At 39.4% G+C, this 72,089-nt stretch overlaps 3 protein-coding genes across 11 annotated transcripts in view; all 3 read right to left on the bottom strand.

The window, feature by feature from the left end:
• The window catches only part of IL26 (interleukin 26), a 6,050-nt gene extending 713 nt beyond the window's left edge, over positions 1 to 5,337 (bottom strand). The window contains exons 1-3 of the mRNA XM_064656925.1: positions 5,167 to 5,337; positions 4,735 to 4,791; positions 3,156 to 3,287 (exon numbers count right to left, since the gene is read on the bottom strand). Of these exons, the coding sequence (XP_064512995.1) occupies positions 3,156 to 3,287; positions 4,735 to 4,791; positions 5,167 to 5,337 (360 nt within the window). The remainder of the gene's footprint in view (positions 1 to 3,155; positions 3,288 to 4,734; positions 4,792 to 5,166) is intronic.
• A 14,661-nt stretch (positions 5,338 to 19,998) lies between these two features.
• Positions 19,999 to 23,945, bottom strand: IL22 (interleukin 22). The gene is made up of 5 exons (XM_064656924.1): positions 22,601 to 23,945; positions 21,733 to 21,798; positions 21,493 to 21,636; positions 21,204 to 21,269; positions 19,999 to 20,795 (listed from the first exon to the last, which is right to left on the bottom strand). The coding sequence occupies exons 1-5, from the start codon at positions 22,793 to 22,795 to the stop codon at positions 20,682 to 20,684; spliced, it is 585 nt and encodes a 194-aa protein (XP_064512994.1). The 5' UTR covers positions 22,796 to 23,945; the 3' UTR covers positions 19,999 to 20,681.
• Positions 23,946 to 34,383: 10,438 nt separating this feature from the next.
• On the bottom strand, positions 34,384 to 61,609 carry MDM1 (Mdm1 nuclear protein). Of its 9 annotated transcripts, none has more exons than XM_064655717.1 (15): positions 61,247 to 61,609; positions 60,214 to 60,361; positions 57,690 to 58,042; positions 57,140 to 57,274; positions 55,173 to 55,328; positions 53,030 to 53,163; positions 51,171 to 51,270; positions 44,557 to 44,595; positions 44,015 to 44,190; positions 42,342 to 42,620; positions 40,341 to 40,483; positions 40,124 to 40,224; positions 39,030 to 39,288; positions 37,910 to 37,978; positions 34,384 to 35,713 (listed from the first exon to the last, which is right to left on the bottom strand). In XM_064655717.1, exons 1-15 carry the CDS (start codon positions 61,400 to 61,402, stop codon positions 35,607 to 35,609), a joined length of 2,355 nt encoding a protein of 784 aa, XP_064511787.1. In that variant the 5' UTR covers positions 61,403 to 61,609; the 3' UTR covers positions 34,384 to 35,606. The 9 variants fall into 9 exon arrangements, with proteins under 9 accessions (XP_064511787.1, XP_064511791.1, XP_064511786.1 ...); XM_064655721.1 differs by having other exon boundaries at positions 60,265 to 60,361; positions 61,247 to 61,603; XM_064655716.1 differs by lacking the exon at positions 61,247 to 61,609 and adding an exon at positions 60,805 to 61,108.
• Between the last annotated feature and the right edge of the window lie 10,480 nt (positions 61,610 to 72,089).

Here is a 72,089-nt window from a genome sequence, read left to right as displayed (position 1 = left end):
TCAAATGTATTCTTTTAACTGCATGTTTCCTACCAAGTAAAGTTCACAACACAAAAAATTGGTAATATGAGCTCTGTGGGTCTTGAAAGAGGAAGATACATTCTTCCAGGGGGAAAAAAATGGAAAACCCAGGTGTTTTCCGATCTACAAACAAGGACATGTTTGAAAAAGAAAAAGGCAAAGGTCTTCAACTCATATGGAAGGAGATGACTCCACTGAAATGGATGATCAAACCTTTCTATCTCACACATAGTACTTTAAAAAGGAGCACAGACATTTTCAAGGTACCTTTTGTGCTTCCTAAAGGCACGTCACATGATGAAAGTGAAAATAAAAGCAAACGTTTTAAAAAATGTAAATAGAAGTAAATTTTTTAAAATCTTCTAACCAGGACAGTTCTTTCTGACTTGTTTTTTTTTTTTTTCCTTGATTATTTTTTTTTAAAGTCTGCTTGTAGGATGCAGATTTCCACCAAAAAAAATATTGATAGCAAAACTGACCTTAAATGACTATGCTGGCTTCAGTGGCGATACATATTACCAACTCTATTCTTCCTGCATAAACAGGTAAATAAGTGAACTAGCAAGTTGGCTTAACTACTGCAAACAATACTCAATATCTGCTCAAGGTCTACAACAATGAAAGAGAAATGATTTAAGATACTGCAGGGAACATATTGTCTTTCTACGCTCCACCCAAACATGAGAAAACACTTCCATAATCCACTACTGATGTAGTCACAGAAGTCTGACCTCCAAAGCAACTTCATACTGTTCTCAGCAATGCTGAGTAGGGCACTTGAGCCAAGAGGTTAGTGATGCTACAGGTGGATACTCCCAGTATCCAAGGAAAAATGCCTGTGTCCTTTGCCATGTAGTCTTACACTAAATGAAAGAGTCTGATTTCACTGCAGAAAATGGGTTCAGAGATTTTATAGTCTATGTATTGAACTAGGGCCCCTGTATCACTGGAAAATACTAAAGCTTCTTTGTCCGGACAAAATGTCTAGCAGGGCGAGAATTATAACATTGTAGTACAAAGTATTTGAAAGTGGTTTGGAGACAAATATTGTTAAGATATTTAAATAGCATGTATATGTCTAGCTGGCTGAATTACAGCCTGAGTTTGTGAGAGTATAGGGTGGATATATATATACACAAAGGTATCACCGTTATGCTTAATTATGTAGAGAACTTTATTCTTGAAAGGTAACAAATTCATTACATAAGTATGTTGTCATGGTGGAAATCCCTTCAGGTAAAAATCTTATAACTCAACTACATGATAACCATTAAAAAGCTTATGTAGGTGGGTGAATGAGTGCTAATTTATTGAGGAATAATATGATGGAGAAATCTCAAGCTTGGTATTAGCAAAGGATCTAGTACTTTAATTCCATTCACAGTTTCTATTATTCTTCCACATGTTTTTTTTTTTATTGTTGGGTTTAAATTAATATAAATTAATACAAAGAATTCAAGTGTTAGTTTCCAGAAATGAGATGTCTCCTAGAAAATCAAGGCAAGTCGTCATTTCTCAAAGACCTACTGCTTTTCTACTACCAGGGGAAGACTTATCTCTCCTACCAGCACTTTCTAAGATTCAGAAACATAAGTTGTTATGTTTAGACTTGTGTTGGGTAAAACACTGACACTAATTATGAAAAAGAACACAAGAACTCTGAGAAATCTGCATCATTTTGTCTCCATACAGCACAGAAACAAACGTATTACTAAGCTGTCCAGCAAGCTACAGTCATTGGTGGTATTTTAGAATAACTGATATTCTGAATTCAGTCACAGTTGACAGTCTAAATTCCTCAGTGGGTACTGGCACTTGCATGGAGTGTAATTGCTTTTCCAGACAAGAATGAAATCTCTTTAAGTATATTATGGCATCTGGAATTATATTATATTATAGTATTCTGGAGTTACAGTACAACATTATCTGGAATTTTGACAGACACAGATAACCACAGCAGTATGATAAATGCTGTGAATAATGGCTGTAAATCGTAACTGTTTAGCATGGTTTTAAATGTAGAACCTGAAAACTGGTAAAGCCTTCTCCCATTGGGATTTGAATCTTTTTACATTACACAAATATCCCAGTTGGCTTCTGAGCTACAACTCTGCAAAGAGATCTCTGAAGCTGTTTATTCTTGCATAGCAAATATTTGTGTGAGCATAGAATCAATGTCCTTTTCTTTCATGCTATCATACAATTCAGATTAGACAAAGTTTAAATTCTTTTAATTCATAAACTTCACTAATTCATTGACTTCTCATCCTGGTCTCACTTCTTAAAATCACTATAGACATTTGCCTGGATATCCATGGCTATATTTCACCCTAAGTCATGCTGCACTTTTTGGGACACTGTGACTTGTGAGGATTACAGATTTAGGGAATTAAAAAAACATCCATAGGATATGTAAGTTGAAGACACACTCTGTTGTTATTGGTCTACCATTAAAAATAAGATGAGAAATGATCGACAGGTATTGGCGTCATCTTAGCATCCTACCTAGTATGTGTATTTGTGTAGGCAAAAGTGTCTTTTAACTGCACCTGGTCCGCTCTGGGGACATTTTGCCAGTGGGCAGCATCACTTCCTGAAAACCTGCTCCAGCTCTGGGCACAGGGGAACTGCTCCAATGTGCTTCCTAATTGTGGTTCCTGCTTACTCATGAGAGTGAGTTCTTTCACCAGTTCTTTCAAAATTCAGTGTGGAGGAGAAGAGAGGACATATGAGTAAAGGCTGCACACTTCCAGTGAGTACGCTGTTGAAGAAGGAAAACATCACCAGTGTTACATCATGGAAACTTGAGGAGCCACATCTCTCTCTGTGATCACCCTTCCTCTTTGCAGCTTTGGTGATGAGAGGGGAGCACAAGGTGATATAATCAGTAGGGAAATGGCTTTCCTCCGTGGGATCTCCACCACCTTGACCACTCCCCACAGGCTCACTCTGGGAAGAAATGAGCAGTGTTAAACTTCCCTGGCCCCAGTGGGGAAGCCCTCGTGAATTTGGGCCCTCTGTGGTGTGGGAGACACCATGACTCTGAATCACCTATCTGCTGAAAAACTGAGAGGGAGCCCTTCTCTAGCTTTTCAGATGGACAAAGTTAGTTTAGCTCTCTGGAATATACTCACACAGGCATCCATGTTCACTTGCAGGACCTGGAAGGCACTAATAATGTTCAACTTGTCTCTTCCTACCTCAAGACGACTGAAAACGTTTTTCACATAGAAGGAGAGGAGCTGATCTCGAACACTGCAGTTTGTCTGAAAACAAATCAAGTGATGAGTTTCCAAACGAAAACCTCACAAGTCAACTTCAGCTGAAAATTTCAGCCTCACAGAAATATGCATGTGTGGAAAGCGTGCAATGAATAAAACCAATTTTATGTACTGCAGTATCCCCTTGTCCTGCTTCCTTTTTGAGCTACAACTAGCTCAATTTAGTTGTAGTTTCTGAAAGAAAGACAGGAGGGTGTTGTGCTGGCAGGCACAGAAGTATTGGTATAACCAACCATGAACAGAAATGACAGCAACAAATGTACTTAACACACAAAGAATAAATGGGAGATGAATTGAGAAGTTAAGTCAGATCATCTTGTTCAAATTGTAGGAGTCATTGTGGGTATCATTGTTCCATTCCTCCGCATCATGTCCAATGCCATTTGATATGCTGTAGGGTATCCTGCCCACCCCCAACTGCTACTCCAGAAGAGACCAGCCATCCTGTCAACCCTGTGTCACACCTGCCTGGCCCAGTGGTTCTCTTGGGCACCCAAAGTTAATTCAAATTGATACATGCCCTATTTTTTCAGCAATAGAACCAAGTATCAGGTGTGCAATTCCCATTAGAAGGGTAATGCAACTGCATATTACACCACCCAAATGCAGACGTCCCACATGTAGGTCCCACAGCCAGGTGAGGAGCCTTCATTCCCAAGGTAATCAGTGAAATCCAAGGGACACTGAAGACCAGTCGGTCTGTACTTAAGGATAAACTGACTCAGTTGGCCCTGCTGACTAGATCTCTGTATGAAGAAAACTAAAATATCTCATACACTTGTAGTCACCTACAATTAGACACCCCAAAGTTTGTTTCTCACTCCCTTGCTGAGCCTTCCTCGGAACTCTGATCTCTCTCTTCCAGTGCATCTGCAGAGATCTAAGCTCAAAGCAGCTCCTTGGGTGTCCTGACTCTCTGCAGCATCCCTGGGCTATCCATGGTACTGCATGCCCTCAAAAGAAAGTGCTTCAGCTGCCAGGACAGTGGCTGCAGCCCTGGCCCTCATGTGAATGGGCTGGTGCTTGAGAGCATTGCTGGGGAGGCTGGTGTGCAGCCAGGGGCTCACAGGAGGAGCAAATGCTACCATGAGCACACACTCCTACCTGACACGACAAATACTCTCACCCCAACTTCCTTGACAGAGCACCACTGCAACTACCTAGAAAGAAGTGCCTCCAGAAAGGCTTTCCAAATTCACCTTTCTCCCTGTACTGTGATCAACTGTCTCCTCATGTGAGAATATGTGGCATAGAAATAACATTCTTCCTCTAAGCAGAGGACTTCATTGAGCATATGGCTTTCATAAATGTCCGTCTAATTACACACAAGCAATTTTTGCATCACCTGTAATTCCTTTTGATGGTATATTCCTGTCTCTATTGATAAAAGGAAAATCAAAATAAGAAACTGGAAAACCAGTATAAATCTTACCATAAACAGCATTTTCGTAGACTTTTTAAGCAGTCTTGTGGTCTTGATGAGATCCTTCTGTAAAATATAATGTGCTAGTATTAATTAACCTGAGCAGAAGAAGGGAGACAGAATTTCAAGTCTGGTTTGTACAAAACTTAGTAGTAATAACAATAATCTTCATCATCCTTCATCAGGATGAGGACTCAGTAAATCTGTGTTCCAATCCTAGCCTAGCTACAAACTTCTTCCATGGCAAACTCATCCAGCCTCTCTATGCATCTTCTATGCATCATTTTTTCTTGGCTTTACAAAAGAAGTAGTTACATTACCCTGTCTCTTAGGACTGTAGAGATCATTCAACTTCTTAAAGTTTCTAGGAGTTCAGTAATGAAACTGGTAAAGAAGCATCTATAAATAAAATAAACCTTTTGACTGGTGGGATCAACTTACAGGAACAGATGATTTTAAACTAGTTGCCTTGATATACAGGTTCTCTGTCACCTGGGAGAGGAGTTCTTTTCGGCAGGTATGCTTTCCTGTAGGTGACTTTTTGCCTTCCACAGTGAAAAGACAAAGCAGAAATAAAAAATGCCCAGATCTGAAAATAGAACATATTTTCATCTTTGCTCCCAAATCTCCGTGCCTCTACAGTCACAGCAGCATATGTGACACAGCCAAACTCTTAGACGACAGAGGTTAACCTAATTTTGTTAACCCTCAAAGCAGCTTCTGCACCAAGATGCTCACGTAGATAACCTATTGCTCATGTGGTGGCTGATCAGTGCTCTTGCTGGGCTTTTTTATACATCTTGCTCCACTTTCAATAAATTTGACCACAATCATCTATGACGTTTTTCTAAACGGTATCTCCATATTTACCAGCAGCAGGGTCAAGGTTTCCAAGAAAGAAGAACTTCCCTATCATGTGATAAGCCTTCTTTCATTTAAGTGGTGGTCAAGTGAGGAAAAGGTAGTTGAGTGTTAGTTTGGTTTCATAACAAAATATACCAAATGCATGTTTTTGAGGTTTTTTTTATTTTCCCACAAAACATTATGGCAGCACTTTTCTGAACGGTAATGGTCCAAAGAGAAAAAAAAAATCTTTGTTAATTTACTCTGAAAAGCATTAGAAAATCTGTTATCTATAAGGAAGCTGGACTGCACTGCCTTTAAAACTTCATTGTTCAGTTTTTGAGAAGCATTTTTTTCAGGGGCACTGCAGGTAATAGCAAGGGTGTTTGTTACCTGTTTTAACATCTGTAGTTAACTTTTTGCCAGGGCAGGATTTGGCCCAGTAGGAGCAGTAGGCTGTTTAATGTGAAAGTGAGGGCTCCAGAGAGACATAGGCACTGGGAAATAATCCCAGTGCAAGATCCCAGCATACTCATCACAGAGGTGGTAAAAGTAAAACCATAGAATCAGATGATCATTCTTCTACAGAGGTGCTAAACAGCGATTGGACAGTCTATGTCTCTGGCCTGTTTCCAAGATAGCCAAATGCTGAGGGATTCTCAGATATCACTCCAGACATGCAAGAACATCACTTCAAGGATAGACTTGGAAATCACAAAGTAACATCAGCAATGTGAGGCTGTTAAAGCCAAGGAGGATTGTAAGCCAAATGTCAAGATCCCCAAAAATGGCTGAGGTTTATACAAGAAGAGGAAGAAAGCAGGTTTTGGTCCAGCACAACAATACTTCCCTGATACCATTTTTTTGGAAGCAAAAACAAGCCCTTGAAATGTTCACCAAGGACAGAGTTTTTTACTCCTTTAATGTTTTAAGAGCAACACAGAAGGCCTTAAAGAGATCAGAGAAAATAGTTTCAACTGCAACTGAAATGACTCAAAGGGACCATGATTTGCCAGATCCAGTGGCAGAGCTGTATGTCCCTCTATGGCACCACCAGTGTGCCAGGGACATTGTCAGCTCTGAAAGGAAGAAGGGTGAGACAAGCTGGGTAATGAACTCACCCCAGCCTTGATCCCACTGACCATTTACACAAAAAAGCATGCATGCATCCTCCAGGCCAAGCTTGACTCACATTCAGCTTCAAAGATCCCACCTGTAACAGCTCCGGGAAATGCATTTTTCCATAGAACCATAGTAGCTCCACCAGCACTGAAGTTCTGATGGGGTCAATGGACAAAAAGAACCAACAAGGGGAAGAGAGATTAGACTTTTGGAAAGTGAAGTTGATGGAGACCTGAGGCTCTATGTGCATTTTAGTGCTTGTGTGAACTGTGGTCTGTATTTAAATTCTCTGAATGTTGGTAAGGCTTGCCAGGTGAGGTGCAGTAAACCTCAGCACACATGGTATATGGACAGAAGATTAGCCACTTACTCCTAATTTTTTCATAGAAGAGGATCTTGGGTGAAAACAGTAGAGTTAGAATGCAAAACTGTCTTGGGTTTCCCAAGGTGTGGTACTCCTCAGTCAACAGTTTTCATCTAAATGGAATAAATGGGTCATGTAAACAGTCTGTAATAGCTTTTCATAAGAAAATCAATAATTTTCAACATCTCTGAAACTTCTGATGTTGCTGAAAACCCTTGAGCCCACAAGTTTCATTTTGTCTCTTCTTTGAACTTGTACCACCATGCTCACGTGGCTGGAGCAGTGACACTTGCATTGGGCTCTAGACACCTCTGCACGTGAAACAGTACATATATTACTGAATTAGTAAACTTTTCAACTGAGTGGTGTAAAAGGATGCAATTGCATGGAGACCTTACTTAAAAAAATTAATAAATAAAAAGGAAATAGGGCTTTCCCATCTTTCCTTTCATAAAAGAATGGTGGCTAGTATTTAATAACCACAATTTTTGATATGCTGATTTAATTTCTAGTCAAAAAATAGCCAATATTCTTCAAATTTTTCATATGTTATTTGTTCAGAACAAGGATGGTCTTGTCTTTCTGGGTCTCGTGTAGCATTTTGTACACTGTGTTTTACTGCCACGTAGGCACTCAGACATAGTTATGGTATAAATTATATAGAATACCAAAGAACCCATATTACTTAGTATTTTAAAGTTATAAGAAGCAGAAGAAGAAACAAATTCAGCAATGAAGACAGAAAATACCTCCAAAGCTTTGCATATGCAGTGGAACTGATGTATCCAGAGATAGCCTGAGACAACAGCAAAGCACATCACAAAGCAAGTTGGCTTCCAGACCTGGGCTGGAAACCACAGGAGTTCAAGGAACCTGCCCTGGAGAAAATGGGCTCTCTCTCATATGGAAAATTTTAGATGTACAGTATCAACAAGTAATTAAGGAACAATTCAATACTGATAACACAGGCAAAGTTCATGTGTTATGTTTACACAAAATCTGTAAAGCTTATAATCATGAAAATGAAAGAGAAAGAAAATAACTAAGAAAAAGAATAAGAAAAATTAACAGAGCAGCCATCTTATTAAATAAGAAAATCTTGCCTGATTTGCCCTGAGTAACGATTAAGTTTCAAAGAAGGCTATGATGACCTATGCTCCACATGAGTGCATGAGACCACCAGCTGAAGAAGATCCTTTCTTCACTGTCTTATTGTGAACCATGGAATTGTCTTGATCTACATGACTCCAGTAGATATTATTAATATTAAATTCTCTTGATTTATGTAGAACGAACAGATACATCTACCACTGCTGCAAAGTTCCATTAGTCCATTTAAGGTAACAATCATATCTGCTGGTTGTTTTGCAACTTAAACGGTTTTCTAATCTCCATACATAAAAAGCCCAGTCTAGTTTCTTACTTACGAATCTTCTCATTTTTCACATTTTATGTTTATTTCATTTCCTGTTAGTATAACTAGGACTAAATTAGTCGTGTACTTCCTATAAATATTACTCATATTTGCTTAGCTGCTGTTAATGTTGTGCTTTCTCTTAAGACTATTCTCTACTATTTGTATTGTTCCCTCATCCTGTTTGATTCACTTTAGTCTTCTGAAAAAAAGAGGTCTACATGAAGAGCTGCAGTATTTGTCTTCAGAAATGTGATTTGATAAGTAAAATATAAGTTTAGTGAGATTTTACAAAAACTGAGCATGACAACACCACTGTTAGGACATAAGAAAATTGAGATATCATAGTGCCTCCATTGGAGAGAGAAGTTTGGATCAGAGAAGCTCCCAGCATTCAAAACTGATTCTGCAATTTTCTGAAAATGGTTGTAATGAATATAGGCATGTAGGTAAGCCTTCCATACCCACCAGTGTTTAACCTCTGTTTCTGGTAACCTTCTATTAGTATAATAGGAACTTTTGGAGCTGCTATAGACTTTGTACAATTACCGAACTATTATAAGCCAATTTTTCAGACAAAGGTTCCTAAATTACCCATGCAAACTCAGCACATAGACACCTGACAATTCACTGCCAGCAGCTTCAATAGTCATAAAAGTCAGAGGAACAACAGAATAATGCAAACAGATGGTATTAGCAGCTCCAGCTTACATATTATACATACACTGCTCTGGTTAGGAAAAAAACCCCATATATATAGAATTGGGACACTGTAAAGAAAACTAAAAACTTTGAATGCCTAGGACTGGATGTCAGTCTGGTGCCTTTCCCATCCTTAAACACAAAATCCCTACGTTTGTTCTCATGACACGTCTACATTACATTGTGCCTTCTAGGTGCTCCTCAACTGCCTTTGCTGAGGAGCAACAAAGGTTTAGGTCGGAAGTGACCTCTGGAGGTCATCTTGTCCAACACTCCTATTCAAGAAGGGCCACCTACAGTTGTTTGCCTGGAAATATGTCCAGTCAGGGTTTGAATACCTCCAAAGATAAGATTCCACAACTTCTCTGGTCAACCTGTGCCAATTTTTGGTCACCTTCACAGCAAAAAACTGTCTTATCATGTTCAGATGGATTTTCATGGATTTTAATTTGTGCCTATTGCCTCTTGTCCTGTCACTGGGTACCACTGAGAGGAGATTGTCTCTCTTCTTTACTTTCCATTCTCAGGTATTTATGCATATTGGTAAGATCTCCCTGACTCTACCCCAAGTGGAATTTCTCACTGCCTCACCTCAGATAACAGATAGTCCAGTCCCTTATTTATCTCTGTGCTACTTCACCATCTAATATTTAATTACATATCTAAGGCACTTGGAATTTTTTCACTCTATGCCTTAGACAAGCATCATAAAAATTTTAAGGTATTAAGTAAAGCAGAAATCAGATTCAAACCCAGATGAAGAAGACAAACCAAACCAACCCATACCAAGGCAAATAAAAAAACCAAAGCCAATTGCATTTCTTCTGGGCATTTGCATTTTTTCGCACTTTATTAATAACAACTTTTGAGTAAGCTTCAAATGTGAGTTGGTGTAAAACATACTGTCTATCTGCTCTCATCCTCAAGAAAAAGCACAGACTGATTCGAGTGGTGGATCTCCCAGTGCTACTGGCCTGCTGTGTTGTTTCAGTTTGATGATAGATGGCCAAAAATTGTCTGTCAAGCTACTTTTACTTCAGGCATCTGATAGGAAGGTTCAGTACATTCAGTTTTTTCAGAGGCAGATTACAGAATATATTCAGAGTCCAGTTTGAAAACACCAAGATACTAAAATTTTGCCTCTGTGCACAGAAATAGACAACAGTTCAAGTTCTCCAAGCATTAGCACTTTTTATGGCCAGCAATTAACGGCTTTGAAAGAATGTGCAGCACTACCTGTATAATTCAAGATACTTTTCAAATGTCCAGTTATGTAGTTAAAAATTAGCCATCACTTCATGGCTAGACAAGGAGATGAATTTGACATAAAACCATTCTGTATATAGCTTTTACTATTCACATTCTTGTAGACTTATATTTGAGAAGAGAGATTATGAAAGAAACAGATATGAAAATGTTTGAGCATGTTCACATTGTTCCTGTTAACCAGTCAAGTGATCTCACTTAGCTACAGTGATTCAGTCCCCAAACTCTTCAGAAAACATTCATCTGCCACCACCAAACTCACTCCCTCTACAGCAGTATTACTACAGAGTGTACAGATGTGTTCAGCAACAACAGACAGCTCAGCTTACCCAGTGTAGGCAGGTGGTTATTCCAAACTCCAATCTCTTGTGATGTACAGGATGTTCAAGAGTCTGTGACCTGCTTTCTCTTGTGATGTCGTCACGGTTTTATAAAAGGGTTGTACTAAAATTAGGAAAGGAAAAAGCCAACCACACAAAAATCTGGGCTCAGGTCTGGGGGAGGAGGATGTCCACAGCTGCTAGGCTGGTAGAAGTATGTCAGTTTGCATGGCACCATTCCTATACTGGAAAGTTCTCTCTCCTTCTACCTTTGTGCACCATTTTTTGGTTTTCTCTCTCCTCATTATTTTTTTCAACCTTTCTTGCTTCTCTTTTCAATTTTGTTTAAAGGTTTTTTTCCCTCTCTGTTCTTTTAACCCAGGACATCTCTGAGCATCTTGGCAATGCCAACACAGGCTGCCCATGCAGCTCTATGAGCAACATCAACTGGGAGACTGTGAAGCTACAGAAACTACAGTCTACATCCTGGAAAGATTTCTTGGTGTTGGAAAAGAACATTACTTAAGACATGAACTGAGCAGACTGTTCAGAGGCAATTATCTCCTGTAAGAAACAAATTTTGAAATGTAATTTAAAAGAGTAATTTAATAGAATTTCTGGACAATGTTCAGAAACTACAGTGATACGTTAGGACATACAGAGGTATAAGTAACCTAACCAGACATTGGTGAACAATACTGGCACTGAATCTTTCAGCTGACATGACAGGCAACAAATTGAACCATATTAACAAAATCATTACAGTTGATCTTTATTGGAAAAAATAATCTTTCTTAAAAAAAACCCCAAACCAAACCAAAAACTATGCAGAAAAATGTTTGCTTGCAGAGTATTTCCATAGTTTCAGTAAAGAATTGAAGTCATCCATTTGGCTGGGAGCTAAAGCTTTTCTGTTAAGTGAAAGCTGAGTCTTAGCTTTAGCCTTCCAACTTTGAACACCAAAAAAACCTGCACAGGAAAATGTGAAATACTTGCCAAGTCATCTCTCGGGACAGCCTTCTTACAAGTGAGATTTGTACCAAAATCCTGGATGCTGTTGGTCTGACTGCTGCACAATGGCTGCAGCCTTGATTCTCCAATGGTAGCACCAAGAACAAAAGCAAGAGAAACAACAGTGTGGTAGGCAACAAAACAATTTTCCAGAGTATTTTTCCATTGGAAGTGCCATTCTGCTTCCAATGAACTTAAACCTTTTGGCAATAAATGTGTTTCCCTCTGTTATCTTTCCCTCATAAGCAGTCCTTGAGCTCTGAATAGTCTGTGGCCTTCAGTCGAAGATTGCTGCCATGGGGCCATCTCCCCAGCTTTCATTCAATAATGCCTTCATGTCTCCAGATTTCTCCACTTCCCACTATGTATCTTCCTTCTTTGTAAAGTGGGGCTTTCAATGAATCTCATCACTAGGGGCATTTTGGGGGAAAAATTTATTTAGTTAGTTATCAGATATGGTCACATCACACTTTTTTCCTAGAAATTATATAGGAGCCAAATAATGTTTTACTTATGAGAAATTCCAAAGCATGTTAAATGCTATGGCACAAGCCACTAGAGAAGTACCTGACGGTGCTGTAAAACCTGAGTTTCATGTTTGCAGTATTTATAAAATAGAGATTATATTGTAAAGACTCATAAAAGTAATAGAAAAATAAAATGTCACAAAATATAACTAGAAAGAAAGAGCAGATGCCAGAGATGTCAAAATATGCATTGAGATTCTCACTTCAGATCAGGAAAATTCTGAGGTTTTTTTATAATTAGAACAATGGGGAAACTTTAGGTTACCATCTAAAAGGCAGCATTGCTTATTATCTTTAGCCTACTTTTAGGGTTTACTTTTCACTTAATTTGTAGCACAATATGCAAAAACATGCACATGTGAAATTATGTAAATGTTTTAAAAAACATCTCCTTTTAGAGCTTCCTGAACAAAACAGAAATATTCCATCTCTTAATATTTGTAGATTTAGTAAGGTTTTCAGGGAATTCTTATGTGCAAAACTACAAATAGAGACCTGAGCATTGAGTTTAAAAATTCCCATATATGCAATAAATTTTGTAACTGTGATAGAAGTTTAAATCATCTTATATGCTTGTAGGAGTGAAGTAAAACTAATGAGTAAGTTCTTGATGTTCTCCATAAGAAAATAGATACTTTTAATTTTTTTAAAATATAGTTTCCTGTGAACAACCAATGGAAACCTTTTATTCTTTACAATTTAATATCAGTACTGGGCTTTTCATTTTTTTGACTTTCCAGGAGAAAATCATACTTACGTAGAAAAGCAGCAAAAACATTTAAAAAAAATCCAGTAAAAAATACCCTTCAGTCTTATTTAAAGCTTCAGAGCTACCATTTCCTACAAAAAAATTGTTTGCCATAATTTTTCTGATTATTTGTATTCTTGGATCACTAGAAAGAGGCTCATTCCATAGGGCACTGTGTGGGCTGGAAAAATCACATGGCAGCCTTGATTTTAATTACTTTTTTCCCATCTCTAAGAAAAACTGTCAATTACTTGTACCCATTTTGGAAGAAGCTTTTATCAGTCTCCAAGTACACTCTTCAGGGGTTGTAAAAAGTTTCCTCAGATTTCCAGGTTTAGATTAGATTATTTGAAAGCAAATTTTTACACATGAGAACTCTTTTTCTTGAGAAAAGGCACTTTTGTAGCAGATTGCCCTTCATTCAGCTTAGCAGCTCCACAAAAATCACATTTTTTGCCTTGATCTTCAGCCAACATGTTCCAAAACTCTCAGGTAAGCCCTGCAAAATCCCCAGGTCTGAAATGTTTGCCCAAATCTCTGAATATACTAAGGTTTATTTTTACTAATCTGTCACTTTGGAAAAGCAAACTTTTTACTTATCATATACTCTTGTAACCACAGAGCAAGGAACAGGAGATAATTTACCAATCTGCCACCTCTCTCTTGTCTCAGTTCTGATGAGGTTACAGCATAAACCTAACCCTGCCAGTCAAAACTTCATACTGCAGGTCTAAGAAATTCTCCAGTTTACTTTTCAGAAGTGCAGAAAAAATGAGTTGCTCCTGTCTTCCTATTTTCAGAGAAACCTCACATGTTCACCTCACCTAAAAAATATTCTCTATTTATTCATTTCCAGCATCAATGGGTCACCAACAGAAAGTGAAGCCCATAATTGCAAGTACCAGTGGAAAACAGCTAAGAAATTAAAATTGAAATCCAACGCAGTTACATTCTTACTGCCAAAAGGTTTCCGAAGTGAAATGACACAAATCTGCTTGGTTTTACTTCTTTCACTTGCTGGTAGGTTGACCCATGAGCAACATAACAAACACCCTGAAGTCTATGCCTGGAATTTGTAACACCCAACAATAGACCACTAGAAGTTGGATGTCTGAGTCTGTGCTGATTACCCAGGGCTGATGGAGGGAACCAGGCTCTCAGAGAACACCTCCCCTCACCTGTCCAACCTCCTTGTTGGTGGCAGGGCTAAGAGACAGGCTCTATGAGAGCCTGTGGGCAGCACCTCAGCATTTGCTATCTGGTTTTCTGGCATCAAAGCTGGGGCAGATGACTGATACAGGCTACCATCAAGATGAGGGAAATATGTGGTGTTTTGGCAATTTGCAGGATCAGAGTCCTGGTCACTGGTTTCTCTTCTGTTCCCAGTATCTGCTCAGAAATCCCTCTCATGTAACAACTGAAGCATTGGCAGATACTAAAATGAGAGCATGATGAATATTTTGAGCAGCTCCCTGTTTAGGAGCTTCAATCTAAAATGTCAAGTTAAACCAGCTATTCCATGTGCAAGTAACTGCCTTGCATTTTCTGAGCCACTCATGGGTCCCGTCAAACCAAGCAAGATAATTTCCTAAACTTAATGGAATCTCTGTTACATGCAGGAGAAATGATCACTGCGTTGATGTTAACATGTTCATAACTACAGAATAGTTATATATAGTCATAGTCATATTTTTTGCCAAATGTGCTTCACAAAGAGGCATTCTCCATTTTTGAGTAAAAAAATGCATCTAAGTTGATAATCCCTAAATCTGGGAATATCTACCTAAAACCTCAGCTATCCAATTTTCTTTGGTGATAGAATATGAAAAAGAGAGAATCTGAAATTTCTTCTCCTATTCAAGACTGCCAGGAGTCACAGTACAAAGCATAACTACTAAAGGAGAAGTTGGCCAAACCAGAAACTTTATAGATGTGTTTGATAAAAATTATTAACCTAAGACAAGGACAGGATAGTTTCACACCAACGATAAAAGATCACTGCAATGACAAGCAGCATCTAAACTTTATTTTGGGACCTCTACTTCCCAAATAAGTGTCAGTACAAGAGAATTTATGGAACAAGCCTTTCATGAGCAGTGCAATTCATCACTTCCATTTTAGCATCTGTGTTGAAATCTTCAATTTTTTCTTTGTAATATAATTAACTTGATAAGCACATAAACTACAAGGCTGACCTTATACACTTTGAAGTCAACAAGAGTTTTCCTTCTATCTTCTGTGGAGCAGGGCCACATACAGGATAAGCTAATCCACTGGAGTGTTCTTACATGCCAAGGTCTAATGCAAAATACAAATCAGAAAGTCAATCTTCATGATTGCACAGCTTTTAGACTTTACCACAGACACAATTACCCCATTCTTTTCACTTCTTAATGAACATCATCACCATTCTTTAGATGTGCTGTAAGAGTCAGAAGTGATTCTCTTTTGGAAAACTGTAAAATAAAATGAACTTTAAATCAGTGCAATTTTGCAGTTTTTGGAAAACAATATCACTTTGCATATCACTTTCAGTGACTTGAAACCAGGGTTACAATTTCCATGGAAAACCCTTACTGGTTCTTGCAGAAAATAACTGTACAACAGTTTCAAGACAGATAGTTAAAGACATACTTATTGGTCTGTTTTTTTCAAAATAGTTTGATCCATGCTGCCCTGCACTAAACAGAAAATGTTTTTAGTTTAGATTTGCCCTTTTCTTTAATTCAAATTTAAAGGAGAAAAATGGCCAGATCTTGGAAATATTTAATGCTCTGCCTTAATCTTTCATACTGAAAAAAGGTTTACATTTGGGTCTCATGGGTTAATTTGCTGAAGTTAAATGGATGGTACTTCTCAAAATAATTTTTATTTTAATCTTTCCTTAGAGAAAGAAATACGTAGAAATATTGCTAAGCCATTCGTCAGCAAGTTCCAGATTAAATTATAGAAACTGACATCTGTGAATTTGGCCAGGGATTTGGAATTTAAAGGTTAACAGAGTGATTTCCCAGGCTTCAAAAGAAATCTTTTCACTTATGTAGCTGTTTAACACTTTTATTAGTGGTGAAGTTCATACAATTAATCTGATAATATCTGCAGCTGTGTGTTAATCAAGAAAAAGGTGTTACAAATGGATATGTGCTGAGTCATGTTTAGCCCCAGAAATGCCATCAACCTTAGCATAGTTTGTGTTTTGTAATTTACCTCATCCAACTACAACTTCCTAACATATTCTTGAATGGCTCAGAATCCTGGTCTGGATCCCCTGAGAGGTTGCTTTATTTTCTGTCCTAAATATACAATTTTATGAAATATATCATTGGGTAGTGGCCTGCCAAAAGTACCCTGGGTTCCATACAACTGCACTGTAGGTTTTTCTTTATTTCCATGGTCATTACATTCTTTCTGGCAGCATCAGATACGAGCCTGAAACTGACTCTAATGTCTCTGCCAATCTTACTTCACTTTAGCAGGCCAGTTCTGCTCCCAATTACACTGACTTTACAAACATCCATAGTGATGATGGCTGCAACTGAGAAGGTTGTCAGGCATTTACTGCTGTTCAGTGCAGTCCATACCTTCTCCAGAGCAGCTAATTGTTTAGCTAATTGTGCTGTAAAGCAAAAGCTGACATAATCACACGCCATTGGTTTCTGATCAGGATAGCTTCGGCATTTTACATTGCCTAGAGCACACCTCCAGTGACAAATTGGAAATATCAACGTTTTATTATTCTAGGTCACTTGGGGAGTATATATTCATACACTGAACATGTAAACCTCATAACTGAATAACACTCCATGCAACGTATTTAAGAGATGTTTCTTAAACTGTCACCAGTACTTACTCAGCAGGATGTGGCAACTTCTGTTCATGCTTTGGGTTCCTCTCTCTTCACGATATGAAGTTTCGGAGGCAGTTTAAATGTTTTATGATTATCTGTGTAGCAAAAAAAGTGCCTGTTCTGGTCACCTAATGTAAGAAAGGGGAGGAAGAGCCAACAAAATGCAAATTTGACAGTAGGGTGGTCTGTCAATTTTTGCTAGGGAAGAGGTTCTCCAGCCTCTCCAGTGGAGGTGTCCTCGGTGAAGGATGTGGATCAGGTGCTTTCCCTACCAGCGCTAGGTCGAGGACCTCTTGGAATTACAAATAGTTCATGACTGGGAGGTAGAGAATGGAAAGGAAAATAGGGCAATGGAAATTAGAACTGCATGAATAATGGAGTTTCTTTTTGGTGACCCAACTGAAAAATTAAACCAAGAAAATTCATTTTGGGTCAGCCCAAAGCACTTGTTCAACTCAAAATGAAACAGCTCATTTTGCTTTCAAATCTCTTTTCAACCTTTGAAAGAAATGCACATAAAATTCTAAACCAAAACACTATTTATTTAGAAAAATGTCAAAACGAAACATTTCAGCATGATTTTCCTTTTTTGAGCTGTAACTATTAACTAAATTGAAACCCAGCTTTCCTGAAACTGTATTTTTATTTTCTTTTAGTCAGTAATTGTTTGTCCCAGATATTTCCCCCTGTTGTAAGGGAAACCTCCTCCAACTTCTACTTCCTTCATCTGTTCAAAACTGACCATCGCCACCACCCTTCACACACCCACAAGTCACACGTACCCTGCAAGAAAACCTGTGAAGGAAATTCTGCAAAATTTGCTCTGTGGCATTTCCAGGGCACCAACTCATGAGGTTTCCATGGTAGAGTCTTCCAGCTGATGGTTTTTAGGGTTAGAGAAATTAATAATTAGTTGACTTCATTTTTACACTTTTGTGGACAAATGGGTTTTCATTTGGGTTTAGCCCAAATGAAGCACTGGAAAACTTGAGACATTGATTTGGAATTTCTGGGTAGGGCAGATCAACAAGGAAAATGTAGAAGAGGCCTAGAGGAAGTAGAACAAGGAAATAAGTTATTTATCCATCTGTGAAGCAATTATATTACAGAGCCCGTGTGTGGCTCATGATCTAGTCTCTATTTATAATTAAGGAAGAAAACAGGTACTTTTAGGGCAAAGTCATGTTATGCTGTCAAAAACCAGAATCTTCATAAGCTTCTAATGTAGACCAGAGGAATGACACCTGAATAATTCCTCTTACCTTCCACTGACTATAAAGAGAGACAGGCATAGTTTGGGGAAAGACAGTGTATTTCAAAGGTCTGTGAAGTGAACTGCTCTTTTGATGTCTAAATTCCCTCGCTTTGCTGTCAGCTGACACAAGCTTGAGTGATAAGAGAAAGGATGTTGGCCAATAGCTCTCGACAACATCACTGCATATTCCACAAGAAAGGAAATATGTATTCTACTGAATATAGCAAAAGGTTAAACCCCTGACACTGTCATGTCGTACCAAATCATGGCTGGCTGTCTCTGTTGGGTCACTTCTGCCTTGACTGTGAACAGGCACGTAAATCATATATTGTGAGATGCAAATGAGAGTGTATGGAGAAAAGTAAACCACGTTGAATGCATCTAATTTGACAGGCATCCATCACTCAAATGGATCATATGCCAGTCTAATATGTGATTTCCTACAAGAAAGTGTTACGATTTCAGTTCACATAAACCTTGTTCAAAATAGGTATGGATGGATGCTTTTAAATGCATCTTTAAATTGCTCTGGCTCAGGAGCAGCAATTTTTAAATGTGGACAGAATATCTGTTGCCCTGATGAATAAATAGTAAGGCCTTGCTTAAGAACACTTCAGCAGTTCCTGAAAATCTGCTATTACATATCTCCTCTGGCTTTCTGACTATTTGGATGCTTTTCAAACCTTTAACCTTGGTCCAGTCACTAATTTCTCCAGCTGCACTAGAGCAACTCTTCTGTCTTTGCCCAGGAGACATGGCTGAAGCACATGATAATGACAGATTAAACTGCTCTTCAGTGACTTGGGCTGTTTTCTGTCTTGGAGCTTGTGTCAAGAGTAGGTACCAAACATTCTCTTCTGAAGGACTTTCAAATTCCTAATGCTGTAGAACTCCGCTTGTGCTCAGCGTGCCTATGGATAGATCAGTGAGAATGCAGGATCCTGCACTTTGGCCACAACAACCCACTGCATCGCTACAGGCTGGGGACAGAGTGGCTGGAGAGCAGCCAGACAGAGAGGGTCCTGGGAGTGCTGATTGACAGGAGGCTGAACATGAGCCAGCAGTGTGCCCAGGTGGCCAAGAAAGCCAATGGCATCCTGGCCTGCATCAGGAACAGTGTGGCCAGCAGGACCAGGGAAGTGATTCTGCCCCTGTACTCAGCGCTGGTGAGGCCACACCTGGAGTGCTGTGTCCAGTTCTGGGCCCCCCAGTTCAGGAAAGATGTTGAGGTGCTGGAGCAGGTGCAGAGAAGGGCAACGAGGCTGGTGAAGGGAATTGAACACAAGTCCTGTGAGGAGAGGCTGAGGGAGCTGGGGCTGTTTAGCCTTGAGAAGAGAAGGCTCAGGGGAGACCTCATCGCTCTCTACAACTCCCTGAAAGGAAGTTGTAGGCAGGTGGGGGTTGGTCTCTTCTCCCAGGCAATCAGCAGTAGGACAAGAGGGCACGGCCTTAAGCTGTGCCAGGGGAAGTTTAGGTTGGATATTAGAAAGAAATTCTTTACGGAGAGGGTAATCAGCCATTGGAATGGGCTGCCCAGGGAAGTGGTGGATTCTCTGTCCCTGGAGGTTTTTAAGATGAGGCTGGACGTGGCACTTAGTGCCATGGTCTAGCAACTGTGGTGGTAGTGGATCAAGGGTTGGACTTGATGATCTCAGAGGTCCTTTCCAACCCGTCTGATTCTATGATTCTATAAGTTGAAATTGCAGCCTTATGGTAAGGAAGCATGTCCCCAAACTGAGGTTGCATGCTTTGTAGATACAAAAGTACAGCCATTAGTCCAGCAACACCACAGGCGTAATGTGTATCATGTCCCTTGTGTCTGAAGAAAAGATAAAAGCTCTGCAAGTGGCAATGTTTGAGGATTAAAATATTTATTATAATAAATTAAAGTGCAAGCATTTATAAAATATTCAATTTGCATATAAATATCACACAGCAGTGTTACTTTCATAGTTCACCTAAAACTTTCTGGTACAGTTTCATAAATATATTTCCTTGAATATTTTTCAACTAATCTATATAAATAAAAGTATTGTATAATTATTACTTTAAAATAAGTTACCATTAAATACAAATGACAAAAAATATTTCTGAATTAGTCTGAAATACCAACTTTTCAGGCAAAGGTCAGAAGAGGACAACATATTCAAGACAGACTTCCAGGTGAGAGGCTCAAAATTTCCTGGCTACCTTTAACTTCCTACCTGGATCAAAGCTGATCCATAGGTGCCAAATTTCAGCATATAAACGACAGAAACAGTTGCCTCATTCCTATGGAGATGGGGAGGACAGGAGTGTGCCTTTGAAAATAACTAATGGCCTGTGTTTAAATGGAGCTGCAGTGTCCCGGAGTTTTCATTTTCAAAGAAGGCAGCAATATGCATCCTGTCTCTGCCCACTTAGTTTGCTAGTTTTGACACAAGTGAAAAACATATTGCATCTGAGGGGAATGGGTGTAGTTGCTGTAACAGCTAATCAGTTTGAGTTATCACAAGAGATTTTCAGAGACATCTCTTCAAGCCTGATCTGAAATTTTCTCAGTTTTTCTCCTTGTTCCCTCCCTTCTTTGTGATATCAGTGCAGGCATTTTCCATGTAGTCAAACAGTAAATCCAATTCTCCAATGGCTTTAGTCTTTCCATTTTCTCCCAACTAGAAAAGAGCAGAATGCAAGTCTTAGCAACTCATGATTTCTCAGAAAATTGAAATTAGGATTGTCACAGAAACTGAATCAAGAACTTAACTTTCCTAATTCTCTCACATAGTTCTGTTAGTCATTATGCCATAAGATATAAACTAGCTTTTTCAAATCTAGACTAGCATATACAGTTCCTGTAACATAACTTTTTAAGGTTTATATTACCATAACATGTGCAGAGTTACCAGGACAAGTGAAGGAGGGTTGGAAGGGGAAATGTTACTAATCCCCTCCTTAATGCCCCTGCAAGCTTCACCTCCTAAATAATCTCCAGAGTTTGTTTCATAGTCAGGTCAGACTTAATCCAACTAAATGATTAGGGTTTGAAACTGCTCTTTTTAAATGTTTGGAAAAAAATGTACCTGTTCCATTTTGTTCTTCATTTGTTCCAGGTTCTTTTCAATGTGCTGCCTGTTTCCTGAGAATTTCTAAAAAAAGGAAACATCCAGACATAAGATTGACAGCTGTACGCAACAATGTGCTTGATTTTTTTTTTCTTTTTCACACCTTTCTATCAACTCTGAGTTTCATATCTTTGATCTGAGGTTTCCTTTTGTATCACTGCCTTTTGCCACTGTTTGTAACATTCTGAGATTCAGGAGCAGCAACAAGAGTCAACACTCGCAGGGAAAGAAACCCAATGTTACTCACACATCTGCTCAGCTCCGAGGTCAGGGATGCCAAGAACTGTGCAACCTCCTCAACATATGGGTACTGATTCTTGACCTCAGTGAGGAGAACATCTTTTACCACAATCTCCACAACCCTCTTCATCAGGTAGCAGCGGTTGTTTTCCTATGTGTGAAAGCAAGAGATCATGTTAAATCAAAGCAAGAGATCAATGAGTGCTGCAGAGATATGTAAAGAGCAGACTCCTTGCGTAAGGCTTACCTTGATGTTAACATAGAGCTGCTGCCCAATCAATCTGTTATCTGTGTCCTTGTCCGAGGCACTGGCCTGAGAGTAAAAAAAGGAAATGTCAGGTGGGGATGGGAACCTTGCCTAAAATTGAATAATAAACCCTAAGGTCTTCATCGGTAATGAAAGTGCAGGTGAAATGAGGGAATGGACACCACAGGCAGTCTGTTACAGGTAGATAAACCTGGATATTGTGTCTGTTTCTCCCTTCAATTGGATGAGATTTAAGGTCAGTATCACTGGAAAATAAATAAGCAAAAGTCTGAATTCATGTCCCCCTCTTAAACATCCGATGTCGTAGTGGTTACGATGACTAAACCAGATGCTGCAGGTGGCCGACCTCGCGGTGGCCCCCAGTGCTGCTGGGAGGTGCTGCAGCCTTCGATGGTGTACACTGTGGGAGACCCACCCATGGCAAGAGCAGCCAAGAAACCCGCCCAAGCAGAGCACTGTAAGATGCCTGAGCATCTGCCTGGCTGGGACTGGAGTCATGGACAAGCCCAGCTCCAAATGGACTGGGCAAATTGAGAAATTTAATCTCATGTTTCACAATTGTCCCATTTTAGCACCAGCTGCTTGAAGAGAAGGAGCCGTGCTGTTCTAGGGGCTTTCTTTCCTTTGGGGAGCAGGAGCAGGAGGAGGAGAGGCAACAGCTTCCCCTGCCTACACAGCCAGCAGGCAACAGACCCACTCCACACACCCAAGCTCTGCCTTAACTGCAAATGCACATTTTTCCTCTGGAGAAAGGCATGGTAAAGAGAGAGCAATGCCAAAGGCTAGAAGCCGGGACAGAGGAGTAAGTCCTCAGATCCCACTATGAAGAATATGTGGGTTACTGTACCATTTTAGCCAAGGTGTAGGTGCGATTCCTAATGTAGGGCTGCTGGAAGTTGATCTTCCTGAGCCTGCAGGCATGATGGGCAGTAGAAGCCCCTTTCAGAGGCAGAGAGCTGGTGAGAAGAAGAGGGAGACAGCAACAGCAACAGAAGAAAACCCATCCTGGGAAGCTCTTGGACAAGGTCTGCAGGTAGGCCATGGCTCACGGTCCGAGATCGTCCGTTCCAGCAGGTTGCAGCTACAGCACTCAGCACTGATGAGAGAGAGCAGCGTTAGCATCAGGGAGAGTGGGCAAGGCAAAGTGAGAGCAGCATGAAGGCTGCAAGCCTTACCTTTGCTGTGATTCTTGATGCACTCCGCAGGAGGTGACTGCACCTTATATAGGGCCAGCAACATCTCTCAGCTTTTTTTCTTTTTTGGGTACTGGTGGTGAAATAAAAATGACATCAGCAAGTCTCTTACTTTCCAGTATCCTCTTCTGAGAACTACCTAACCACCTCAAAACCCACAAATACAACTTCAAAGGGCATCATAATCCTTAGTTTCCTATAAAACAAACCAAATATTAACGTGGGGCAAAGCAGGGGCTTTTACCAGGGTAGGAATCCTGAATTCTTTTTGCATAAAAATATTTGAGAGCTTTATGAGTTTGCGCCTCCTGTCCCAATTGTAACACACTTATTTGATTGACAATTTGATAGCAGATAATGTAACTTATCCAAACTTTTGTTCATCTTCTGTGGTAAAAGACTGGTGTTTCTCTGCTGCTGACTGGTGTACACAAGTGGTCAGAGACCACAAAAGACCCAAAGCACTGACCACCTATGGTTCCTACCCTGCAAATACCCTTTCCCACACAGTGGCCCACTGGGTCACTAGCCATCTGCCCATCACTGTGAAATCCTCTCTGAGAGATCAGAAACTGTGTAGGACCAACACTGCATTTTTCACATCCCTGATTTCCAAATTCCTGGTTTTTTCAAAAATTATCCATATTCCAGGCTGTAATCATGTGCAATGATCAGAACTGTGGTCATGTCCTTTCTTATCCAGGTGATTTCCATGTTCCTAAGCCTCTTCTGGTAATATTAAGGTAGTTCTGCACCTTCAGTCTTAAATACTATGCACAGTGTTAAAGAGAAACAGTGCTCTTTTTAGAGAGTAAGTTGCAACCCAGCTGTAGACAGCAGTGCATGAGAACACAGAACTGGTACAAATGCCAGCTCCTGGTTGTATAATACCCACAAGGCACACAGGTGACAAAGAGGAGAAATCAGACCTGGAAAACCAACGCTTCAGCTCTGCCTCTGAGAGTGAACATCTGAGAACTCTGAGAGTGGGCATCCCTGTGGCTGAGGTTCTCAGGACAAAGGTTCTCAAAGGTCCCTCGAACCTTTGTGGCTGAGGTTCTCAGGACAAAAGCCATAATCAACCTTACCCCATGGTCTGAAATGCCCAGCTCTTTTCCTTAGGAAGTACTTAAAGGCTAGGTGGCACTAGGTTTATTCTTTAGCCTCCCCTGATACATCTGCAGCAGAAATTCATCTTTCCAGGTCTCAGTCCTGTCTCAGTTTCCCTCGGACACCTGCCACATCAGCTCTGCACAGATCTGTGCCCTTGAAACTGCACCCTCTCACCCTGGAGCCACCATCACCCCCTCCCTTTCTGTGCCCCTCTCAGGTTCCCATTCCCATGACCAACCTCCAACAGCATCCTGACTGCAGAAGGCAGCAGAAAGCAAGTCTGGACCCAGGATGTCAACAGTCTCATTCACACCCAAATGTACCACAAAGCTATTCAAGAACATATTTCTAAACTATTTTCCACATATGTTTCATTTGGAGGCTAATAGTCCTAGTGGTGGTGCAAGTTAATGAGAAGATCAAATGCTGAGTTATACTTTACTTAGCCAAAAGACAGACATTAAAGACCAAATTGTGAGAAATCCTGACAGATAGGCTGTTTCAAAGGATTGGCCTCCTCTGAAGCGCATTTCCACAAACTCCTCTCCAGGTTTTAAATACAGCCTGATAACCAAAATCTGTTTCTAACTGAGGTTTCTCACACTTCTCCATCAGCTCACCCATCACAACTGAAGTGCCATACCCAGAATAAAATCCATGAACAGGCATTCAGACCCTCCCTGGTTCAGATTCCCTGTCCTTGTCTTTCTGGTACATGCCACCTCTCCATCCCTTTGGCCACTTACTCTTGTCAGACACAGATCTAGCTTGCCTTATGTCTTCTTGTGGCTCCAATCCCATGGAAAGGGTGCATGACCTAGGTAAGTAGGTGCTGTGCCACTCTCATCTCTTCAAACCACTGTGAGGAGCCCTGCTGGTCCCAAGCTTCCCATGCATCCTGATGGACATATAAACAACATCAGGCAGATGAATGAGGAATTAGACGTTGAATCTTTCTTCTGCCCTTTTTTATGCAGTCAATGCAGGATGTCTTTTGTCTGTCTTCTCTATTATTTGAAACCATACACTATGACACACCTATTTTCATAGAAAACCTTGTCAGCCTTGTTAAAGCTCTCTTTCTCCCATCTGTATTGTTAGCCATCTCTCTGTCATGCTACTTTTTCGTTGTGTCATGATGTCTTCCTTCTGACACTTTAGAAAAGCTTTGTTTCAGTTGTTTAGTTTACCTTGCTACTTCTGTTTTTCCACACACTGAGATGCTGAAGTACATATTGTGAGTTCATTAATTCGTGTTCTGCATGAAATTTTTTTTAATGACATTTCTAAAGCCTTTGCATTATTTAACTTTCTGTTAGTGCTTACTGTGCTTACTCTAGTTTACTGTATGGTCCAACGCAAAAACAAACAGTCAAAACCTTACTGGACACTAATTTTAGCATGCTCATCAGTCCATTCCTGGCCTCTTCTCAACCATCTTCTACCAAATGACTGTTGGTCCTGGATTTACCGCAGAATTATGGTACAGCTGCAGTCATGGCTGCTGTTATTTCCTGCTACATGTCAAAATAATTTCTTTGGAAGTGTGGATATGCCTCCAATTCCCAGGGTCTTCTGTTATGAGATTGCATAGAACGAAAATGTGACTTGTCATGGCTATCACCTCTTTTGACTAGCTCACCACACCCTGCATGGGAGATATGAATCCAGCATTACATCCTATGTAAAGATGGAGCTAAAAACCTGCACTACTACTGGATCATACTCCAGTCCTCAGAAGTCCTAAGAAAGAGGAAAGAATATAAAGATTTTCTGCTAACATATGAGGAATAAATTCTTTTTCTTCTTGTTTGAGAAGGAAGTACAATCAACTTCTGAAAAATAAGGTCTAAGTGCTAAGCCAGTACTGAATGTGAACTTCAGGGAAATTGCTTCCTGAACAGGCTACTCTGAACTGTAGAGCTGGCAGGAGAGAGACCAGGGGAAGGAAATCTGCCTTTAATTTAAAGTGTGGTACTCTGGTTGAAACCATCACTGGTGGGTCTTACTCTGGGGATAAAGAATATACCGGACAAAATATATCTTAAGAACAAGGGGGAAGTAATTTCCCATTCTAATTTTATGATTTTTTTTCTAGGTTTAATGATATTTTTAATGTTTAAGGCTAGTAGCACTATTCAAAGTACAAAATTCCTACAAGGAAACATACCTGTTATGCTTTCATTTTAATTAAAAACTACCAAAGACCTCCCATCTTCTATAAAATACCCTCTTGCGCTGTTTTTTTAAGTATAATTAATAAAAAAATAATTTTGAAAATGTTCACAGGTCATTTTTTTTCCCTGGTACTGTTCCAAGAGTTAAATGTCCTGTCAGTAAACTCACCTATAAACATTTAAAGTTTGTTTCCCAAATTCATTAAGAAACTATAGTGGTAGAATATTCTCAGCAATGACTTCTTGACCCACATTGAAAACAGGATTTTTTGAGGATGACTGGAACTCTACATCACATCTGCCTCAAAAGCCACAGACATTTCCTTCTGACTTTGAATGAGGCCACAGGTGAATAACCAACATTGTACTTTGATATTCAGCTGTTGAGTTTCAGCAGCAGCACACTGGCACGCAGGAATTTCCTTGAGCTTTAGTACACTTTGAATCAGCCAGGATTATACCGCATTATTCAAAAAGTCAGAATTGGCCACTGGGCTAGAAACACTGCCAAGAGTAGGCATGTGAAAGAGTGAGCCTCTGTATCATCCTGTTGGATCTTCTATTTGGTGATGCAATTCACCCCCCTTAAACATTTGTGTGAATGGACCACAGGTCACTTAACACCTAAAACTGAACATGCAATTTCAAGTTTCAGGTCACACTTATTTTGCTCCACCTCATTTGTGAGCTAGTTGGCTGCATTTTATTTTAGTTCTCCTCAGCTTTTGCCCAGACTTTCAAGCTTGCAAAGATTAAAGCCAACTATAAAAATGTTTCAGCTCAAGCTCCAGCTTGAGTCAGCTCTCTGTCCAGCAATGAAATCATCAGTAATGGAACTTGATTCTTCCTCATAAAACTTGAAAATAAGCTTTTCTGTAATCCAGCTATTCATTATGGAAATGTCCTAGTACACAGACAAGTGTCTTCTGTGTATGATCACTAGGAATGGTAGAAGGAATTCAATTTCTGTAGAGAAAATTATATCAACACAGAAACTGGAAGAGGACATGTAGCATTTCATCATTATATTTTTACTTGGTTTTTTTTCTTTTTTTTTCATACTAGGTTTAATATTAAGAAATTGTGAACCTCTTGGAAGAAGGAGGAATAGTACTAAAATTGCTTAGCCTGGGAATATTAGGTGACCAGAAAAGACTCTGGTGTCAGCTCTCAGTAGAAGCACTGCTGACTCAGGACTTTGGAGAGGATGTACAACTTCCTACCTGCCCTGATAGTAACATTTTTGTAACACAGAGTAATACATTTCCTCTGACAGTAACAGTTCAGCTTACATATTTGATATTTCATCAGAGATCTTTGTCTTTGACCTTCACTTCGTTTTATTATATAATTTTTAGGTCTTCTAAGTATAAAATACTATATAGAAAATATCATAAAACTGGTATTTCATACCATAAAACATCCAAGAGGAAAGGAACTAATAGTTCATTGTGGCTTCAATTTTAAGTTACATTCTGGGACAAAAAAACAAAACACACCATCACCCCCACCCCCCCCAAAAAAACACTACCAAACAAAACCTCCTTGGTTTAAATAACTTTATTCTCACCTCAGAAACATTCATGTAGTGGAGATCCAAGAGAAAGTCATCCAGAGACAACACTATTAATGTGTTGATACAACATTATTACCAGAACCACTGATGTCATAATTTCTATTACAGTGCCAGAAGGATTCAGTGATTAATATGAAAACAAAAACCCAAAGAACAGTGTCAATATAAGTGCAACAGATGTTAGTCCGGTGGTCTTGCCTCTTCAGACAACTCCTGCCAACATCAGTAAAGCATAAAGAGAAGAATTTATCAATAGGAGCCATCACTTAGTTGACACAGATGAGAGAAAAGGGAATGCAGACCATGTCAGTGCACACACCATGTCATGCCACCAAAGGCACCACTATTAACCCTTCCACCAGATGGCTAGTTCTTTGAATTCAGTGTGTAAAGTCACGTACATACTATAAAACTCTGTCACTTTATATAGTGACCTACATCTATCCAGCTATGTCTTGCGAATAGTCAGATCAGGTGAACTGAAACTTCTGTGCTTCCTGTTAAGGTGGTGTGGTTGCACAGCCGCGACTCAGTGGCAAAGTGGAATTACTGACATAGCGTTATCTCAAAGAAAACCACTCTAATTGGGAGCAAAATTTTGCAAGCTGGTTTATAATCCAAATTAAGTGACACACAGTTACTCAGATTAAGAAATAGCCCCAGCATTCTGCACCTTGGTTTACCAAGTACCATCAGCTATCATGTAATAAACCAACACCATCTTGTGTAATTAAATAAATCCATCTTGAAAGGAAGCAATGTAATTTAAGGTGAAATATTTGTGCCTGACATTGCCCATACACCAGCACTTTCACTGAGGCTCTGAGCTCAGCATCATCGCCTGAGGGTGAGCCCGTGGCTGCTCAGTTATTCTGTATTACAGAGCCATTAGAAAGGTGACGGTTCCTGGTTCCCATGTTGCTAACAGTAGTCTTCTAAATAGTGTCCATCTCTAGGAAGCCAACAGTCCATGCCCCAGCCCCTCCCCAGACAGGTTATGCTATTTCCCATCTCCCAAGAGAGTCCTCTGAGCCAGCAAGTTTCCTCTTGGAGCAGAACTATTGTCAAGATTGTGAGATTCATGGGGCCAAAATGAGACTAAACAAAATAGCTACAGCATAGGAATTATAATGCTGTTTTCTGGGGTTATCTGTTTTTAGCCACGTGTCATGTCAGCTAAAATACATAAACAGGCTGGAGCCAGTTTCTCACTGGAAACACAGATGTGTGCTCCTCACAAGAGCACTGTTCTGGAAACTCACAGTCCCACTCTAGCTGGGGGGTGCACTGAGTCTCAGCAGGTTTCCCCAGTCCACAGGAGCAAACTTGCAGTGAGATCTGGACATCCAGCTCTCCAGAACAGATGGCCATCTGCAGATGGCTGCATATATGTGCTACAAGAACCCAGTGACCAGAAAGAGACCTAGGAAGAGAGAAATCCAGAAGTACAGGCTTTCTGGATCCTGCCAGATATTCCTATTCTACTTCAGATTTTAAAGTAGGTGCTTTGGAGACATCCCAGCACACAATAGTATTAAACAAAGACACCATGAATTTAAAGAAATATATATACCTATATATACATATATATATATATATATATATATATGCACACCCACACTGTTGTGATTTAATGCCAGACAGCAACTAAGCCCCACGCAGCCACTCACTTACTGCTCTCTGGAGGGATGGGAGAGAATCAGAAGAGTAAAAGTGAGAAAATTTGTGGGTTGAGATAAAGGCAGTTTAACAGGTGAAGGAAAACCTGCACGCAAGCAAAGCAAAACAAGGAATTCATTCACCATTTCCCATGGGCAGGCAAGTGTTCAGTCATCTCCAGGAAAGCAGGCCTCCATCATGTGTAATGGCTACTTGGGAAGATAAATGCCATCACTCAGAATGTCCCCACACTTCCTTCCTGTTCCCCCAGCTTTATATGCTAAGCATGGCACCACATGATACGGGATATCCCTTGGGTCAGTTGGGGTCAGCTGTCTTTGCTGTGTCCCCTCCCAGCTTGCGCACCCCCAGCCCACATGCTGATGGAGTGGGGTGAGAAGCAGAAAAGTTCTTGACTCTCTATAAGCACTGCTCAGCAATAAGAAAACATCTCTGTATTATCAACATTATTTTCAGCACAAATCCAAAACAAAGCACCACACTAGCTACTATGAAAAGAAACCCTCTATCCCAGCCAAAACCAGCACACACATATATATATACATGCACATGCACAGAAACACATACAGTATGTGTGCTTATCAGATTTAAACATGGTTAAAAAGTTTTGAGGCCCACTTGAAACCTTTACACTGCCTTAGTTACCTTAGGAAAGGTAAACTGGCATAAATGTAAATAAGATGGATATAGGAAGCTGACACGTTTTACCAGAAGACTTGATCAAGACCTCTGATGAAAATGGAGAGCAAAAAGCTTGAGTTGTCCTTTTCCCCCTCCACCAAAGAACTGTCTGCGCTAAGGAGGATCTGCTGCCCTGACTGTACCAACTCCCTGCAACTAGTAATCTCTTTGTAAATTAGTGCTTTTGCTCTTACACTCTTAATCCAGCTCCATGAACGGAATAAGTGATCCAACAGAGGGGGTGAAAGCTGTAAGTGCTATCAGGCCTTGCTTGCCTTCTCAAAGGACTATCAGTCTCCAGGTGAATCTTATGTAGTTCTCGGTCCTCCACCCTAACATGACACTTCAAGACCACCAAGAACCATCCTTCAGTTTCCCAGGTGCAGCACATTCAGCATGCAAAGTTCAGGCTTGTTCAGTCACTCCACGAGCTTCTCTAGAACAGACCGAAACAGAAACCTCACAAGGTCAGCTCATATCTGACACAGATGAACTGTATATATACTAATATATTTAGGAAGCTCATTTACATTTTTAATATAGAACTCCAGATGTCCTTCTTCAACACAATAGAAAACTCGGATCAAAAAGCAATCCAAAACTTGGATTTCTATGAAATTGGAGTTTTCTTGTTAGCTACCATCCATTGGCCCCTCTACAAGTTTTGCTTTTGGTGTGATCACTGCTATGTGATTAACACTTTCCCACTGGGTTTCAGATATAACCCAAGAAATGACTGCATCCCAAAGAGTTAACCACAGCTCCACCATCCTACCCTCTCTTCCCGAGGCTCCTGTCTAAAAAGGTTTGAATAACTGCTAGAATTAGGACATTAATTTTTGGTCACTTTCCATTAAAATTACTGTTCAGCTTGTTTTCTTTATCACATATTTGTGTGCATCCAGATAACGAAACAATTTTACTTCAGGTTACAGTAAAAATGGGTCAACAAGGTCATAGCAAAACTTCCACTTGCATAAGATAGTGATGGGGCTCTTTGCTGACAAATTTTACCAGATGCTAAGAACTGCTCTGATACCAGAATGTTAGGTGCCAGCTCAGCCTTGCAGAACAGGAAGATGGAATGAAGCAATATGACATCATGCAAATAAGCACATACTAAATTGTTCAAGAAGCTGTGCTTCCTGCCCCATCTTCTAGTACTACAGATTTGCCCGTCAAGTATTACCGATTTGGAAATCCCTTTTTCCTCCACTGCTATCTGCCAGAAAGCACTGACACCAAGAGTCAGATAGGGAGAACATATTAGTACCTGGACTCCAAGAATTTGTGAGCGAAGGAGAAAGCTGCTGGCTGGTAGCTTCCCTTCACCTTACTGCAACACACTGGGTTTCGGGCTGTGGCCCTTGGGTGCAGAGGGAACTCAGGTTACCTGTAAGAAGACATTGGTGAAGTCAAACGTGTTTTCGGGATGTTGTTACTCACTACATAGAGATCCATCAGCAATACGGAAGACGTGGATCTATTCATCAAAAAATGCTGAAAAATCCCTATACAACGTACCCGTAGTGACTTAAGTATCACTGGAAAACTTACTGGGTGCCCTTATGACTTAATCCAGACTGTATGTCCCAAAAACAGTCTTGTAGCCTGCACCTTCCTTAAAAACAATCTACCTCTGATGACTAAAGAAACTTGACTTTTTACATTTATCAGATTAACAACATTTATATACTTCACATTATGTTTCAGAACTCACCTCAGTAAGGCATTAAAATTGGAAAGTAACAAAAAAATATTATTGCAAAATTTATGCATTTTAGCAGTATTTATTTAATTGGATGGGATTATCCACAGTCCAACATTCTCCCAAACTTTCCTGCAGAGCCAAAAAGCCCCAGTTAACTCTTCTTAAACTGTTCAATCCAGGGGTTTGGAAGTATTTTCACGATTTTAAGTAGAGAAGGCTGACGCTTCATGAAAGGCACTGAAAATGAAGACTCTGTAAAAGAAATTAAAGCCCAGAGCCATAAAAGGATGCAAGTGCCTAAATACTACCTTGCTGCTACTGTAAGCAACTAGCTAAATTCTCAAAACTCTCCTCATGCCCAGCAGCATCAAAACCTCCCCGGAGGAATTGCGAAAGTACTGACAAAGGTGCTTCATCCCTCCTGCTGAAGTCATTCCAACCTGAGTGATTTGGCCAGAGGGAGGAGAAGGGGAATGCCAGAGTGAGCAGAGCTTTGGGAACAGGGAGGTCTTAGTTCCAACCCCTAGGCCACCAACCACTGCTCTCCTGATTCAGTAGAAGAAATTGAGAGATCACTTCTCATTCTCACAGACAGGCAACAGGCTTATTGTTTGGCAAGACAGTAAATTCTTGAGAAGTGTAGACTGGAATCCAGCCTGCTCTTTGTGGGCTTGCTGAGGGAACACTTTACTGGCAGGAAAGGCCTTTTCCCAGTTGGCAGCAGTCAGTGAGGATGAGATGGCTTATTTACTTGTACGGGTGGTGAAGAGCTGTGAACCCCCCTCAGCGAGATTCACCCGCAGGTATCTACAACTTGGGAACAGCAGCTGGAGACAATTCAACACTTACTGGGTTATACTATGACTGGATCAGTTATTAATATGCTGGATTTGTAAATCTTGACCTTAAGTTGACAAGCTCCCAAAGCTGTTTATTCCTTAGATACATCTCCTATTGGCAACTGCCTTCATCCCAGTTTATCTTACTTGGTCTCTCCACTTTAAGGCTTCTAAAGTTTTCTTGACAGAGAACAATACGCATTCACTGTACAGCACACACTTGTAATTACTAATAAAGGGCACACTTTTGAACCTTTTTTTCTATTTTCAGCTTGCTGGAAAACACAACAGGAAGTATGTTTGCAGGTTGATCTGAAGTATTTAGAAAAACAACAAAACAAAATCTCTCTTGAATAAGATAAACAATAGCAGAAAACAGGCATTAAGAATTTTACATCTGCCTTGAACACTACAGAAAAGCACACTTCAGCAGCTTTGCACTAGCGTAACTCAGTAACAGGTATTTTGTCTACACTTACCTTTAAATACTTCTTCCAAAAGTAAATTCAATTAGAACATTTCAGGCAAAAGGTAAAAGTTTTTTAGATGGGAAATATTGTTCAATGATGTGTGTGAGACACCAGGAATTTCCATTCTCATATCTAAATTGGGTGTGTAACCCCATGCAACAAAACTGTCTCCCTCCTTTACCATGTGTACTTTCTCCTTGGCAGAAATCAAATAAGTAGCATACTGCACACACCTAACAAACTCAGAGCTACCTAGACGTACCAGACTCTTCATGCAATACTGTAAGCAAAACTGGAACATATGGTGTTATAATATCTATAACTTAAAGACCTCAAAATCAGACCTGTACAAACACCCTGACAAAGCTGTCAGATAGCCAGGAAACCCAGGCAAACATAGAAAAACAAAAATAAAACACTATAAAAGAGGGCACAGTTCATAAAATTCAGGTTACAGGTATCACAGAGTAGTAGTGGATGATGAAAGCTCTTGGCCTGGAAAACAATGAGAACATGTAGAGTATGAATAATGTAGATAGAAGATACCAAAATTAAACCACCCACAACATCACAGCAACATTCCCTCTTAAATAAAAGTATTTCCACTTTCAGCCATTAAGTTTTCCCCTATAAAACTGTATTTATAGAGGAAAACTGGCAATTTTTTCAAAAAGGCTGAAGTGTAGAGTTTCCCTTTCAGTAGAAACTTAATGTGTAAGTTATAATTGGTCATAAAGTGCATGCCACAGAATAATCCCAGAAGTTCTTGAGATAAAATAAAATACCTTGATTTGTTTCAAACGACTCCACTGGCAGGAAGCTACTGTAATGTACCATTTCTGGAAGAAGTGGACGCTGTTTTCTAACATGATCAATGCTAGATAGCACTCATTCATTCACTCTTTAAATTAACACTTTAAATAATTTGTTGGGCACTGACCCTTTGGGCACTGCAGCCTATCCAGCCTGTGCAGCACCAATCTGCTCCAGGTCACCATTTAAAGGATCTGCAGTCAGTCATGATTTCAGGTATCAACATATCTAGCTTTAATAAATTACTCTTTCTGAAGATTTCTGAGGTAACATCTTGGCTTTCGTAAGTCCACAGATATTCCAGCTGAACAGGTGAAACAGAGAACTAAACAGAGAAGTGCCAATGTAATAAGCCCTGACAAATTATCCACCACAACTTCCATAAAAACAAATCAAACCATCTTTTTTATTTTCAGCAATATGCATACATAATTGCATACAAAATCGAAATGTAATCAAATGTGTACAAAATTCAAATTGTTCTCGTATAAAATTTCCAAATGAAGTAATACTAAAACTTGAAGCCACACAAGAACCAAACTGCTTGTTAACCACCCATTTCTTCTACTTCATATTAACTTGTCTGCATCACTTGGAAAAATAAAATGAGCTGTCAGCATAAATCACAAACACTTTTCACTGTGACAGTCATAACAGTATCAATCTCTCTGCAACAGGCAACTAGGATGAGAGGTAATTAAAATGTCAAAGTCAAGAAAAAAAACATTCTTTTGAAATTACTTTAAGAAATCAACTCGTCCTAAATACCTGAGTCTGAAGAGGGGCTGGGGAACACCACTGGTTAAGGTGGCTGAGTTTGCTTTTTCTAGAGAAGCTGAAATTAACAGTAAACATCTTGTGGTCTCAGTCCACAAGACAAGCATTTAAATCAGTATATTTGACAAACTGCAGTACTGTACACACTGAACTCTAATAGTCTTCCTGGCCAAAAATCTATGGACAACAAACAAATTCTAATGCTTCATGTCCTTTTCTCAAACTCCTGTACGTTCCATGTTTGCATCATTAGGAAATAGGAACCTTTTTGTAACAGGTTAAAGACAGTTAAGTAGCAAAAGTAACTTTTTGTCACAGTACTGTGTTGTGCTGACAATTCATACAGTGACATAAACAAATATACCATTGTTGCCTTTAAGATAACTAGTTAAAATAATGCAACTGAGGTATTTGATAAATGATGGTGTTGCCCCTGAATACTGTTCCAGGTCATACTTGCCTGACTGTAGCAGACTACCTTGAAAAGTAACACACAATTTCCATTAAAAAATAATTATCTCAGTTTCAAGAGGTGACACAGTAAAAAAAAAAAAAAAAAAAGCCTCATATGGCTGTAGAGACATAGTGAATTATGACTGAACTCTCAGATATAAAGGATGTTCATTTTCAACATCAGTTTAAATACTTAATTTTCAATTGGGATGGCAAGCCCTAAAACTTGGGCCATATCAGTGGTTAAGTGAAAGAATGCAGCATTAACATGTGATCTACAATCACATTTTTTTTTAAATGTACACTACAAACTATAAAAGATAAATAAATCATTTTACAGAACAGTTTCTACATGACAGGTGGGAAGAGACTATGTCTTGCCCCAGAAATCCTTCCTCTTCTGAGCTCGTTCCAGTATCTGAGATGCAAGAGAGCTAGATGCTGCCGAGCGAGCAGAGATCTGAGACAACCTGTCATCTGTGGGGAAAGCAATAAGGGAAAAATAGGAAAATTAAATATACATATCAAAACACAGCTGACATTCTTAGCAGACTTTGAGAGTGTAAATATTTTTATGCCCTCTTACACAATGAATGTTAAAATAGTACCACAATACACTTTAATGCAATTAGTTGTCATTTGATGTGCTCCAGAAGAACCTCACTAGAAAGCTTCTAGGATGTTAGATAAGTTTAAGAGAGTTACAAGCCCAACTCTTGGCAAACTTCAGAATGAGATCCCTAGTGTCACCCAATCCTCCAAGTAATTTTTACATTTACTCTCCTGTGTCAGAAGAGCTCAGGAATTGTTCCTCTGCCACTGAAATCTGTATAGACTAGACTCAGACAATAATATATTCTTAGACAACCTTAGAATAACATAACTAAAATATCAGAACCCATGTTGCCAAGAGTCCTTCTGTGTCAAATGCAACTTGTGTCACAAGCTGTCGAAAGAAACGTGTATTCTGAAAAAAATTTATCACAAAGACAACAAGAAGTAGGCTTTAGAAATATACTTTGGAAGGGTCTTCCATTTGAATACAAGGTCCACTTCACACACAGTAGAACTCTTAAAATTAATCAATTGCTTGTCTGATAAAGCCCACTATAATTCTTTAACAGCATTATTAAAATGTTGCAACAGCTCTGTCAAGATGCTATCTATGAAAAATATCCTTAATTATACTCATTTTCCTCAAATGGATTAAAAAGAACTGTATCACTACCTTCCAGCCCCCTCACCAACAAAATAACCCAAGAAAAAATTCCTCAACTAAATCCAAACAGCACCTCTACTTTGTCAGTGTTTGAATTAACTTTTTAGCAGCATTTCTAAATTCTTAAAATACAGTGATCCAAACAGCCCATAATAGGCTCAGACACTATGCATAACAACTATATTCTCATGTATGAGAAAACTGCTAACTGCACTTCTGCAAACAGACATGTCACTGGAATAACTCCCAGGTTTGTATGTACACGAACAAATATGAACATACAAAATATCTGTGAGCTGGCACATTTAATCTGTTTCTGAAAGCTCATACATCATCACTCAGCTCATAGGGGAAAAAAAATAACACAGCAGTTACAACATTTAATCTGTGTGTGGCAAAGCTTGTGGGAAGCTGCAGAGTACTAGAGGATTTTGCATGTTTTATGTATTTACACAGATTCTTGTCTGAGCCATCTGCACAACCCACATATTTTTCAGGCAACTGTAATGAGTAAGATAGAGAATCAGCCTGAAACTTGGTTAAAACCAAGGAGCAAAGGAAGCACAAGGGGTACAGAAAAAAGCTTTTGGTCGTTCTGGGGTATAACTATAAATAAACTGTAATCAGATATAAGCTTGGTCTGTCCATAATCTCATCTGAACCCAACAAACATGACTGTCAATAGCACAGCACCAAGCTCAACCTCAGACATCACACTAAGAAAAAGTATATGGCAGCTCAAGCTAATGAGGCTACAGTGCCCTTGGTTGACTCATGCTACTGAAAGAGTTTATTTGTGTCTGCCTACAAAAGGGCCAAGCAGATGCACTGGTGGGCTGTGCATTGGCTGCCCTCCCAGACTAACTTTACACAAAATAGAAAAAGGGCCAAAACAGCAATTGGAATAGCAGGATGCCTTAAGTATCCCTAATACACTGAGCAGAGAACAGGTGTGAAAATTAAAGTCAGGGGGATCATTTTATGCTGCACATCTGGTGCTAAAGTCTCACAAGCAAAACCTTTATCTGAAGGTTTGTGGTATGTTTTAAGTTGCATCCAAAGTTACTGCAGCTGCAATCCGGGCTGTGATCATTTTGCAGTTTGCTTCTGTTGCTACCAACACAGAGGCTTAAAATGTGTGGGGAGGAAACAATTTTAGGTATGGAACTAAGCAACCTACAGTAAGCCACATATTGAGCCACAATGGTCTATTTAATGCTCAGTCACATTTAATGGTTTATTCATGCTACACTATATCATCATGTTCAAACTTCAGATTACTAGGATGAACATTTTTAAATTATTTTGATGAAAAAATGCAGTAGTTATTCAAGCAAACACATAAACCAGTATTACTTACTGCTTCAAAAAAATCTCTCACACTCATGCAAAAGTTAAAATTAATCTAGATTATATACACATGATATACAATAATACTTTGGGACAAGAAATACCTTCATCATTACAGTTTCTTTCCCGAAGGGGCAACTGGAAAGTTCTCATTTTTGGATTGCCAAGATTCCCTAAGACAAAAAGTCAAAGGCACAATTTTGAATAATTTCAAAATAGATACAGGATAGTAATTCATTTTAGAATATTTAAAAATGTTGCAACGTTATTTCCGAAACAAGAGTCTTGTTAATAGCAAAAATACTCAAAAACCCACCAGACTCTTAGCTGAGGTAAAATAAATTTACTCCATTGTATTCTTCTCAAGACACCTCTTTAGTACATGCTACAACTTACTTAAGGAACTGCGCTCAATGTGCAGAGCTAGAATCCAGCACTGATTCGAACCTCTTTCTGAGGAAATTCTCTGGATTTCATGTTCCCACTTAACTGGACAACTACTTGTTCCATTCTAGAATGGAAATACTACTTTTGAGCTAATCTCTGTAATCAAGACAGCAAGAATTGTGGGACCTTCAGCAGCTATACAAAGTCTTTCTGGAATGAAGACTAAGGGGGGAGGATTCTTTTCTTAATCCAGTTTACATCCTCAGTACTCTTAAACATTGTTAACAATCTTTGAAATGCTCCAGCACAAATTCCTCCTCAGCCAAGAAAAGGCTTTTCTCAATATCCAATAAATCTTCTATAGGTGACTTTTTTATTTCCATACCTGCAGAAATATTTAAGGAGCTTATCTCTCAGAAATCGAAAACTCCTGCAAAGTAATACTGCACCATAAAGGTCTCAGTTACACATTGATGTTGGAAATTGCAGCTGGAGAAGTGTTACAGCATCCAGTTGTAGCTTAGATACTAAAAATTAGAAGTGCTTATGCTAAACCAAATTATTCTCATGGTAAGTACTTATTGAAACTCATAAGGCAAAATTAGACAGACTACTAGAATGTAATGATATTAGTGGAATCTGAAACTAAGGTGGAGTGTTGCGCACATTTCCTCAGCAAGACTAACCATACAGTAGAAAAGCTTTCATTTACAAACAACACATTCTTTGTAGAAAGTGTAACGCAGCAAGTTCAGCATTCTCTTGGCCTGAATACTGCAGTGTGGTCATTTCCATCCTGCAGCACTCTAACACAGATGGTTAATACACAAAACCCACCATTATGCTGGAATTCTGGATCCTTGAGAGTCCCTTGAATACGATGAGAGGGACTCCACCAAGGCACAGAGGAGCTTTTTGCTGACTTGAGCACGGAAGTTGCAGAGGAATGTTCTTGATGGGCTGAAGCAAGAGGAACTTGCTCATCAGCAACCCTGTTAGGAGGCCACGGATCCTGCCTAAGTGGCAGAGGATCCATAGTTCTCAGCCCAGCAGGTGGAGAGTTAAACAGTGAAACAGCTTTCATTTTCACGTCAGGCTATAGAAAGAAGAAAAAAAAGGATCAAAAAAACCACAAAATCCCAGCATCTCATACACAGCCTTACAGTAAAGATCTTCACATATGCAGCAAATGTTGGCTTTACAGTTACACTTCTTATAAGAGTAATAAAACAATAAGTATTCCAAACTTGTGAGACAGCCTAAAGAGAATCTGTTGCTAGTAATAAGTGTTTAACATGGTCTGAAAATAATCTAATCAGGTCAAACCAAGAGCTTCTTTTCCTCACAACAAAAACCTGTGTTTTTAGATTTTGAAACAACCAACTTCTCATGTGATTGTGTCTGCTTCTATTACAGAACTTACTACAGAGGATGTATGCAGTTGAATGGTAGTTGTCTCTGTAGAACCCAGACCAAGCACAACTTGACAAAAAGTATCCCAATTTTGAGAATGACAACTAAATGTTTCTATTTTTCTTTTAGTAACTATGCAAGCTGCTAAGTAAAAGCAGCATGAAAGTAAAGGAAAGGAAGAGTGAAACTACTCTGGCACATTAACCTATCTTGTATATAAGCACCCAACCTCTCTCTCTTGAATTTCTTTCAAGTCAAGCAATCTGGAGCTGTGCCCTGTGTCAGTGGCTACAATAACATTAATGGGGAAATCAACAGGTCCAGTAGTCTCAACCCCTTTGCTTGATACCCCCAAAAATTTATTTATTCAGACATGGGCCTTTTTCAGTCACAGATACTGAGAATTTTAGGATAGCAAATGACAACTCAAGAGAAAGATGTATTAAACAAATTATTCACTATTACTTAAACAGCACATTCCTAAAATTCATAATGGTTAAGTGTCTTTTCTGGCTCACCTGGAAGGACCTTCTTTTTGAAGGGTCTGTTCCTAAGTCTTGTTTTCTCTGTGGTGAAGATGAAGACTTGAATTTAGGAGGAGACACTAAAACTGTACCTCCTATTGGAGAAGACGAAAAATACTTTATTACATTAAATAACCTAATAAACTGATTCATATATGTGTTTTATTCTTCAGTTCTTGAAATACTGCTTTGCATTTAAAAGTCTTTTTACCAACAGTTGGGGTAGTGCGATCATGATGAGTCCTCTGAGTTCCACCAAGAGCTCTCAGCTTTGGAGTAGGAAGCCTGCCACCAGTCCTTGAGGATACAGAAGAATCTGACACAGTTGCAGAAGTATTCAATTCTAAATTTTCACTGAAAAAAAAAAAAGAGAAATTATTAAAGGACTAGCTAAGGACTCAGGAGTCTTGCAATCAAGTTTTTTGTTTCTAATCAACTCCTACAAGGAAGCCTAAGGCAAGACAGTTAAGGCCATAAAACCCCAACAGCCTACAGCTAAAACATCTGCTTGAAAAGGGGAGTCCTGGATTCCAGCCCTTGAGCCTCAGTTTGTGTATTTTAATTTTTTTGTGTAAATGGATAAAATACATAAATGGTCTCAAGCTGCAAATGCAGGCTCCCTCTGTCCCAGTAACCCCTGAATGTATTGCTACACAATACAGAGTCTCAGCAGGAGGGCTGGAAAAGGTATTCACCCAGAAAAACCCTGAATCTGGTTGCCACCTTTGAGATGGAAGTGTGGGTTTGACACTCTTCAGTCAATGCGGTCGAACTGAAATCAAATATCCCACATGTATGTAACCGCTATAGCCCCCAGGTTATTAAATAAATCAGCACTACCACTTCAGTCTTCTTCCTCCAGGTGCATTTCAAAAGGAGGTGGCAGCACACCCACACTGGGCACGGAACCTGATCCTCTCAGTGCATGCTAGATGCATCTAGGCAAAGAATTCCTCATTTCTAGCTCTCAAGAAGGCTTGGATAACATGCAAGTGTTAAGCTGCTCTGCATGGCCAAGTCTAGCACACATCTCAGCACAAATAGAACCATATTTCAGGATGAGAGAAAACCTTCAATGTCAATCAGAGGCATAAGTGAGGCAGAGAAACTTAGAGGGGTTTTCCAGATGATAGTTTTGAAAGTCTGCACTTAATTTCTATTTGGGTCTAGCATCTCAATTTTTCTTTGTCTGGGTTTTGCATACAGGGTATTATTCCCAAAGGAGATTATCACAGCTCATTACCTTTGATTAGTGCTGCAACACCAAAAATAAAACCAAATGAGGAATATAAAATGCTTAGATTGCATGGTAACAAGAGTCAAAGTTATTGAGATTTAAATATCTATTAAACTAAACTATGGTATTAAAAAAAAAAAGGTATGCAAAACCTGCACAGCAAAAAGCCAGAGACTTCTGTAACTAAATACAATTTGGATCTTTGAACTGTCAAATACAGTACTACACGCATGCTGAATTGATCTCTCACCATTTATAAATACCCCTCCAACACCCCTCCACCTTTTTCCAACCTGTACTCAGTAACATAATGATCAGTGATTAATGGATGCTAATTATTTTTTTTCTCCCAAGTCCTTCATCTTTGTTAATGATTTTTTTTTTAAAATAGATGCTTAAGTACAAGATTGGATGATACTCTCAGGCACCTGGTGTGACTCTTGGGGATGGTCCTGTGCAGGGCCAGGTGTTGGACTTGATGATCCTTGTGGGTGCCTTCCAACTCTGCTTATTCTGTGAAGATTAGCATTATCCTATCCTTTCACTCCTATCAATCCTACGTTGTCAACTTGAAGCAAATTGTGCGTTTTAACTTTCACTAAACTTGAACTTGGCTGCTGTGTAATGAATACTCAGTTCCAAGAGGCTCATACTGCAAATTTTATAGTTTTGGAGAAAAACATTAGAATTGCTCATGCATCTACAAACACCTGTCCTGTAAGTTAGAAATCCAGTATTCCTAATGATGAATCCATTTCCTTCAACCAGCTCAATGTCTTAAACTTTCTCATTACTTATGATACTGTTAAAAACAAAAGTAGTGTCACACCAACTTACACCAACTTCTTCTCTTAATTAAATCCAGTTTTAAAACATAAATTAGTTAACCTACAAATTTCTGAGCTGTTAAAGGAAAAAAAATATATATATACACACACACATACATATATACATCACTAAAATGTTCCATTTTACCCTTCAATTTTCATATCTTCTTTGGCATCCTTATTGTTTTCTTCTAACTGCTGAGCCACAACTGCACCCTGTTCATCTTGTTTTTCTTCCTCTTCTGTTGATTGACGTTTTTCTCTTTCTTCAGTATCTTCTTGTTCATCCCAAACTAAACGCCTTTTGACTGGAACAGTTAAAGCATCTGACATGTCTTTCTTTCCAGTGCTATTCTGGTGTGGTTGTTCTCTGGAGTCAGGCTGCTGTAGCCCTTGAGGGCTTGGTACAGCCCCTTTTTCAGAAACTCTAGGTAACAAAGAACACAGCATCTCATATCACTGATTTGCACAATATACGTGTTCTATGTAGAACACATTCATCCAGTTCAGTCCTTCGCAAAAAGTACAGCTCAGATATTAAAAAGTAGTACAGTTGACATAATGAATGGTTAAATTGCCACTGAAGTTTCAACTGATGTTTAAGAACAACTTGTTTTCAAACTAGAGTCTATGAAGACTCTTTCTGGATTACCAGTTCCAAAAATGCAATGTAAATTAGTGCTCTATTTTCAATTTAAACAACGAGTTAGATTATCATAAGTGCTTAAAAAATAATTATTTCCGCACAAAGGGACTCTCTGACGGCATAATTTTAAAAGCCAAGAAGTTTAGAAGACTCCCCTTCAGGCCCAACTTTTCAAAGTATTAAACTCTCAACTGCTGACAGAAATCAGTGCAAATTAGACCAGTGCAGAGAAATGAGATCAGTAAGAGGATCTGTATTTCACAGGAAAAGAAAACAAACCAGTAGACCAAAACATTTACACCACATTTAACAAATTACATTGTAATAAATACTACTTTACATGTCACCCCACAACCCTTATTAGAGCTACAGTTATGCAAATGGGTAGATCTCTGACACACAAATAGTGTGTGTACAGCAGTCTACAGTGGACTACAGAGGCATCCAAGGCTTTGTTCTTAAATATCAAATCTCAGAGAAGACACAAATCACTTTTTTTTTCCCCTCCCTGTTTCAGCTATAGCTGTCTGTACATTTTACTAACATACTAATTCTGAATTTTCCTAGCAAGGGATTTAATATCTGTCAATTCTGATAGCCTTCAAAGAAAGGAGAAAATGGATGTACACCATTCCAGTTCCTAGGTTTTCAGCTCCAAACTAAACAGTGTCTAAGACTCAACCACAAAATTAACCAATCCTGATGAGAATATCAATAACATCTAAGTAGACAAAACAAATTTCATATCATTCCAGTGGAAAGAAGAGTATTAGCTCAGTATGACTCAGTGCAAAAGTCTTCCAGATTTGATGAGACTAAGGTTGCCACACTAAATATTTATTTGTGAAGAATTATATAACTTTCTCTTCTTCCAGAAGACTGGACTGTGCCTCATTTTCCATTTGAGCACACAGCAACCGAAAAATGCCCTCATCTCTTCCAGAGACTTTGCAGATCACAGAATTGCAGAACAGCCCAGGTTGGAAGGGTGCTCAAAAGACCAACTAGTCCAACCCTCCACGGGGAAAGAGAGCCTAGATGATTACTGGACACGCTGTCCAATTGCATCTTGAATGCAGCCAAACATCCAAGATCGCACATATCTGATGAGCCTATATTCAGCATTTTGCTCTGTTTCAAAGCTGCAGAATAACAGGCAGGAATGATGACCTTACCCAGCAAGATCTAGTGCTCTGATGTTGTTGCTGATCCCTTCTTCTGAACTGGAAGTTGAGGACACATCCCAAAGACTGTTATTATCAGACAGGATCTGATTGAAATGGTATCGAGAGAAGTGCGTTCCCTCTACTCGTTGCCTGTAAGTCTTTGCTCTTTCTCGAAGTTCTCTCACCTATACATCAAAGTTTCATAAGTTGCATGTCTGTTTAAAGTTCGCTATTAGCCTACTACAAAGTATTTGCATTAGCTATTGGCAGCTAGAAGAGAAAGGCAAGTTACTCATAATACAGGGCCAGCCACAGCACAAACACTGCATGCTGCAAAAAAGGTAACAAAAGGAAAGCAAAAATAACAAAAGCATATATTCAGTAAGCATGTTTGAGCCATGAAGCCAAAGCAAAATTGTTAATTATTCATTCCATAAGCACAAAAATTTATGCAGTAACTACGAATAAGTTTAATGCTGGATTCTAGTCTTTCCATCAGCGCTCAGACACAGTGCTCTAAACACTGAAAGAGGAATTTCTATGCAACCAACCTCCATATACCACATGGAATTTAGAGAGTTTTGAGATGCCTAAGGAGAAGAATACAGAATTATTTTTAAATTTCTTATTTTTCTCTCAACATTGTATTGTTACTATCACCCTTGTAACTTTACTTCAGTCTAAGAAATTAAATATGAAAAGCCTGCCAACATAGCTCTATGCTGCCTCCCTGAGATTCAATAAAAAGCTCTAAAACAAATACGTCAGCACTGGCATTTCATCAGTTTTCTGCCAAGCTTGAGGAAATCAATTTAGATTCCTAAGCATCAGTAAAATACTAAAAAATACATTCACCACTAATTTATAATTATGTCAAGTTAACAGATCTATGTGCATGTACAATACTGAGTTTATATGCTGCAAACACTGCAACTGTCTCTAGCTACATTCATCTTAGAGAGAAGCTGATAACTGTTGGAGCTACTGTATGTAAGACATAATATCAAAATTATTCATTCTAGGCTATCAGTAACTGTAAGAATGAGATACAAAACTGTTCAATTTTAGTTTAAATAAAAACGTGATAACCCCTCTCTTCAGACATCATACACTGTAATTTTTATGGTTAAGACTATTTAAACACACATGCTATCTTGTGTCCTTCACCCAAACACAATTAAAGCGCAAGAAGAAAAAGGAAAAATGAAATGTTTATATTTAACTTATTAAAAATAACTTTGTGATATCATGTGAATTCTGGCTTACTAAAAATGGTACACAGGAAATAAGCATTTTGTAAAATAGCAGGAAAGTAATACCGACACTTTCACTGGTCCATTTTCCTAGCTTTTCTTTTTTATTCTTCTTTCATGATAGATTTCACATCATTCCTCCTTAATGGGCTAAATTCTGCTAATCCCACTGAAAGTAACTGGATGCAGCAGATGGATATCCAGCTAACATCCACAATTTGACCCACTAAACTTGCAAAGAATAGCCCATTAAAAATATATGCCTGTCATTTTCAGAGGGGAATTTAAAGTTTGATGTGCAAGTGATTTATTGGATTACTCATCTTAAGTAGAAGAATGAAAAATTAATTATGATAGCCACAACGGAAGGAATATAAATCCAGAGCAACAGGGTACTGCAGGGGGAGGAAGAATACTATGTCTCTAGTGAATTGTGAAGAAGTACAAAGGACAACCATCTCCTTCAGTGACTCAGGAGGCAGCATTAACTCAGCAGGACACAGGCCCCAGAGAGCCCTACTGTAATCATTAATTGCCCACATTAATTTTTCAAAAGCATAATTCAAAGTGACTTTTTTTTCGTATGACTGCTGAAAAGAAATGCTTAATAATAAATTGCAGAGAAGCAGTCTAGCAGTAATCACTATGGCTAAGGTCACACCAGGACTCTACTATGGTATTTGCCTGTTTGGACTCAGAACTTCAGAAACTCTGCTTTGGACCCAAAGTTACTCATGTGCAGTCCCAAGTAAGGCAGAAACAAGACTGGATCAGTCAAAGCCTATCACCTAAGCACTTATGCTAAGCTAGAGATATTCTGTAGGCACCCTTGGTAGGGGTGAGTGTCAACAACTCACCAGATGTAGAGGTTAGATACAGTTTTGAAGAACATTTCTCTTCATTAGTATGGGAAAAGGTGTGGAATCATGTAGAAACCAAAAGAACTGTTGGACAACCTGTACTGTAAATGGCCAAAGTACCTTTGTTGCTTTACAACAAAATCAATGGACTTGGCACTGTTTTTCAAGTTATGCAGACTTTCATTAATCTGCTGTTAATATATTTCTCATATGGCTAGATTCTTTCTTACGTCTCGACCATGAATGAATATTTTATTCAGTCCTCTTATCTTACAGAATCATAGAATATCCTGAGTTGGAAAGGACCCACAGGGATCATCGAAGTCCAACTCCTGGCCCTGCACAGGACACCCCCAAGAGCCACACCACATGCCTGAGAGCATTGTCCAAATGCTTCTTGATCTCTGTCAGGCTTGGTACTCTGACCACTTCTCTGGGGAGCCTGTTCCAGTGCCCAACCACCCTCTGGGTAAAGAACCTTTTCCTAACTTCTAACCTAAACCTCTCCTGACACAGCTTCATGCCATTCCCTCGGGTCCTGTCACTGGCCACCAGGAAGATCAGTGCCCCCCACTCTGCTTCCCCCCGTGAGGAAGCAGTAGATTGTAATGTCTTCCCTCAGTCTCTTCCTCAGCAGTGACTTCAGCTGCTCCTCATACAGCTTTTCCTCCTTGGGACACTCTCTAATAGCTTAATATCTTTCATATGCTGTGGCACCCAAAACTGCACACAGCACTCCAGGTGAGGCTGCCCCAGTGCAGAGCAGACCAGGACAATCTCCTCCCTTGACCAGCTGGCAATGCTGTGCCTGATGCCCCCAGGACATGGTTGGCCCTCCTGGCTGCCAGGGCACTGCTGACTCATTCAACTTGCCATCGACCAGGACCCCCAGGGCCCTTTTTGCGGCTCTGCTTTCCAGCATCTCATTTCCCAGTCTGTACGAACATCTGGGGTTGCCCCATCCCAGGTGCAGAACCTGGTATTTGTCTTTGTTCAGCTTTATATAGCTAATGATTGCCCAGTCCTGTAATTCATCGAGATCTCTCTGCAGGGCCTCCCTGCCTTCGAGGGACTCAACAGCTCCTCTCAATTTAGTATCATCACCAAACTTACTCAGTATCCCTTCCAGTCCTGCATCCAAGTCATTTATGAAGATGTTGTAGAGCACAGGCCCTGTGAAACCACTAGGGACAGCTCACCAGTCTGATGTTACTCATTCACTATTACTCTCTGTGCTTGACCCCTGAGCCAATTGCTCACTCACCACATGATGTGTTTATCCAGCTGTGTGCTGGACATTTTGTCCAGAAGAATCCTGTGAGAGACAGTATTGAAAGCTTTACTGAAATCCAAAAAGATTAGATCAACTGGCTTCCCTTGATCAACCAGGTGGGTTACCTTGTCATAAAAGGAAATTAAGTTTGACAAGCAGGACTTTCCCTTCATGAAGCCATGCTGGCTGTGACTAATGACTTCAGGTGTTTCTCAGTACCTCCCAGGATAATCTTCTATATAATTTTACCAGTAATTGAAGTGAGACTGACAGGCCTATGGTTTCCAGGGTCATCTGACTTGACCTTCTTGAAAACTGGGACAACATTAGCCAGCTTCAAGTCAATTGCAGTCAACTCTCCAGATTCTCAAGACCATTCAAAAAAGTCATTAAGAGAGGCTTTGCAATGACAATCACCCTTGAGCTGAGTATTCTCAGAGGAACCTCATCAGGTCCCCTAGACTTCCAGGGATCCAGTTCAAGCAGCAGATCCCACACAAGTTCAGGGTCAACTGGCAGTTTATCATTCTCACAGACATGGTCCTTCAGCTCAGGGCACTGGGACCCCTTAGCCCATCACCAGTGTTGAAAGCAGAGGAAAAGAAAGCATTAAAGATCTCTGCCTTGTCTATGCCTGTTTGTGAGGTGACCATCCTCATTCTGTAACAGGTCAGTGTTGTTTCTGCACTGCCTTTTGCTATTAACATATTTAAAAAAACTCTTTTTATTATCCATCACAGTACTGTTCAGCTTCAACTTCAGCTGAGCTTCAGCCACACAGATTTTCTCCCTACAGCGGTGAGCAGCATCTCTGGAGTCCTCCTGTGTCACATAACCTTGCTTCCACTGGGCATACACTTTCCATTTTTGCCTTAGCTCCAAAAGAAGATCCCAGCTCAGCCAAGACAAGGCTTCTGCCTCATCTGCTTGACTTCCAACATTTTGGAATTGCCATGCTGGATCCCATTTTATCATTCTTAGAACACAAATATTGACGGATCCTACAGAGAGGAGGAAAAAAAAAGCCTGGCCAAGAATCAGGTCTATCAGGATTTTTATTCTCGTGTTAACAGAAGTTTTAAGATTTAAGCTTGTTTTTCTTACAACCAATCCTGAAGACCAGAAAATTACAAGCATAACCTTCTTCTTTGCTTTCCCTCTACCCACAAAAAGCTTTATTAAGAATTACAACCCTCAAAGATACATATGGAAATAATAAGATAATACCAAATTTAAAGAACTCTATATAGAAAATATCCCACACAGTAACACATTCACACAAGTTAATTATTCTTTGTCTATTAGCAAAACTGGTTTGATATGCTGCACTGCTTTTGGCTGGGATAAATTTCTTTATGATATAAGTCGTATGTGTTAAATTAAGTAGCTCCTATAGGGCTATGTTTTGGGTTTGTGCTGAAAACAGTTGACAACACAGATATTTTAGCTGTTGTTGAATGAAGCTAAAAGGCCTTTTCTGTTTTTCACCCTGCCCTGCCAGCAAGCTGGCTGGGGGAGCACAAGAAGCTGAGAGGGCACACAGCTGGGACAGCTGACCCCAACTAACCAAAGAGATATTCTTGCTGTGCCCAGAAAGAAAATCTGGGGAAAGGAGGATGGCAGGAACATTTGGAATGACAGCGTTTGTATTCCCAAGTAACCATTACACGTGATGGAGCCCTGCTTTCCTGGAGATTCCTTGTTCTGCTTTCCTTGCACGCATGGCTTTTGCTTTACCTATTAAACTACCTTTATCTCAACACGAGTTTTGTCACTTTTACCCTCCAAATTCTCTCCCCCATCCCACTGTGCAGGAGTGAACAACTGGTTCTGTGGAGCTCAGCTCCCTACTGGGGTTAAACCCTGACAGGCATGTGATTTTAAAGTCTAACAGAGACAGGTAATTGCAACTATAAAAATCTCTTCTATATGAATTCATACCAGGATCTAATGTAGACATGCACACATGAAAACGTGTATGCAATTAAAGCACATTTGTCATCAATATTTGTTATTACAGTCTTAAAATTAATTTGGCTCCTCCAGCTACCCAGCACAATTCCTTCATTTAGAAGGCCCCAAAAATCACAATAATTCTTTTTTTTAATTCTTCATGCCTTCTTCTAGTTTCCTGCAATTCCCTTTTCAGCACGAAAATCTCCGTGGAAAAGTCTGACACACCCAAAACACTTTGCTACAGTGTGGGAAATCCTTAATTAAATGCTGCATGTAAAGCTAAACATCCATTCTCTAGCTGCAGTCTCCTCATTCTTTCCCTTGACTATACTGCAGTGACTCCTCCCAGCTTACTGTGCCACAAACACAATATACCTCAAGGCAATGTATCCCTTTCCCTTTAGTTGCCTACAACTCAGTCACTCTTGAAGCTGAGCACCGCTCCTTATTGTTTTGAATGTTACTGATATAACATGAACAAATTAAATCTTACATGCCAGAAAAATGATATAATATTCTATAGAAACATTCTGTATACCACTTAGGCTGCATGCAATAGTTCACAATATTCTACAGCCTTAGTTACAGTAAATCTAATGCATGTATTGATACATATAAAACTGCTTCTTGTTTTCAGTCCTCTAACATTCTCTTGAGGCTGTTTCCACAGAATGGATTATCTCATGCATGCATATACAAAATCTGATTATGAATCATCTTATACTACAATATACTTTAAACTTTGAGACCTATTCCTCGTTATGTATTTTGTATGTATTCTATAAAATATTTCCTTTTGCCTAAAATGAAAAAGAAAACGACCTGCTAGATTAAGTCCAGTGAGAAAACACAGAACTGAATGCTACCACACCACTCCTGCAATTCTCAGAGAACCTTATTTGCAAATTCTCAAAGCCCAACATCCTAGAACCATCTGCTCCAGTTCTACCTTCCACATCACCTTAGTCCTGACTGGTGAGAAAACTCACATTTCCAAGTACCTGCCACACAGTTAGCAGTGCAGTGTCTCACAAAGGCTCCCTCTATCAGCTGGGAGAAACCTAAGTCAATTAAATGAAATCAGAGTTGCAGAACTAGCTCTAGAAGTTTCTTAGCACACTAAGGGTTTTGATACTTAACTAACTCAGGAAATCATAATTAATAATGCTGCTAAGTAATCCTATGGTCCCAAGGCTGCCCACCATTTTCAAGAGTTCTGTCAAATGAATTCCTACACAGGGTAATATGGATTGCAGCTACTGAATAAACTACAAGGAAATACAGAGTCTGGCTGAAACTTGCAAGAAAAATTGTCAGTTTTATGTTGTGTATGACTGAATTCAGTTGACTGCTTTGAATGGATTCAGCATCATAAGCTATGAAACTGAGCCTGACCATCAAGCTGACCTAGGCTGATACTATGGTGGCCTTCTCCTTTTATTCCCTTGGAATCTCCTATCATTCAACTCTGTATTTTGAACACTTCCACTTATTAAAACTGGGCTGAACATCAATAGCAAGATTACCTGCCAGAAGAGACTCTGTTCTGAATGATTCTGATTGTAAGGGAAACAAAACTCCTCCCTCACTTTGGATGTCACATTAATATATTTTTTAAGTGTCGCCATCTCTTTTTTTTCTTGTTATGTATTATACTGACTTGTCAGAACCTAACTGTCTTTGTATACTCACCTTAGGGAGCTTGAGTCATTAGCATTACAATCTCAAAACTCTATCTTATAAACACCACAATTTGAAGTTTTTGCATCTAAAAATCAAAATACAAAGCATACTTAGGTTTCGGGTTTTCTAAGAGTACTCACCTGGTTGTGAACTTTACTCCTAATACGAGACCAAGTTCCATCTTTGTAGAAATATTGGGCGGGGGACAAAAATTTTGACCTATATTCAGTGTTCATCTTCCTAAGAAATCAAGAATGAGGAGAGGAAAAAAAAGACAGAAAGGGTAAATCCAGAATACTCTTTAAGAGCACTTTTAAAGTTACATCAATAAACACATATGTACTTGCACTTAAATGCCAGTGAGATGTGAAAAACACATGCACAAACAAACCAACACAACTAGGAAAGCTGTGAAAAAAACCTCATTCAGTTGGTGGCCCTTTAAGTACATATTCATATTGTTTTTTCCTCACAACACTTCTACCTGAAGCTTTTGCTCTGACAGTCAAATCAGGAGAACGTGATACACACATAAGCCTCAATCACTTCAATGCAAAGTGCAGCATCTTGACTCAAATCACTAATAAAGGTATATTTAAGTAAAAATGCTGGTTTGGCATTAATGTGTCTGAGAATTTCCTTCTATGAACTCCACTTTAAAGGCACTCTGCATTTGGGTGGGGTGAACTGCTGGGGCACCTTTTCAAAAGAAAAATACCAAGGTCACAAACCCTTTATACTCAAAATTTCTTTCAATATGTCTCTTTCTTTAAAACCGATTGAATTTTTTCAGTTTTGGTTGCAAAACTAATGGATTAGCTCGAAAAACACATCACTGCTATGCCTTGATTGCAGTCACTCTGCAAAAGCAGGCCATGCAACACAGCTTGCATTCTGTCTGCATGTTGAGAACTTGCACATTTTGACAGCTATTTGCCCAGTGATTTTTTAAGAAAAATCTGCCTTATGCTACCACACTGAAGGCATAAGAGGAAGAAATTTACCCTTAAATGAAAAGAGCCACACCATCTGATCAAGAATTTTACACAGTACTCACTGCAAAATTGACTACAATCCACCACATCAGAGTGCTAAGAAAACCAAAGAGTTAAAGATTTTAGCTACACTATATCCGCTTACTTTTTCATAAAGCAATTTTATTTCACAGAATTTTGTAATCAATTCCCAATATCCAACAGCATTAAGACTCAGGTAAGTCTCCTCTCCCATTTTTAATTTAATGCCTTAACACTGCCAGAAAGAATGAAAGCAATCGCTTTCATTCAAAACATATATTAAGCACAAAGACAAGAGAGATGGTTCATTTTTGCATTTTAAAGCCCACGTCTATTCTTGCCCTTTATTTCTTTTGACATATCTCAGATGTGTATAAAATGGAAATATGAGTTCAATTCCTGCAATGTAGGCATGTGGCAGAAAAAAAAGATACTTTGATAGCGCTCAGTAACATACAATTTCATTTCATTTCCATGCTTGTCAGATTACCCTAAATGGGACAGATCTCTCTACTCCTCTTTACCTCATGTGTCTGCTTTTGGTACTCAGGGACAGAAGGCAGTAGGGACCAGAAAAAGCAGAGATCAAGTACAATTACCACAGTTTTAAGGTGTGGAGCAAGCACAGGAGAGCAGTTTGAGAGGTGACTATGACTTCTGAAGGACTTGCTAAAAGTTTAGTAGCAGCACTGCACCAATTTAATTTCATTCACGTTAAATTTATTAGTAATACTATTATTGCATCACAAGGTTCAACTGAACAGGAGTGGCTACAAAGTTTCCACTTCTCTTGACCAGGGAAGAGGCTGGAAATTAACACCAGGTTTAGATGTAGCCACAGGACACTCAATCCCAGTGCTGCAAGGGGGCATTTGCCCCTGCCACTGTAGCATGGTGTGGTTAAAGGTCCACTGTCCATCACTCTAAATATTAGGCTGCTGTACACCTACTCACTAGTCTAGGTTTTCCTATTTTATACATACCCATGACTTGTATGTAAAGAGAGGGGCTTTGGACTGATATGTTGCTTATTTTTTTGTTTAGGATGTTTCTGTTCTGATTTCCCTTGTTTTGCTGCATCTTCTGCTGGTTTTTGAAACGGTTCTTCCCTCTTACTCTAAGGCAAAGATAATTTTAAAAATACCACATTAGCTAAGAATCTGAAAACCCTCATATTTCTTTTTGACATCAAGCTCTTGCAAATAGTTAATTTTATTTTAGTGTTAGCTCTTTTGGATATTTAATACAAACAAAAATATCACATTCTTTTGTTAATACAAAAATAAACTAACAAAATGCCAAAGCTAAGTCTCTGAGTACAACATTCAGTTAGTGAGATGATCCGTTTTGTACATTTTACAAAATTAACATGAAACACAGAAATAAAATAATACAATACCTGCACATTCTAACCTGAGTCCAAAAGGCAAATTTTTTTTATTTCCTGCCATTATGTTTTACAAATTATAGATTGATTTGTTTGGTTTTTACACAAAAGTTTCTTTTTTCCTGATTTATTTTATTCTCTTGGAAATCTCATGCATAACTTCTGATTCTGCTAGAGATCCTCACAGATACTGTTCAAATTAAAGGGAAAAAAAAATCCACCAAAATCCCCCAAAACTCTTCCAAGATACTAGTCAGAGAAGAGATACTGGTATAAACAACCAGTTTTTTAGACACTTTCAACAAAATTCCCTTCTCATGACTTCTCTTAACTTCACTGTATTAGCTGTTCTCAAAAAACAACCTGAAATTCCAATATTAAAACCAGACAAATGTTTCCTGAAAGCCTCAGGCTTTTCAAGCTTTCTTTGTATCTGCTAAAAGAGGCAAAAGGGGACATAAAATTCCTCATTCCCAAATGGGATTTAAAGCACTGGGCAGGTCTGAGTTTTATATGACAAAACCTCCAAGCCAACAATCACCTCAGAAGTACCAATGGCTTTAAACTAAGCCACAGGCCCTGCATATGAAGTACACATTTTGCTCAGTAATCATCCTAGGGAACATGTTGTCTGACAGTGGCCCTTTCTGTTTTCTCAGGAACAGACATGAGTAGTGAGGAGACTCATTTGTGGTCCTTGTACCTGAAGGATGGCCAGCTAACCTGCAGGAGTTTAGACAACACTATACTTGGCAGCTTGCTACAAAAATAAACATTCGTACATCCCCTTTGCAAAATAGGTTCAGTCATGCACTCTAAATTGCTCTCACCTATTTTTAGAAGGTCTCAGTCTGAAACAATTCCATTTCATTTCATGTATCTTGTAAAAATGACATAGGCATGTTTCTTAAATGTCCACTTAAGTTTGTACAAGTCAACAGCAAGACAAGGAAATGCAAGACAGCCAAATTTTCATAAAAGACATTTTAATATTTAAAATTTACTTTAAAATGTCATTTAAAATTGTTGTTTTAATGTCTTTTAAAAATAGAAATTTAAAAATGTCTTTTACTCTCACAAAAGATGATAATATTTTGAACTGAGTAACAGAATCTACATAGGCTACATAATGTCCTGTTATAGCCCCATACAATTACTTACCCTTTCAACTTATTAACTGTAACCCTTCCTCCATGTTTCTTCAAATTTCAACTATTGGCTGAAAATCAGTTCCAATTGTAACAATTTTCATACATCGCCTTAATTTTTTATTTACACTATCTCTAATTTATGACATTCAAAAATACCAGACCTCCCATTTAGCCCTCCTGCACACCAAGAGACAACACTGGTAGCAATGAGAGTATAAATCAGAGATTTAAACTTCAGAAACTGTCCTAATAACTAAAAACAAAGTTTCAATTGGGAACAAAAGAATTAAATATTTAAAAAAATAAATGAAACCACCTGAAAACTCAGAAATACACACCTAAAATTTCATTGTAAACTGAAAAAAATTAACTACAAAAGAAACTACAAAACCCACTACAGAAACCCCAACGAGCAGAGCTGTACAGTGTTATTTTCAGTCTTTTATAGCAAACCCACTATTGAGTCCAGTGTCATTAGCAAAGGCTCTACAATGTAACTAAAAAATTTCAAAATAAACCCACCCCATTATAAAATAGATCAAAACTATATAAGTACTACTAAAGCCTTTCATTCAGGGAAAGATTTACTTGTTCACAAACCGGAAATTCTTTCTCTTCTGAAACACCTCTCTCTTGTGGATCCTTAACAGGAGGAGACCCTTTGAAATTTCTCTCATATGCAGTTTCAGAAGTAATTGCAGGAGATTTAACCACAGGTGTGGATTTCCTTGTGTTGTAAATAACCTTGGGGAGAGAAAGAAAATAAAACAAAGAAAAAAGTGAGATTTGCTTACCTTGAAAGTAAATTTTCAAAATCTGTTAACTGATTCACACCAATACACTCACGTATGAGCAGAGAGATAGTTGTGGGTACAATACAGCATGTGCAGACTAATGAACTCTTACGACAAATCCAGGAAAAATTTAAACTGATGAAAATAAATTTAAAAGTGATCAAGTCAGACACAGTTAAACCTGTGATCAAATGCTGTTCTTACTAAAGTTTACTATCAGAGGTTTTGTTTATTTGGGAAGACAGTTCACCTTCAGAGTTGTATGTAGAATCACGCTTTTTGAAAGGCACGCCATAAAACTTCCCTATGCCTCCTCAGTACATGTCCAGTCTGTAAGTAACAGACAACTGCTCTGTGTTCTAGAGCTGGATGCTTAGGGCTGGATAAATTAAAAATCCATTATTTTCCAATCAATATAGTACTATAAACCAAGGTAGAGAATTTGCTATGTGGTCGTGTATCATCCCTTCATGGAGTGCTGAATTTAAACACTGTGCCATATGTGACAAGCATACATTTTCCTCAGCTTTGCTATGAGAATTTGGGTCTGACTTGATAACTTTGAGATTTTCACTGAACCTCTTCAAGGGAAAGGTATTGTCATTATTCAGTTTTCAGGTATATTCTCTGTCATATCAACATCAAAAATATCAATTTGTTAATATGTACCATTTTTATAATGAAATTTTCTCTAAGTTCTATTTATCCACAGATGTATAGTGCCTACAGACTTATTCTCACTGCTTCTTATTCTGTATAAGCTATGAAAAAAACGTTTGCTGTTTTAGATTTCAAAGTCTATCCTCTGAAAAAAGCAGATAAACAAGCATCAATAATGACATTATCGAACTGATTTCACACAGAACCAAACAGAATTCTCTTTGAAATTTTCCATAAGGTGACTTTCTGGGACCTGCCTCTTTCTCAAATGATTCTTTGACTTCCATACTACCGTCACGCATTTCAAAGAGTTTTCCTTGGATAAGGGACTGCTGGGAAGCATATCTTATAGTAAATCCACCTGCTTGGCACTTCAACAGAAAAAGACAGGACAGTGACTGATCTTAGGTATCAACATTTACTTCCCCTGAAAGCTGTTACTGAACAAATCTGCTACCTGTGGATAAAAAGAGAGAGCGCACCACCTCTAGTAATCCTCCTAACAGAAGACAAAATAAAAGCAAAAGTGCCTATTTTATACGGTAAAAACAGTCTCTCAAGTCCCAATCCCAGTAACAATTAACTGAAAACACAAAGTAGTCTCACGATCAGTTACTCTTTGTGGTCTGACTAGAAATAGCATTTTCAACCTTAAAAAACCCCAAAGCTCATGAGATGTAGTAAAATGCCAGAAGAGTATCTTTAAATTGGAAGACTCCACTTTTAAATATAAGATGTTCTCATAAAAGAAAAAAACACTGCAGAGACGCACTTTAGGGCTTAGAAGTACATGTGCACAGAGATGGAGACTGACAATAAGAAACTGTGACAACACAAGTAAATTAATGCAAACAGAATAAAATACAATCAGGCGTAAGGAGAACAAATAAGTAGACCTGACCACAATAAAGAATCACATGGAAATAAATCCCATTATAATGCACTTTCATACAGTGAGAGAAAAAAAAAGAAATCATGTAACAACATTAAAGTTTCTTGTTCCCCCACCAAAAAAGGAAAAACCCAAATCTTGGAAGGTAAGCAACTCTGCTGATACATAAAAGGAAGTATTAATTTACTTTTTGGATTCCTTAAAGTTACCTGTTCAGCTGCAAGTATTGGTGACTTTTCATGAGGACTCTTCCAGACAAATTGGCTTTGATATTCAGAATTTCTAGGGAAAGTATTTAAACGTGAAATATTCAAGTCTGCTTTCCTCTGAAGGGCTCTGTGAAGCTGGTAACATAAAACAAGAAAAAAAATAACAATGATTCTTTCCTTTCCTACAATGTTTTACAAGTCAGACATCTTTCAACACACACTTTCAAACCAGTCGTTGGCGTTTCAGTTTTATGAACAAAATCAATACAAAGTACATTTTCTCATTACAGTCACCAAGCCCAAAAAGTTTACATATTATTGGCTAGTTTAATTGAAAACAACAGTGATGACAAAGAAGAGCAAATTCCTCTTGAATTAAGTAGCACCAAAATCTGATCTCAAAAGTACTGCCCTCCTAACAGAGAAGCTACAACATAGAGTACCAAAATACACAGCTAAAGAAAGAGTTAGACAAGAGAGTCTGAGCATGTGCATGAAAACACTGTTAGCAATTTTTATACTGGTCAATTAAAAAAAAATATTCCCTTACCCCATTACCCATTTTTTCTAATTCCTTTTTCGGAGATGAAAATGCTTCACTTTGATTTGGTGGAGCTTCATAGGGTGATTTCTTCATGTTGTTCTCTGCAAGGGCAAGAGCTGTTTCACCGCTAGAATCTACCAAATGTGACCGAACTTTTGGGGGGAGTCTGGGTCCTTCTACTGTTTCAATTTCTTCCTGATTCACATCATTGTTGTTGTGGTCTGTGTGCAACTCTGCAGCTTCAGGTTCAAGTGGGTCATTCAAATCACAATCTGCTGTCCATTCAAAGGACTTCGAAATCTGCGGATCATAGTAAGGTACCCTTCTCTTGGAAATGAATTTTGGTTCTCTAGTGATTCCTGAAAAAAAACACATTAGGTTTAACAAAAACATTCTACTGAAGACATAATATTGCTCTATTACAATAATAAACTGAAAGTTTATCATACAACTGATTATTAGAAAGCACTGTTTTAGTACCTTTGAGCAATGACAGACTATGAACTATGGGCATGGCTGTGAAGTTCTGTGTTCTTTCCTATCTGAAAATGACTTTCCACTGAAAAGACAGGAACATGGTGCTCCAGGACAATATTGGATAAAACCCTATAAAGTAAAACTGTCCACAGGACAATCTTGTGCAAGTTGATTCTGGGAGCTGAACAAGAAGAAAACTAACACAACCAGCGAAAAGAATGTGGCTAACACAGATACAGAATAAACAACCTGCAGCCATAAATTATGCTAGAAGCACTTCTCATTACTCGTGCACAACATACCTTGCTGAACAGGTTCTCAATGACTGTGACAGATCCCCACCCACCTTGCAGTTTAGCACCATCTCAGATACCTGGTGCCTTTTTACAGTATGAACACAAAAACATTTCCAAAAATAGAAAAATACTTTGTAAGAAAACCAGGTATCAAGTTATTTTTAAGAATTGCTTGTCTTTACACAGGCAGGGGAAAATAAAATTACCCCACCATTTTAAGAAGGGTATTGAATGACTGAACATATTCAAAGCAGGAATCCACTTCAAAGTGCTCAACTGTGATGGAAAAGTAAGTGAAAGTCACTTACGCCCTAAAGAAATACTTTCTAGGAGAGAGAGAGAGAGAGACACTTCTATCTCACGAAGAAGCAACATAGAGAGAACAACCTATGGTAAAAGATATACAGAATGTCTGGATGTCTGACTATACACACAGGGAATAGGAAATAATACCAGTGGCAAAACACTGGAAAAGTAGCAGAAAGGACCTCTGAGCACCTGCAGTTGTAAACTTTCTGCAGTGATGTTCCAAGCGACTCCTAAAACTGCCAACTATGTGTTTCACCAAGAAGAACCATAAGTAAATTATCAATAACAATCTGCAAGTCCACTGTGCCAACAGTGCCATTTAAAGATATGGTGGTTAAATGGTGGGAAAAGAAAATTAACATAAATATATAGAAAAACTAACCAAGCATGCAAAAACCACCACTACAACATCAGAAAGAGGAGAAACTGCTGTATTGCTAACTCATGGGTTTATTGCAAGTCTTATAAAATTTGCAGTTTAGTTTGACTGGAAAATAGGCATAGATTGCAATTTTAAAAAGATGTTAATGTGTTTGTATGCTTAAGCATTTCAGAATTCATGAAAATTACAGTTCTCAATACAGGTACCCACACACAGACCCATGTGCTAGGGAAAGCAAGGTTAAAGAAAGATACATTTTGCAGTAATGGAAGAAAGCAGTAATATAAATAATCTTTAACAAGATTAAATTATTTATTAAAATGTCTACCATCTTGACTAAAAAAAACCCTACTCCCAGTATTTGGTTCTTAATTACTAGGCAATAATTTATAGCACTTATCATATTGTAGGAATCAATATATTGTACTCTTAATTACATAGACTGCATAGTGCAGTTGCACTGAACTGCACAATTTATTTTTTTTAATCTGCCTTGTGCCACTAGAATAATTACTATCTTTTACTACTACTTTTCAAAGCATCACAGCTGCCATCACTCCCTACAGGCCTCTCAATCCAGATGCTATTTCCTCCGTCTTCCAATTCCTATCCCCACATTTCCCTGCCATGACAATGTCTGCAATCCTTAAATCCCAGACTTAATGACTGTCCTTTTCTTTCAGTTAGCTGTACCTGTTAGTCTTCAGAACAATTTTATGTTGTATCAAACCTTGCCCCAAGTTAGTCTCATCTGAAATATGGAATTCTACTTACTGTTTCCATATGCCACAGGTAATCCAGTATCATTCTCTGCACACCCTGTATGAGTTTACACTGCATCTGTTTGGGCCTTGGCTTATGCCACTAAAAATCAGAAATTACTTTTTTTCAGGGTATATATAAATAGTACTAATTAAAAAAAAAGAAAGTTTCAGTGTAGCCAGAAAAAATATGGAGTTCAAAAACATATACTAAATGATAACCCAAGAATATACTTTTAACTGTACAAAATGCATAAACTGCAAATACCACCAGTAACTGTGGCCATGCACTTATCATGGCAAACCTTTCTGGGCTTTGGCTGCAGTCAAGGTGGACAGCTTCCAGAGGCGCTTACCAAACTGGTCCGACCGAAGTCCTGCCCACAAGGATTTCTCTGGGCTACAAAATTCTGGGCTTCTCCATTTGAAGTTTCTCTTATATTCACTCAGTCCCTGCAGCAAACAGAGAGGAGTCTGTCAAGCCACCGGTGCATATCCTGCTCCACTGCTCCTGTTAGTAACCCATCTCCGAGTGGAAAAACCACCAACACGCTGCTGCGGGATGAGCTAAGCTGGCAGGCTGCTCCGCGGCTTCCAAACCCACCCCCATCGGAGAACAAAAACTACTGCATTTCACGCACCAAAATATAAAAAATAAAAACAAAACCACAAAACCAAAACAAACGAACAAAGGAACAAAAACTCAACCCTTATTTATATCTTTAAGCGAACAGTTCCAGGAACGAGCACAGCCCGGACCCGCTGACACCTGCACGACCGAACTGTTTATATCTTTATTGGCCAGTGCCCGCGGCGCAGGGGCCTCCCCTTTCCCACAGAATCGGCCGCACTCCCATTCCTGCCGCCCCCTGGGCCCGGTGCCCCTCCCGCCTCACCCCGAACCGCACGGGCATGGCGAAGCCGCGCCCGCAGCCCCGCCGTTCGCGGCCCGGCCCGACCGGGCCCGGCTCCTTTCGCTTCTCTTCGCCTCCCCTCGCCGGGCGCCTGCGCACCAGCGACCGCGCCGCTTCCCCTCCCGGCCCTGCCCTCAAGGCCATGTTGGCCGGCGGCCGCCGCCGCTTCCCCTCGCAGCGCAGTCCTCGGGGCCGTGGTATCCTTATTAAAAGCCTGATTCCCCCGCCTGTGGCAGGATAATGGCGCTGTACGGCCAGCGCCGTGTGTGTGGGGATGCACGACGGGGAGGCACCCGGTGCTAATGCAGCGCAAGGCCGGGGGGATGTTGAGCGGCTGGTTACAGGAAAATCACGTGTCCGCGCACGCAGCTGTATTTTGGTACAAAAATAGCGTTTGGAGAAATAATAAAACAAGACTTCTTACCCTTCTGGAGCCTATGCGATGCCGTGCCAGCGGCCCGTCCGCCTTCGCCACCTCACCCGACCCCGCCACCCGGTCAGGAGATCCTAATCCACCTTCCTGTTCAGATCTTCCCTTAGGGGTCCCTTTTTTGACTGCCTTCCTCCTTCTAATCTCCATCCTGACTGGCTTTACTGTATCAAAATAAAAAGAAGTGAGAGGGTGGTAAAAAAGTGCTCGGACAGACGTACTGACCCAAACCGGTGCAAGCAGTCTGTTTATATCCCCGTTGCCCCCGGCTGCTGACCCTCCCCTGCGCTCCCTCTTAGCAGAGCCTGTTGCTGGTCGCTGATGCCTCTAGAGCTGTGTAAGCTCTTTGAGCAAGGGCTTTGTCACTTCTATCTCTGCAAAGCACCCTGCCAGACACTGCCAGTCCCACTGACTCAAGCAGAGTTTAGGTCCGGTGGGACTCTGTAACTGGTGAGCAACAATTTTTTACTGTCGATGTGAGACAGGAGAAAGCACCAATCTGTAACGAAACGCTTGCGAGCAAAGTAAAATGTTTTTCTGCGATGTGAACGGTGGGGGAGGAACGGAAGAAATTTGCTGTGTTGATAGTGTTTCCAAGTTTCACACATCTTTATTTATGAATTTCAAGATCAAGACAATATTTTTTTTATAATTTACTTCCTGATTACACTTGAAACTGCTAGGTCCACCAAATAAAGTAGTTTGTTTTGTTATTACAGTGATGGATTTTGTAATGTTCAAGGGGGTCTAGTTCAGTACATTTGCTAAAGTAATGCACAGACTTGCTACAGAATGTGAAGAGCCAGCTGGCAAACACCTTGTTCAAAATAAAGATTCCAGGTTTGCCAGGAATCATCTCTCCTCTTTGATATGTATGGAAACCAGGCCAAACATAATTTCGGTATGTTTTTAGGGTGGTTTTCAATTACCAAGCTATAACAATGCTTTTATAGATGGTTTGGGGTTGTCTGAATTTGGAGATGAATTTGATTCTTTAGCGCAGAAACATAATAGTAGGACACATCCCGAAATGCAGATAATTATATGTATTAACAATATCTTTCTCTTTTTTCAAGATGAAACACAATAAGCTATCCTGAAACAATGGAATTCACATTCCTCTCTGTGCAGCGACTGATTTAAATTGTATGTTAAATCTTCTTCTTATAGCTAATAGATAGGAACAGCTTATGTGGGTAAATATGTCAACCACTGAACTATCTGTATCTTTACCTCATGTTCTTTATCACTGCTGATACACCAGCCACTTCAGGTTCAATGTATATACGTTGCTGAATATTCAGTTATTCAAGGTAATATGATGTAGGAATGCTAAGATGCTTAGGCCAGTTACAGTATTTTCATATGAGTGTTGAATAAATAATGAAAGCTTAAGAATGGACCCATGTGTAGAAGAAGTTACATTGCATTCACAAACTCACAGTCTGGAAAAGAAAGAAAAGATTGTTTCCAGCTTTCTGGAAAATGAACTAGCTACAACTGATGTAAATATGCCTCCCTCAGTAACTGGTCTGTATCATTTATTGGATCCCATTGTTTTAAAAAAACAAGCATTTAAAGCTTATGTTGCTACATAACACATCTAAGTAGTTTTGAGTTCAAGTCACTTCACATTTCTGTAACACTTGAGAGGTTGACCATCTTCCTCCTTTATTTCCTATAAAGCAAATATAAGTATTTTAATTTGCCTTGCTGATACTTACTCCAGATTTAGATCTTCCTGTTGCTATTCTTCAAATGAATCAAGAGATGTGGTTTCTTTTGGTAAACCACATATGAAAATTCTTTTGATTTTTTTATATGTATCATTTCAAATGAGTAATTTGTGAGCTATAAATTTTTCTTTTCATGTTGTTTGTTTGCCCATTAGCTTCACTACATCTTGCTGCATTTCCAGACCTTTATCTTTGACCCTTTCTGGCTCTTGACCCCAGCATTCCTGAGTCCTGACTTCAAGTGCTTGAGCAGCTTTCACCTGAACTTCAGCTTGTGGATAGCTAATTAGTGTATCTAACTAGATAGGGACCTTCCTATGACCTGTTTCTCTTGCTGCTCATAAACTCGTATACCACAGGCAACCCTGCCTTAAAGAGTTGATAACCTGAAGTCTCTTTCTTTTCTTTTCATTGGTGGTCTCTCCTGCCAAAACTCAGAGCATGATGTATCAGCAACTCTCCCTCCAGCCAAAGAAGACTTGATGCAGCTTGCTGTGAAGCCTGACAACTCCACTCCATGTGTCAGCCTGAGGGAAGCAAATGAGAGCAACGAAACTTGTTTTCTACCGCCAGAGTCTGTAGCCTCTGGCACCCACTAGTAGGAGGAGCAGTAGCACAGCTGGCCTGGCACAGGTCCCATGGTTTTATGCTTAATAGCAAATGTTTCTTGTGCAAACTTGTCCTAGCTTATTTTACAACTCATTTAGAAACTGCAGTGTTAAAACTACTTTAATTTTAGAACTCATTTTAATCCCTTTTTCAAGTGACTGAGCTGATGGAGCAGTCATTAAAGGGCAGTGTTTTGTTGCCTACAGAGGTCTGGTTTTGAAGATATCTTGGCTTCATGTCCTCAAGCTTGGCAAAAGTATAAACTCTTATCATCCTAAACTAGTCTGTCTCTCTGGTACAATTTCATTCTGAATTGCAGAGAAGCCCATGTAGTTGTTCTTTATAACTGTAAAAGAACTCATGAAATGAACATGAAATATGGATAGACAGGTCCAACTCTCAATCCAGCATCTACTTATTTGTGCATAGTATGCTATCTCTTAGGGCAAAACACTGCCAAAAGTGATGGCTGCCTTTGAGAACTTAATTTTTAACCCCCAGGGCCAGACACATACAACAGGGCTTTCCATAACCAAGGGCTGCCAACCTCTGTGGCAACCCAGAGTGATCTTGGAACTCTAAAATGTCTCAGATCAGACCACTTTTGAAACCAGCATCCTTAGACTGTGATTCCTTCCTCTTTAAAGTGAGAATGAGATTCCTAACCATAGTTTGGTATCTCCTAATAATGATCTTATTTTTTATATAAAAGCACAAGGTAATTTTAAAAAGTGGTTCAGGTTCAAAAGCAGAACAGTGTGTGTTCTGCTACGTCAGATGCGTGTAGCTGATGCAAGGGCAACAGTTTCTAACTTCATTTTTTATATTAGAAGAAAAAGGAAAGTAGGAGAGGATGTGTCATTTTGATGTAATTCTGGTCTAACGTTTGCCTGAAGAACACAGTGAAACCACAGCTGCTCATTCTTTAGCAAAGAAGCTTGCACCCAGCTCGTAGATATAAACAGTGCTCTCTGTTTCTGTAGGAAGCATAGGGCATTACTTCGTGATATTTGTGCACTTCTATGCACTCAGTCATTACCAGTCCACGTGGCTGTTCATACTGTAGAAGTAATCTCCCTTCTGTTTTTAAAGGTGCATAAGATTTGCACAGTGCAATAGCAAAATTGTGCAGTGCTGGCATAAATAATCTGTTCTGACAACCCCTCGGGGAGTAACTCCTGTTGGCAAGATGTGTGTGTGTAATCCCAGGATGGTCTGATGCCCTGGTAACTGCACCGTAACAATGAAAACAGGAGCTGGGCCTCAAGTACCTCATGGATTTGGTGGGCAGGCTCAGCTGGGTTGGTGAGGTAATGCAGCTCAACTTCAAAAGGGAAAGCAAAGAAGCTAAAAGTCGCTGCAGAGAACCATCTGCTAGACAGCCAAAACTCTCTATGATGTATTAAGAAAACATTTTGTAAGAGATGTGCTGAACTTCCTGTTGAATGAAACTTGTGTAATTTCTCTTTTCATTTCTTACTTTGCTCTACATGCCATTTGTAACAGTAACCTGTCATCACACGTGCACACATCAGTAAGAAATTACACTTCCTTGATGCTGACTCATAGCCATTTAGAAGGGAAGAGGTATTAAGGGAGTGGGAATTAGCCACACTATCCAAAGGAGATTATCCTTTCCATTTTGGAATTCAGATGTGAGCAGCTCTCCGTCTTCCCTGCTGCTCTGGGCAGTGTCCTTCAGGAGGTAGACAGACAGAAGCCTATTTCCACAGCCCTGTAGGACAGAATGAAAATGTTCAAACAAGTTCAGGTTTTGTATGTCTAGGTCAACAGAGTTCATCTGGCAGCACCGTGGTAAAGGAACATCTAAAAATTGTTCTTGCTTTGCCACAGTGTCTGTCATTTGTGCTGATATCTGTATCTATTCTCTACAAAAAAGATGGTAATACAATAGAGTAACATTATGTAAACCTACTGTGGTTTATAGTACAGAAAATTGAAAGACACATTATTCATAGCTTGAAATACACTGTACCAGTAGCTATAACAGTCTTGAGGACAGACTGGTAAGGAGATAATCAAAGAAGAAAGAACTTCGGCACCCAGCTGCAGGAAAAGCCAGTGGCATTTTCATAGATCATATATTCTCCCTCCTTATCAGGAACTCATTCACTGTATATAGCAGGGGTAGCTAGCTCCTCACAGATAGCTTGTTACACCCTTTACCTTACTGGTGGCATCTGGAGAAGTCACATATTCCACTGTAGGATGCATTTCTTGGGTCACTGCAGCAGCTTATGGTGAGGGTTTTCTATCACAGAGACACATAATTATTTTTATGAAGGGGCAGTAGTTCTCAAGATCCTGAACCATATCAACTTTTTTATCTGTCATTTTATCCATTAATCCTCTACTAACTGCGATGCAAGTCTCCTTGTTCTTGTTTTCCTTTTTTGTCAAGTAAAGTGTCAGCGGAGGGCAAGCATTTAGTGGTACTGCTTGCTCATATAGCTGCACTAAACACAGATCAGACTTTGACTCTTCTTTTTCAATGTTTGCCTCTTCCCTCCTGAATCCTACCAGCCCACAGGATTAATAATGCTCCAGCAGTTACATATGCAAACCTACCTTTATCCACAAACTACAAAAGCTGTTAGATATTACCGTGCCAGCTACATCATATATAGGAAAACTAGATGTGATGTACACAATTACTTGACTAGATCCAATGCCTTCTAATAAGGTGACTTGAAGGCATTGATTGAAGTACCATAGCAGATGTTCCCAAATTGTGTTCTTGCATTCCCCTCAAGTATGTATAATTTGCAGACAGGTATGTGACCTGTTGTCACCAGCACTGCTGCCACTGGTGTCCCTGCCAGTACCTGACTTTAAAAGTTTATGAAAGCCAAATTTAGGAACTTGTCTCCCCTCAAAGAGTGCCAGTAAATATAGATAAGCAAGACATCTGAGTGCACCCTGCTTTAGCTGCCCTTAGTTGATAGCCAAATACAAATCTGCAAGTAGGCAGGATCTTGTAGTCCTGGACTGCCACCTGCCGAATGAGCTCCTTGTTCTCCTGGACTTTGTCTGCACTAGGTCCACACACATCAGCTGGTGTACACGTTTCTTAACTGTATTTAGGTTGCAAGGAATCTGAGTGTGTACCTGGTTCTGACACATGGTTCTGGCTGTTCCTGAGGATGAGAACTTCTGAACATCCTGTATAAGCCTTTGGTTACCACAGCTCAGCTCTACAGCTGGAATTATATTAGGCACTACACAAGAATATTTTAGGACACTAAATGGTGCACCAAAACACCTTATGGTGCAAAGTGCTGCAGGCACGTGATTTGAATGTGCTAAAAAAGTGTTCCAGTTTTTATTGGTTTGAGTATATTCTATCCATACCATGCCAGTTTTATGCCTGACTAGGTATTGCCAGTTCCCCCCAGACAATATAAAGCCAGTATAAATAACGATCTCTGTACTCTGCATAATTCACCAGAAGTGCCATCATGTGCTCCTGCCCCATTCATTTGGACTGGTAGATGATCCAGTGCTACACAAATCAAATCTTAATAATCTTGTCAGCATGTCCTTACTAAAGCTGAAATTTTATAATTGTCTGAGCTTCACCGGCATCTGACATATATACAAGCACAAAGAAATCTCAATATTTACCAGCACAGCTGTTTTCTACCTCCTTCCCCATCTGCAGCCCCCCAGGACACCATTCTAATAGCGTCTTGTGTAAACAGCAGTTGGCAAAAATCTTGAAGTCCCTTCTATGGCAGATATGACATCACTGTGACACACATATCTTAAGTTTCTTAAAAAAATTATTTCCTCCATAATGCCCACCGGGGAAACTGAACAAGCTGACGGTGTTCCTGGAGTGCCTTATTCATCTCTGTCTGAAGACAGCGTCAGTCTTTGTGTTGGCTGCAGGGAACGCAAGCGTGGAGTTACAGGCTGAGCCTGGCTCTACCCCTGGTGGTCCCTGTTGCTCTTTGTGGACTTGCTAATGGGATTTGCTAAATGCAAGACCCGTGTGGTTGTTCCTGACTCCACACTTTACCAGCTAAAAGAAAATGACCCTATGGGGATGGGCTGAGGCCAGGCAGCGGCACTGTCTCTCAGGTGAAGACTGGACTGGAAGCAGCTCCCCCAGGACAGGGCTGGGTCCCAGCTGTAGCCTCCCTGTGGCACTGCCTGGGGACCTCTGCCTTGGCTGCACTGACTCTGCATTGTCCCTAAGCCCTGGCAGCCAGACCTCCTGCTGTGGGGGGCTCTCAGGACCTTTATAACATGGGCACAGGTTTTACAGCTGCTCTGCACAAACATGGTGCATGGTGCTTTCTAGTATTTTCTTTCAATCTGTATCAAAATCTAAAGTGACAAATACTGTTGGAAATGAAAATGCCACCTAACCAGCAGTCTGGTCCTTATCACAGCTGCTGAATCTCAGTACCAAAAAGTCAAGTTTCAAATTAATTAACTCTTGGATGCCTTTTCAACTTCAGATAAACCAAAGCTTTCAGTACTTAGCAGCTTTTCGAAAATATATGCAATTAAATATGATACTTTGGATCCATTTCAAAATATCTGACTTGCTGTGGTACACTTCCAAAGATAATTTCATTAGGGTTTTTCTTTCTGTGACACTACTTGGAACAAAATCCTACAATTTACTTCTCATAAGTGTCTCCCACTGAAATCAAGGGCGCAACCTCAAAGGTACAGTCTGCCGAAGGTAGCTCTTTTTCTTCCACAGACTAGATTAACTGCTTTGCAGGCCAAATCTAGACATAGTGCCATTGGCTGATCATCTCTGCTCAGAGATCTAAAAAGGAGTATGCATTATAACCTTTTATGTTCTAGCCAGTGGCTTGAACCTGGCCCATGAGAGCAGTGGTTTGATGTCATTCATGGGGCTGCTTCATTCTGTAGTCATGAATTCTAGCGAAGCTTTTTCTCAAATAGATAGACTGTCCCAGATAAAATTTAAATAAACTTCATTGTTTTTTAATCTGGAATGGCAGCAAAAGGTTTTGTGATTGAAATATATACCTCCCCCACCTGCAGATGTGCTAGGTCTCACCATCATTAGTTGACATGAGCTGTTGAAATCCATCCCTTAATTACAATATTGGGTGAAGAGATAAAGTTGTAACTATCATGTCCTGAAAGTCCTGCTAATGTAAGGAAGAGCATTCCTGATGACCTCAAGAGAAGGAAGAACATCCTGTTCTGAAGAGAAGGATGGTGAAAGCATTAACTTAAAGAGCAATGTCATGGTGAATTAAAATCAACAGTGGCAGTTCTTAATTTTTTTTAAAGGTTAGTTCAGGCAGGTGTTCCACCACTTCTACTTGCATAGCCAAGTTAAAATGCTCTCAGCAGAACAAAGCAGTTCTTCATCCCCACCAGGATGTAAAGTTTCGGGAAAGAAGCCATGTGAGTAGTACATAGATTTTTAAATATATATTTTAAAATAGAAGTATGTAGAAAAGCTCTCGTTCTTGTGGCTTACTTACGCTGGAAGTTTCCATTTGAATTTGGATTTGCACATACAAAAAAGAAAAGTTAACATTTTCAGAATATCCTAGTGGTCATAATTTTTTTTTATGGGTAAATACCTCCCTGACACTGCACAGTGTCCAGTGTAGCAGCATAGTAAATACGGGCCCTTTGTGGCTAATTAACATCCATTTGCAGCAGAAAACTTATATTTGGAAGAAAGGGTCCAGGGCAAAACATTGTCTTCAGTGGGGCATTAACTTCCCACAGAATATTTTCTGTGGTAAATACAATATAATGTGGAAATATTTGAAAATTTAATGTTCCATAGGCAATCACCTGATGAAATAAACCCACCTAAATTTTCCAACTGAAAGACAGGAGAGTCTCAGTCTACTCTGGTCTTATCAGAAATTAGACTTTATAAAAATAATACCAGAAAGAAGTTTGAAAATCTTGACTTGTTAATCGAAGAATTAACTTGACATGTTAATTGAACGCTAGCAACAGGATCCAAGAAGTTAATCCAGTTTGATTGCAGTGTGACAGCTAATATGTTGTTCTCGACTTTATAAAATGGGTATTTTTTTGTTTTCTCTCCATTTTGGGTCTCTCCTTTAAGTGTGGGCCATGCTGGCAGCCTCTGTGAAGTCTGTTGCCTTTTCAAACTTAAAAAAATTATTTGAGATTTAATGTTTAATTTTTCTTCTGCTCCCACCCAGACATAGTCATCCTCAAATAAACAATTCGTTGTTAAAGATCTTCTGTTGGTTTCTGTCATAGCACGCTGCATCTGTCCTGATTTTAAATTTTAAATGTAACTCTAATGCAGCAGCTCTTGCAGATTATTTTCCTCCTAATTTACGTCTGCCTTTGCTCCATCCACCTCTGATGCTCATTGAAGACTGATAGCATGGTATTAAGACAGGTTAAAGGAGCCATATTTCTCACAATTTTACTGTCTATAAAATATTTATTCCTCAACAAATGACACTTCTCTAATCCATTTTTTACATTCACTGAGATCCATGGCTCATCTCTCAGACATAGTTCTCATTGTGTTTTGAACTGGGTTATTTAAGGAACAGCAATTAAATCCCTAAAAGCCTTTATTGGCATACTAGCGTTTCTGTTATACTCAGAAGTTTTATTTTCTTCCTGGGCACTTTGGGTAATTTCAATAGCAGAAAGACTTGTTGGAAGAAGGATGTATGGCAGGGAATAAGACCAGGGACCACACATCACACAGACAGCAGGAGGACACAGACAACTACTGAGGAACCAGAGTAAAGGTTACATATTAACAGGAGCTTTTATCAATAGTTTCTAACATTAGAATTCATTGAGGCTCTCACTGTTAATTTAAAGATAAATCTAACAATTTCCAGAAAAGAGTGGCAGAAGCACCACATTTTCCTGTGTTCCTGGGAAGTAAAGCAACTTAGGGTTGCAGAATTCTTCCTACCTCCTCACCAGGGCAAGTCAAATCTTTGATCTCTGAGTGGAAACAATGCAGATTTTATGACATGACAGTTTCTCTGAAGACTTGAGTGCTGACTTTCTTTTCAGTATTGGCCTGAATCCATTAAACCATACATGAATGCACAATACTAGAAATGTTCCACTGCAGCCTATTCATTAAAACTGCAGTCTGTTCTGTCACTTGATCAGCAGAAAGACTGAAGTAAAAAGTTTCTTCTGTTGTGTTTTGGTCAATAAATCTACTGGTCCAGATTCGTTCCTGGTACAACTCCAATTCGGCAATGTGGATAGATGTATTTATTTTTCTCCCTCCCTAAATTAAATTATCTAACCAAAAAGATGACAAATCTTCAAAAGTACTTTGCATGAGCAAGGCTGGAAGTATCATTGAACAAAGACAAATGGAGGAATTTTAATTTAAAATTTACTGCAGGTTTGCTGACAACTGGTTGTTAAGCCAATCTATTCCACGTTAAGTTTAGACAATAATCATAAATCAAAGTGAAAGACAAGATCAGTTAAATAAAGCTACTTAGAAACATTTATTTTCTCAGATATACCTTTCAGGGCTTCTAGGCAATGCACAGACTGTTGACAACTGCATGATGACTTGGGCAGCTGAAGAAGTGGCAATGGTGAGAACTGCCAGAGTGAAGCACTTCTCCATTCTTCTGTTTTATTACTGCGTTGCCTCTGGCTTCAAGACCCTGTCAGAGCCAGCTGGAGTGGGCAGGCAAATTTCCAGATGTTAACACATGCCTTTGGCATTTTCTTTCACCGAAGTCCAGGATATCATCTGCAGTCTTCTAAGGGCCAATGTGCAGTTTGGAGATGAAAAACAAAACTTACAGATCATCCAGCGTACTGCTTAATAACTTAGGACCTTGTGCTTTTTTATTTGAAAGTATACTTTGGTTATTTTTGTTTTTCATGAAGATATGTGAAAACCGCTATATAGTGTCTGCTGATGGGACTCGGCACGGTGGGACTATCACCACTAGGTGGCACGAACCTGATGCAGCAGAAAACATGTCTCAAAAAATGCTGGAGCACTTAATGGTTTGCTGAATAGCTGCCATCCAGTAAGTGAAAAGACTACCACCACCACCACACTAGCCATCAGCACAGGACTCGTTTGAAGAGTCCACTTCATTCTGTTTTGCCCAACAGTCTTCTAGATAACAGGCAAAGGAGGATGTGTTTGGAACAGAACTTCTGTGTTGCCTCCTTCCCAAAAGGCAAAATGAAAATCCATTACTAATAATATGTTTTTTCTGTATTTCTGCAGCCAGGTATTTAAATCACACATTTTTTTCCCGACTTGGAGCTGCAATGATGTGGACAGCTAGGACTGTGTCAAAAAATTGAGACCAGCTGGCTGCCATGGTGATTGCATTCCCTTTGACTGTAGCTGCACAGCTCACTCAGTGCAACCCTGTGTTTAGGCCTCAAGGCTGTAAATTGAAGTATCCCAGCAGCACTTTGCCTCCAAGTCAGCGCTGACCCTGCACTGCAGATCTGGGGAG

This window comes from Pseudopipra pipra, chromosome 5 (assembly GCF_036250125.1).
Source record: "Pseudopipra pipra isolate bDixPip1 chromosome 5, bDixPip1.hap1, whole genome shotgun sequence".
NCBI lineage: Eukaryota > Metazoa > Chordata > Aves > Passeriformes > Pipridae > Pseudopipra > Pseudopipra pipra.
Note: the sequence above shows the minus strand (reverse complement) of the source record. Positions and strands in the feature narration are given on the sequence as shown.

Bases quoted from the DNA above. Each gene is read 5' to 3' on its own strand.
- IL22 (XM_064656924.1), bottom strand. From the start codon at position 22,795: ATGGCCTACCTGCAGACCTTGTCCAAGAGCTTCCCAGGATGGGTTTTC. The intron at 21,799-22,600 runs GTACAGTAACCC...TTTTACTCTCAG, and splicing joins CCTACACCTTGGCTAAAATG to GCCAGTGCCTCGGACAAGGA. The intron at 21,270-21,492 runs GTGAGTAACATT...TCCTTTTTTTAG, and splicing joins CCTCGGAGCTGAGCAGATGT to AAATTCTCAGGAAACAGGCA.
- MDM1 (XM_064655716.1), bottom strand. From the start codon at position 60,966: ATGGCCTTGAGGGCAGGGCCGGGAGGGGAAGCGGCGCGGTCGCTGGTG. The intron at 55,329-57,139 runs GTAACTTTAAGG...TCTCTCCCCAAG, and splicing joins CAATACTTGCAGCTGAACAG to GTTATTTACAACACAAGGAA. The intron at 42,621-44,014 runs GTAAGGTCATCA...TTTGTTACCTAG, and splicing joins AGAGCACTAGATCTTGCTGG to AGTTTCTGAAAAAGGGGCTG.